Here is a 72,089-nt window from a genome sequence, read left to right on the forward strand (position 1 = left end):
ACTATTGAGGGTATAAATTACTTGAGGGTAGTTTTAAAGAACTTTTCTATCAATAGTAGAGTAGAAAACAACAAAAATAACAAGTGTCATAATAATAATAAACTAATGAAACATTTAGAAAACAAAAAGTAAACAAAAAAATTGTTAATTTATTGTGAAAACAAAAACAGTGAGGAAGGGAATGAAGGATTGATTAATACACAACACTGAGCGGGTGTAATTACACTATTGAGCTACTAAGGTCCAGAACGTGTAGCCGCTTAAGTCTTCTAACATCCTTACCGTTGTATAGGATGTTTACGGGCAAGTGGTTAACGCGGTCATTAAGCCCAAGTTCACATTTTAAACTGAAACGTTGTATTTCTTTCTTGACGTAGAGAACAAATTTATTTTAATGTTTTCTCTAAAACTCCTCTGGAGAAAATCGAAATTGGTTTTTTCTATGATATCCCCTCTAATCCCCTTAACGAATTTTAAAAAAAAAAGTTTATATTTTCAATACGTCCTATGTAGAAATATTTTAGCTAAATTTGAATAAAATTCGTTTGATTAATTCTGAAATATAAGGCCAAAAACATGAGGCACGTATACTTATGCACGTACGTAATACTTTCTTTTGGTTTAGATGAATTAGTTGGACCATATAAGAAAAAGATTTTCAAAAAAAATCCGGTACCCTACTTTTGATATGAACACCATACATTTCCCTTTAATATATTTATTTTAGATTTATTCTCCGGAATGTAAAAATTTAATAATAGAGCAAATATTCGAGGATCTGAAATTATTGTTTTTAAAAACCCATTGTCCCGGAATTACCATAATTAAACGATTCCATCACCGAATATATGTAATTTCATTTACGAGTTAAATATAAAAATTACTGGCGGCTATAAAATTTCTGGCAGTGCTTTTTCGTACAAATATTGATAAGAATTTTAGGAATGAAACGTTTGATATCCTTCACTGCATCACGAACGTACATAGGGAATTTTATCATTTTTTATAAGTGTTTCATAATTACACTTATAAGGATAAGTAATTGGGTGTATAACAAAATAAAGTTTTCTATGTTCATTTCAAAATAAATTTGTAACGTTTATATATATATATATATATATATATATATATATATATATTTTAGAAAGTAAAACTCGATCATTAATTTCTCGATCTTTCTTCTCATCTTTGTGTATGTTTCTTTAGTATATATTTAAGTATACTGTATAAAATATGTTTACATATAGAGTTCTTTGAGGGATTTCAATGGAAACCCCTGTCTGCCTGTCATTTCTTTTTTTTGTATTCAAATTTACTTATGATTCCGGTAAATTAGAAATAAATACTGCGGGAGAAAAAATAAAATAAACATACAAAAAATAATAAAAATTACAGTCTACATAATTTTTCAAAACGATAACTCCCAGCAAACACTATAAGTTTCAATATTAGTTTCACTTCCATAAAAATGTTTTCATTTTTTATTATTTACTTACTAATTATATTTTTTACCGAAAATAAAGAAACTAATGAAATTAAAAGAATAAGTTTTAAAATAATATTCTTAAATTTCCAAATGGAAACTCCATACTCTGTTGAAAAAATAAGTTTTTACTTATTATTTACTCATCGCGTACGTTTTTCTTCGAATAATTTTGAGGGAAAAAATTAATTGAATAATATTTTAATTAACTCTATTGGAACATTTTTTAAAAATTCTTGACGGAAATTTGTCTAGCTGCTGCAAAAATAAATTATTTTATACTTAAACGGAATTTAATTGAACAGTAGATTTTATTGCAAAAAATGAATTAAGTTCCAGAATTTGTAGAACATTTTCCGAATTTCCCTACTTAATAAGATAAAAAAAATAAACTTAGAAAAAAGTAAAGCTGAGAAATTTTGCTACAGTAATAATAAAAACATCTCAGTTTTTAAGTTAACGAAAAAATATTATTTCCAGTTAATTAAATGTTTTACAGAAGAAACCAATAAATATTTACTTATAATGTTTTTCTGATTTAATTTTGATGACTTCGCTGATGATCATATTTCTGTTGTTTATTATTTATTGATGAAACAGCAAATCTTTACAGATTACAGATTAACAGGAATAACAAAAGCCCAGAAAAGGAAAAAACAAACAATGTTTTTCCTAAATGCTGATGTAAGTTACGTATTTTATTTGTTCCAAAACCGTTCACCCGTTAAATATTAAAGTTTAATATTATATTCAATACAATAAAAACGATGTTTAATTACAATTTCATCTATCATATTTGAAACCTGTAATATATCTTTAAAGTTACTATTACATTATATTCATATACGAATAAACAGTTTAATAGTCAAATTACAAAATATATATAATACAGCAGTATATTAATAGTAATTTTATATGATATCAGGTATTAGCTCAGAATATATATTTTTATTTTGAGTAATTTTTTTTTTATTACAATCAGTTGCCAAAAGGATTGCGACCATAAGTAAAATTTTATGGCTAAGAGTAACCTGTCAGGAGACTATCCAAACATAGACAACCTCAAATACAATATTAATAATATGCATCACCACTCATAATACAAATGAAGCAATTAATTAACAAACACAAAGATAATATATAATAAAGGTAACAGATAACAAACAATAACAAAGTCAGATAAACGAGATAATAATAATATAATAATAATAATATAATAATAGATAATATAATAAGATAATATAAGATAATATAATAATAATAATAATAGTCAAATTTTTTTTGCCAAAAATTCCTGATCATCCAACAGGAATTTTTGGCAACCGTCAGTAGTTACGAAGAACATATCAAAATTTATACTGATGGTTCTAAAACCGAACATGGTGTTGGATGCTCAATATATGCAAATGGAGAAGCCTACTTTTGGAAACTGCCAGATGTGGCCAGTGTCTACACGGCAGAACTCACTGCAATTCAGCAAGCTCTTCGCTACACTGAACACTTTTGCGAAGAAAGACTGTTAATATGTTGCGATTCTTTAAGTGCACTTGTCGCAATTCGGAACAAGAACATTAAGGATGTCCTAAATGCAAACATCTTGTCCATTTTATACGTTCTAAAACAACGAGGACAGCGATGTGTATTTGTATGGACTCCGGGGCATGCTGGTATTACAGGTAATGAAATCGCAGACGAAGCTGCCAAAAAGGCAACAGTCTGCGATGATTTAGATATATTTCCTGTAAGAGTGGCAGATGTTAAAAACCGTCTAACAAACATAGTAAAAAGCAAGTGGAATGCTGAATGGAGGAGTTTAAATACAAAATTAAACTCGGTAAAAACTTCTACTTATAAATGGAAAAGCGACTTTAAGTTGACTCGCCGTGAACAAGTAGCGGTGACCAGACTTAGAATCGGTCACACGCGATTAACAAATTTATATATGTTAACCGGCGAAGTGAGACCAATGTGCGGTGTTTTTAATAAAACACTGACAATCAAGCATCTAATAGAAGAGTGTACCATATATGAGGACCTCAGAAAGAGGTTCCGTCTTACAAATAATATTAGTGCTGATCTGGATAATGGAAATGAAGAAAATATAGTTGCTTTGTTGCACGCCAGTGGACTTCTTAAAAGTCTATAAAATGAAAGTTTAAAGCTGTGATAAAAGAATCTCTAAGCGGTAGTCTTATATATATATATATATATATATATATATATATATATATATATATATATATAAAGAAAGAAATGGTATTGATAAGTTGAAATTTTAATTTCATGGTCTTTTGAGAACTTTATCTCAAATTTTAATATTGGGGCCGTTTACACCCCGTAAGTGTTTGTGATAGTCCTTGTCTTTTATGTCTTAATGTTTATTGTGAAGTTTGTGTTTTTAAATAAAATGTAAGGGCCCTTTACACCCTTACATATGACGATCCTGATTGCGATAATAATTTATTTTAAAGAATGTGACGAGGGCTAATGACCTTAGCAGTCGATGCCCATAAAAATTCAAAAAAAAATAAAAAATAAAAAAATAATAATAGTCACAAAACATTAAAATCATCCAAGTAAAGTCAAATAAAAACCGATAATTATAGTATGGATTCTAAAAGTATAAAATATATTTAACATAACCGTAGTATAATCACGGTACACGCACTTCAGTGAACATCTATATCCTCAAAGATCAGCGAGGTTTCAGTACATGTAGCCTTCTTAATCGTCTTATTTTCTCACCATTGTCAAGTAAATTCAGCGCCAGATGATTCACGTCCTAGTCCAGTTTTTATATGTAGTCCCTATTGGTTTTCGTATCTCCTCACGATCACATGACATCCCAAGATAACAGTGCACTTCATCGTTTCTAGCGAACCGGGGAGCAATTGATACCATTCTGAAAACCTTGTTTTGAAACCATTGGATAATTTCATCTTTACTATTACAAGTAGTTCCCCATACATCATACCATATCTTAAAAAGATATGGTTTATGCACCATATCTTCATACTGGCTTCAAGAAAACCTTATACAGCATCAATTTTATTTGTCAAGAACAAATGAGTCCGAAAAGGAGCCATTACATTTGTAAAAGTTTAGCATTCAGTTGTTACCTCTTCTCTCAGACCTTCCAGGTCAATTGAAGATCTAAATATAATCCTAGGTATATCCCAGGGATCAGAGTGTTTTCCAGTTGAACCTGGAGGGAAATTATTCCTTCTCATGGTAAATGTCACTTAATTTTTTTTTAACTCCGGAACCACCGTTAGGTATTGATTCAGAATATGAGATGAATGATTTGTAGCGGGTGTGAAAATGCCATGCCTGACCGGGATTCCAACCCGGGACAATCGGATGAAATGACGAGACGCTACCACTCGTGCCACGGAGGCCGGCGCGCGACTCATTTTGACAGGATTGACTTTCACCGTCCACCAACGTAGCCATTCATTGATAAGGTTGAACGCAGCTTGCAGTTTTCCCGAGGCAAGGTCAGAATCACCAATCACCATCTTCCGCAAAAATTGCTGTCGTCTATGAAATACCCAACTGTGAATTTTTTGTATTGGGAGGGTCTGCAGTATATACAATAATTATATATAACAACGTACATAAATATACATAATTATTTTTTTTTACAATTTTTATGCAAATTATCTTTATATTTTACAGAAACTAAAATAAAGTTATGGATATTAATTTATATATGGCAAAATACTTATCGCTGTGGTGGTGAATGAGATTCGCATATAGGTAAATAAACAGAGGCATTCGTAGAATAAAGATAATTATGTTAGAATTAAACAAGAGGAATAAAGCAAGTAAGAGAGGTGAAATAAGTTTTCTCAAATAAAAAAGATAATTTCCAGGCTAAATTAAGCATTCAAATTAGGTCCAAGAGATAATGGTGAAGTAAACTACTTTGGCGTTGTGATACGGGATGGAACTGGCAAAAAAATTAATAAAAATACATGTAGATTTTTGAAAATTAGTTTGTGGTAATTTACATCTAATGGTCGTAGATGAAACGAATACATTTAGTCCATCACCAGACAACGTAATCAATGAAACTGAAAAAAAAAAAAATGCTGTGAAAGTTTGATCATTTACGTAGAATGGTAATAGTTGAGTAACTCAATAATATTTAGAAGTGCAAAACTTCTAAAGACGAGGATATTCTGTAAAACAAAGGAGAAATGTGATATTACTAAGAAACTGGAGAGTCAGGTCTACAGATAGATGACAAGCAATGAAAAAAATTAAAGTGTAAAAACAGGGTGAAAAATTTACAACAAATTTGTAATAAAATAAAATTTTAACGACAAAAGTCATTTTGTTAAGCCTAGAACTGAAATATATGTTCATCAATAATGAAAATCAACCCACCGGGTTGGTCTAGCGGTAAACCTGTCGTCATAAATCAGCTGATTACGAACTCGAAAGTTTTCAGGTTCAAATCCTAATAAAGGTAGTTCCTTTTATTTGAAAGTGAATACTAGATCATGGATACAGGTGGGTTTTGGTGATTGGGTTTCAATTAACCCCAGGTCTCAATAATGGTCGGCCTGTGTTTGTTCAAAACTACACGTTTACCGGTACAGTTACATTATAGTGATAAGTCGCTAATAACTTTAATTATTGATGCGGCTATAAATAAAAACAAAAAAGTATTTAAAGTAATAATGAAAACCGGGGTGGCTATTTTAAAATTCATCTCATTAACACATATACATAAAATATTGATAATGCATCAAATTGTACTTCCCAAAACCATAATTATAGCTTTAGAATTTATACATTTGAATTGTTTGATAAATATTTTATTAGATTATATTTTATGTATTAGCGGTTTATGAGGAATAAAAAAAATACAAACACATGCGCGCACGCACACATACATATGCAGAATGTGAATAAAGGATATATGCAAGAAACTTTTAAGATAAAAAGAAATACATTTTTTTATTAATATAATGTAATTTCCATGTAAAAATTCATGAAAATATCTTTGTGCTAGAATTTCAAAAAAAACTATGTTATTATAGATTATAAAAAAACAAATTATTGCAATTTTATCCCACAAAATTTGTATTTTTTTTTTTTTTTTGTTTATATTTATTAACGTTTTGAAAATAAATTTAAAATACCACTATAAATGTAAATACTCTATATTGAGTTTGTTGCCTGAAATATTATATATTTCAAGTACCTTTAAACCTACCCTCAAATAAATTTATTTAAACTTTATACCTCTAATAGAGTTTTTGTATTCTACAATTTTTTTGAAAATAAATAAATAAATACAACGCACATGTAAAAAGTACTGTTTTCTAAAATTTAATATTATTTTGCGTAAAAAAAAAAATTGTATTTTTAAATAATTTTCATCTTATGTAATAATGAGAAAGATTAAAATTTTTATGATAGTTTTAATTTTTTGTTCTAATTTAATTAAAAATATTCAAAAGTGATTGTTTTTAAATAAATATTTTTCCCTTTGCCGATTCGAAACAATGTTTATAAAAACGTATTGTTGCTCAAGAGTAAGTGGTACAATAATCTATTGCTCCTAATTTCCATGGCGGAGCGTTTTGCCTTTCATACGAAGGTTCTGAGATCGATTCTCAGTCAGGCATGGCATTTTTTTTTACACGCTATGAATAAAAATTCATTATCATCCATCAGTAGCTGTTACGTAGTGCCAGTCAGAAAAAATGAAACACAGAAGCACTAATTACTTTTTTGAGGGGGGGCTTTCTCCCCCTCAAGTCAATTGTAAATATTCACATCTACTTATTGTTCCAATGATAAAGATTGTAGATATTAAATTATACTAAAAAAGTTATTAATTATTAACAATTATCAATTATTGATCTCAATATTCCTTATGCTTGTGACTCGTTCAAAATATCTGAGGTACAAAAAGTAGCACTAAAAGTTTCTTTCTGTGGGAGTAAAAATATTTTCTATTCAGCTAGTTCCTTTAATTAAAAGAACGAAAATATGACGCGTGTAACTAATATTATCTACATTTCGAACAGGTATGGCATGGTGGTATATGTAATACCAAATATGTTTGACAAGGTAATGATGGCAACGGGGACCTCTTAAATTCACCTTCTCTCTTAAATTTGTCTTATAAGCCTGGTATCTGATGTTTGTTATTCTTTCATACGGGCTATGGAATTTTCAGGAATGATTTATCATTTATTTTAAATTGTTTACTACCACTAGTTATTGTACTTAACAAATAGATTTTATAGATAAGATATATTTTTCACTACTTAAAAAAAAACAAAAAAAAAACATTTACATAAGGTTCATTCAAAGTGTTTTAGGTAATTTAATAATAAAAAAAAGCTACCTCTTGCAATGGGTACCGTGATTCGACTTCCGGAGAAATTCGACATATCTTCGCGTTTCACATCCCTCAGATCACAAAGCCACCGTCAGCTCAAAAGGTTATATATACATTTATACATACTGGTATATCTATATTTCTCTTTATTATGGACAAGATAACTGTCGTAATTTTGCGCCAATCTCTTTCAAATTTATACATAAAACACAACAATTCAAAATCTTGGTCGAGTTTGTTAACAGCTAAAATCGGACTATTGGTGTTGAAGAAGTGAGGGGGGATTTTTCGAAAACTAAACAACTTTCTTATTAAGTAAAATATCGAATTCGTTTAAATTTCCTACTATTCTTTGCATAAGGGCCCAAAACTTATCTCTAAGTAAAATTTTTTGGTATCACCAACCTTTGGCCCAGGGGGTGGAAAAAATAGGGTTTCGAAGACAAAAATCTTACCTCCCTTAATAGGCAAATATTGAAACGATTTAAATGGATCGTTACTAAACATGACCTAAAACCTTTGTCTGAAACAATTTTTGATATGACCAACCCTTACGGCAAGGGATGAGGAAAATGTTGCTGGAATTGTAATAAGATGGGGCTTGTATGCTAAACATGTGAAACTTTTTTCACTCGCATTATCGTATTGAGTAAATTTGAAGCTTTTCTTAATTTTAAGGTGGAAATCTTTTTATCCTCTACGTAGCACCGGTGAAATCTACCTCCCCAATTTCCGGCGTGCCGAAAGGGATTTTTTTGTATGATTTTACACTATTTATTTTAATACCGATATTGAATATTAAGGTATAGGTTTTATAAATGGCAAGAAATTGAGAGACATCTTTGCCAGTTTTTTTTTTAATAGTTAAACCTATTACAAGAAGCAATTTGGTTTTAACAACTGAATAAAATCGTAATTATGTTACATCTTCATTATTACGCAAACTATGTTGTTGTTTGATTAAATAATTATTATCTACGTAATTTCTTTAATGGATTAATAAAATGGTAATTAATGTAATATTAAATTACATGAAGAAAATGTAAATAGTGAATATCATTTTGAATTACTATAACACTAATGTATAAAGTTATCTGTTAAACGTATATTATGACGCACATAATTATTAATTCCATGCTAACTTCATATGTAAATAATACCAAATTAAGACCGACTAAAGTGCAGTGAAATTAAAATTTAGAAATGCGACTGTGAGATAGACAAAACATGAATACAATGTAGCGAAACTGTGACTTTGCCGACTAGTTGTTGGTTGTAGAAAGACGTCAGTAACTGTGTGACTATGGAGGAAGTCTCATTACAGCAGCCATACTACCCCTAATGAGGGGTTAATGGCAACTCTAGCATCCTCGCAACCCCTACTCTTATATAACTGTTGTATTTCTCATACCGCCCGTATAAAAGAGAATGAGAAATTAATTAAAAATCGGAAAGTTTATTATTATTATTTTTTCTTTTAATTATAAAATTTTCTTTCGTAAGAAACGAAAAATTTCTATTATAATGCTATTCCTAAAATATAATTTAATTGTAAAATAATTTAGGTATAATAAATGGTATAACGTGTAAAAATTAAATTATTATTTACTTTATTATATTTCACCGAAAAAGTAAATATATGTAAATACTAGTAAAAGGATCTAACGTTTCAAAAAAAAAAAAAATTAAATAAAACCTTACAGGTAAGATCATTTACATGTAACTGTATTCAGAACTTAAAAATAAAGAGATAATAAGATTTAAATATATTTATGTATAAATCCAAAACAAATAGAACAGAAAAAATCCACTGTTAAAAGATAACACTGAAGCTGATATTTTAAAACATAGCCCTATTGTAAAATGTTACTTTATATATGTATTTTAAACAACATTGCCATTTACTGTTATGCCAATAGCATAGTCAGTATAACTGACTAATATGTGTTACTGTTTGCTCTGTTAATAGAAGCAATTAAAAAAATATATATCAGTAGCACGAAAAGAATTGTACTTAAAATTCCTAACTTCGGAAATATACATACTACAGAAACCGGTTTGTTGGCTGTAACATTGTTCGTTGGGATTATACTTTCAAACATTTTTTTTTACATCAAACTTCTTTATTTTTAGGATACTAATGGCTGAGAAGTTTATAACGTTGAGGAAGTTTTAAGATTATGCTGTTTATCTTCTTAACCAGAACTTTTATTCAGTTCATAATTATCAGCTTCAAAAATACGAGTTTATTTTAACTCATATATTACTTAGTGCACAAAAAAGATATTACCTTATAATATTCTGTTATAAAATAGGTGTAAATTTGTTTACTTTTATGAAGATTTAATAAATTTCATAATGATTGACTTATATAAAAATATATATTCAAACTCATTTGTATTTTCCCGGCTTAAGTGGGTTTGAACAATAAAAAATTAATTGAATCATTCAAAAAAAAATTGGCAGAATGTACAATACAAGAATTAAGTTACTATATAAAGTAGGAAAAGCTTCTAAAATAACAAGAATAGAGAAAATAAATAAAGGAAATCGACAAATAGATTGAAAAACAAAAATCCCAAAGAAACAAGAAGGAAATTTTTTTTAGAATGAATTTATAGATAAGCGTAGAAGATATGGACAACAGAAATAATTGCCTTTGAACAAACAAAAGGGTGGGTCAGTTGCTGTTACTACTGGTCAGGCTCTAATCCTAGAGGTATAAATAATGCCTAGAATCAGCGATTATCAACTGAGTATCGTTGCGATAAATAGGAGTACGGTTTGTCATAAATACGAAGACAATGTGGAGGAACATTCGTAATGAGTGTGCGCCAACAAACAAGTGAAGAATGCGTCACGAATATTCGGTTTTGGGATTGTGTTTTACCTCCGGTTAAGTATTAAAAGCTGTTCCAAGAGTTCGTTGTGAACTGGTAACAAAGTGGCATTTTTCCACTGATGATGTACAGGCTAGTTTTCTTTAAAAACATGAAGCACATAATTCTTAAGTAAAGAGAATTATTGATTCTGTGATTTTTATCTTAATAGTTATTATATTAGGATCGCTTTAAATTTTTATTAGCGATTGTATGTTTATAACAAAACCAGAAATTTCTATTAATAATTGACTTATTTTGTACATTATCAGTTATTTAAGAGTGAATAAATTATATTTCTAAGAATTTTTAATTTTGCTATATCTCAAAATTCTTGTCAAACCGTGAACATGCGATAATACCAATATTATTCATTGGACAGATTATTTACAGGAGGGAAAAGAAATTTGAATAACTTATATTGTAAGAAAACTAATGCTGATATCAAATGATATTTAAAAACCAGAACAGTAGATTTTTAACTGCACTATTTTACACTATTTCAACAGTTTTTTCTTTCTTTTAGGCTTTTTCGAGTAACTCAGTTTTTATTTGATTGTAATGAGATTACAATAATTTTTAGTATTTATTAATAAAAAACCTACCTTTTCCAACATGACATTCTTTTTATTTTTTCTATAAATGAATTTACACTTTAAAAAATGTGATACAGAACTACGGGTATTTACCTGAAGTAAAAATATGAACTGTTATGAAATTTTTATTATAATTTAAAATTATATATTGCAATATGTTAAATCTTTCATTTGATTACGAACTACAGATTTGCAAAAAATCCTATAACCCGAGTTTACATTTATATATAGAGTGATTCCGAAATGCACTGTAATCTCACAGGAGATGGTTCTACAGCAAAAAATAAGAAAAACGTTCCTGTAAGTATAGGTCAGAAAACAGCTCGTTATTGAGTTTCAGCTCGAAAAACATTTAATTTTACTTTCTCCTCTCCCTGTGAAAATAAATCATACTAAAATTCTAGGAGTAAACATCGAGCGATAAATTTGGTGATTCCTTTTGTTTTTTTTTTATCTAAAAAATGAATACAAGTGATTCCAGACCTCTTCAGTTAGTTTTAAAAAAGAATAAATAAAACACGAAAACGTTTTGTCAGAAAATTCCCTTTGTTAGGTTTGGAATAAAAATAACTTTTTTTTCAATTTAAAAATAAAGAAAAAATTTCTAATTACCTTTGTAGAAAATTTAATTCTGAGAAAATTGATGTAAATATCGTCTATTCAACCACTTTATTCAATTTCTTAGATCAAAACCCATAAGGAAGCACCAAAATTTTCTCCTCAGTTTATAGCTCAAAAGTTTAGTACGTTTTAATTCCACAGAGGGAGCAGAAAGTAAGGCTAAATATTTTGCGAGCCGAAATTCGCTAACGAACGGTTTTCTGACCTATACTTATATGATTTTTTTTTTCTTATTTTTGGATATAGAATCATCTTCCGACCTAACTAAATATAAAAATATATAAATGAAAAAAAATTAAAAATAACCTTTTCCAAGTTGAAAACAAAAGGTTAATTAATATAAATTCTTATATAGATAGTCCAAACACTAAAACAACAACAAAAACTAAAAAATGTATTTAAATCTAGTAAAAGTTTTAAATTAATTTTAAAATTCTTTTGCTTTATTTATATTACTCTTCCTAGCTTTATATAAAGTTCTTAACATAAGGAATTTAACACATATAAATAATATAATACTTCCTGTTTATTTTAAAAGTTGGGATTTCCCATCTGTGTTTGTTTATAAATAAGATCAGAATTACTGACATACATTTTACTTCAGTAAATTGAATTAAAAATCAGAACAAAATAAATGGATGCAAGTTAAATAAAATACTGTTTTACATTATTGAATAAAACTAGAATAACATAATATATACGTTGGATAAATAGAAAGAGCGAAACTAGAAAAATTAAAGTAATAAAACCTTAAAAATTTATTATTTTAATTAATTTTTTTTTAATCAAAAAATATTTGTAGAATTTCTTAGTTACAGGCAATAAATTGTTTTATATGACAATTACTTAGATAAAAGAAAACTTTTAAATGCATGAAAATCAATTTAAAATACGTTTTTCTTAGTCGTTTTATAGCGAGACTTTGTTTTTTATTTTTATTTGTTTATGAATAATTAAAGTTACATATAGATATGTATGCAGTACAATCGCTTAAATTCCAATCTTGAATGCCAGTTGATTTTTAATCAGGTTGAACTATTTCTCATATTTAAAAATAAATCAACTTCCGTAGGCAAGCGACATTCATCTATTTTATTTTATCGTAGGTTTCTCTGATACCCACAATTTCTTACGAGTTCCCCCAACCACCAAGTTTATAAGAAGCACGCAATAGGAATCCAAACTCCAAACTGGTGGTAGAAATTTATGAATATGATCTTTAATGAAAGCAGTTATGACATTTTTAAGCAACTAAGGTATATTTTAAAATGAATATAATCAACTGCAGATTAAAAACTTAAGTAAGATTGGAACCCTGTACCATAGAAATTAGCTGAATCTATTACTGAGAACTGTGGAAGAGTAAGCGATTTTTAATAAATTTCAATTAATCAGTAATTGCTTTTTTCCAGGTAAATAAGATATAAACGTTCCAAAAGAGACCACATATAAAATGAAATTACAGGTTTGAAATTAATTTGCTATCGACACAAGTAGGAAATTATGTTTTTTCATAACTACATGAAATTTCAGGAATTTTAATAATTATAGTAACTTTCTTAAAGGTGAAATACTCTTTACTTGCGACTTTTTTTTTTTTTTGACAAAAGAAATTTCTATCAGGAAATACACAGAATACGTAATAAAAAAAAAAACTTCGTATTGTCGTTTTGTCTGTAAAATAGTTTGAAATTATCACAGTTTTGATTTTAATACTTAATTTCTACTTGATACTTAATTACTGATTTTTTAATATTGTTCTTATAGTAGTAACACGTTTTACAGACACCAGATGTATTCAGAAACAATATAACTTTTTTATTATAAGATAATATCTGTAAGATATTTTATAAACTGTAAATGAAATAAGAGTTGTAGAACGATTTCAAATAGTTTAAAATTCAATCATATATCTTTATAATTACATTAATAAGACTGTAAATCTGTCCCTCTATAAATTTAAACTGTAAATTTGAACTATAAATTTGTCTGTCAGTATGAAACATTTTTATCAATTTGACAAAAATATATCGCGGGAGTTACTTCATTTACAAACCATAAATGACTGTAAATGGACTGTAAGTGGAATTTATTTTTTCCCGTTCTTAGCGTTACCCCACAAACGCCACTAGGAAATAGCCGTAGTTAGTTGTTCTCTTTTTTTAATTTATTTTCTTATAAGTTTTTTAGTACAGTAACCGGAGGCAGTTGCAGCCTGACCCGTGATACATATTGGATGAGCCGCTGTACTGTACATCATCGCCCCCTTTAAAAATTGAAGTTCAACAAAATCCAAAAATAGTTTTTATTTATTTATCTGAAGAGTATTTGAAAGTCCAAATCGAGTGAATTTCTTGTTTAGTATAGTCTGAAATGGTAAAAAATGTTCAATCATTTTCATAATTATTTTCACTTTCTCGGTCGAAAAATCTAGAAATTGTTTTTTAGATAATCTCATGAAGATTACATATACCAAAACTCAAACTGATATGTTTATTCTTTATCGAAAAATTAAAAAAAAAAATATAATTCATTGTTACACTATTTTTAAACCTTTAAAGTTTGAATTTCAATAAACCTTTCTTAGTTTGCACTTACCCCGTAAGAAAAACGATTATACAGATTTTCATCTATTTATCTTATCTATTATAAATATATCAGAACATGTTGATTTATAGTATATGTATATTTATAAAATCAGATATCAGATAGATATTAATTTATGCCATAAAACAAGCATTTATATATGCCATAAATGATTTTGATATTCATAGATTATGTAAAAATTCATTACGTTAAACTTATATTTTATTAATGGAAATTGTAAGTTTTGTCTTTTGAATTGAAAAAAAAATGTTACCTATTCAACACAATATCCTTAAGTTGATATAACTTAGTAAATTAAATATATTACATTAATGTATGAGAAAAAATTTATCCTACGAAAAAGTGGATAAAACTCGTGAAAGGTTTATATTTTTACTGGTCTTAAAAGCTTGTTCTTCTATCAAATAAGGCATAAAATAAGATACAATAAGTGGGAGAAAGGAGAAAAACTGTGAGAAAGATAGAATGATTAGGAAAGAGTCCGTCTTTATTTGGGTCAAAATACCTATAAATTCCAGTAAATAAATTTACTATTGTAATGTGCAGTAGTCAGTAGTTTATATGATATCTCATATATATAAATATACTCGTATAAAGCAGGCTTACTTTTTTATTTTTTTGTCAGACTCATATAAAGTCACTCACACGATATATAGGGATTATAAAACTTGTCATAAACAAAAGCTTTTTTTATTTCATTTCTGTATTGTGAAAAAATTTAAAATCGTGCATTTAAAAACTATAATATTTAATATCAATAATCATTACTTTATAAATTAATTCCCTAAAAAATTAAGAACAGACTAAACCTATAACAACTAACAAATTAGTAAATCTTTTATATCATAAAATTGTATTAAACAACAATGAAATAATCATATCTTCTATATTATTTTATAATGAGGAAGAGGAGTTTGTTTGTTCGGGATAAATAAAAAAACAACCCGATCAATCCCAATCAAATTTTACCCATGTTTCGTGACATAAATTAGAGACATTTTTAGATATATTTCATTTCGAAAAATGTTGAAAAAAGTACATATATATTATATGTAGTAGTGGAGATTTTCCGGTAGTAGCACAAACTTTAATGAACTGAATTAGTAATGAATTGGGAACTGTGAATATCTATCACTGTGTGAACTGGATTTAGACTGAATGATTATGAATATATAAAAAACAATTTCTAGGGTGAATATTTCTTATGAATATCTAAAATTCTGAATTTCAAGGGTTAAAATGTATTTTTAAATTTTTTTCAAACCCTGTAATTTTTTTTTTATTTCTCGGTAACAAATGAAGAAATCAACCTGATTTTTGATGAGTGATTTATGTCAATAAACCAATTTCCAGATTTTTGAAATTCAATCTTAAAAGGGGATGAAGAAAGGTAAATTTTTTTTTAATAATGACTAAATAAATGTTCCAATCCCGACTGACTATAGTAAATGAGATATTCAGGATACGGCGCTGTGGTTCAAACAACACAACCACTGCCACCGTTACTGTATGTGTGACGCGACTGGCTACACCTGCCTCCGGGTACCTGACTAAAAAACATAAAATAAAAAGATTGACCGCAATGAGGAACGCAAGTAATTATATAGCGCGGGCGAAGCTGCGACGAGGAGCTAGTTAAAGATAAATAAATAATCTTTCGCAATTTTTATTCAGTTAAGTATTAAATAAATAAATTGTTCATTATACAGATCATGTCAGAAAAGGGTAAGCTTTCTACACCATTTCCCTGGACGGAAATTCCAGGAAAACTTATGTGGTAAAATTTTAATCACAGCAGTGCTACAAGAAAATAAAAAAATAGCTTAAGTCATTATCAATATAATTAATTATTTTATGTATTAATAGTGACGTTTTATTTTATAAATTCTAATACATAAAAACTTTTCTACAGAATAACGTCTTTATTGTACAAGAATTCTTTTTAATTTAAATAGATAAGCATTAAACTTTTTTTTTAAATGTATCGCTAATTTATTAAAAACGATATCAGTATCAAAGCGATAATTTTCGTTTGCCAAATTTTTTGTTGACTTTCTGATTACTTATTTACTTTATTGCTGTCTAATTTTCACTAAAAGAAAATGGTTGTTTTATCTGATTTGGCAGAGGTCGATTATTTTTATAGGAGTAAATGATTACCATTTTCATCATATTTATCATAGCTAATAAACCATTAATATTAGGTGTTTATTATAAATACAATAATTTATAAAACGTCAATGATAGGAAACAGTCCATTATTTATTGGTTAATTTTTCCTTGAGCACTTTAAATATGCAGAAAAATGTTTCATCAACATATTTATTCCGATAATTTATATAAATTAAATATATTATAGTTACGATAGATTTTTTTTTAATCAAACAGCCTTTTTTTATACTTAACAGAATTTTTCTTATGCACTACCTTCAAAAATTAACTGTATATAAACACGATTATATGTTTAGTTATTGTATTCCGCCGCGTCCAATATTGTTTTTCTTTTTAAAAAATGGCAATCCTGCGTTATGTACAGTTTAATTCCACGAGTCAATCGGGCAGATGACCTTCAGACAAAGTATCTGGTTCTTTATTGTTCATTTTGAGTTTATCGCTTTTGAACGATTAAGAGTATCTTCCAGTGTGCGCTCAGAAGGTGGGATAAGTTTAGAACATTTCTAATTCTAAAGCTTTTCTTCGTTCTTCAGTAAATATTTCTCGTTAAATACCTCTTTCGTGAACATGATGAGTTCACAAAGACCGTGAAAGTATAGTTTTCTGTTAGATCATTAATCGATTGTTCTAATCGATATAGTCAAGAGCACTAATCGAGAAATTTAGGGTGACGTAATCGGTAAAAACAATGAGCTAAGTGGTAGAGAATCAGTACTCGGTGAAAAAACTGGAAGGCATATCACTTGCTACGCAAAAGTAATCCCAACAAGTCTTTGCGAAGTTGGCCTGACAGATAAACATCGGTGTCGATGCTGCATACAAGGCAGTTCATAATAATTTCAGTCTCATCCAATGTAAAATGAAAGCGTTTCAAAAGTTATTTGACATAGACTGTGGAAAGCGAATTCAATACTGTGATGGTTTCAAAGGATTTTAGCGGTCAATTTTAACGATTTTTTTCTCCGCCTTCCGGGCCGGATCCGCAACTAAACGGCTCCCAGAGGTGCCATAGCCTCTAACTACCTCGTCTGAAATAAAGTTCCTGCCATGTAACTTGGACTCGGTCTTAGAGGCGCCATGCCTCTAATGAGGGGACCCCAAAAGATCCCCCCCACCGAGACTCGGCCTTTCTGCCTTGCCTCTAATGGGGAACCCCCGAACGGATCCGAAGGGAGTCCCACCTAACGACGGGGACTCCCCATCGTAAGGGGGAGACCGAGGCCTCCCATCCCCTTCCGGATGGGGCTGTCTCTCAGAGATACTATGATATTCCTACAAAGAAGCAGTTACAGATACCGATGGAGCCATTTTACATTCCCAACTCCCAAACGAATGACCCTGTGACTTCCAGGATAAGCATCTAGGGTCATAACGATATTTTGGAGCACGATTTCCACACTATCATGGATTCATTTATCAGGCTATGCGCACAGAACTCACGTATATGGTTTAACAACAACCCATATGCACATGAAATATCTTTTCATGACCAGAAGATTGGAAGAGGATTGTACTATCCACGAAAAGATCAGTAACCCAGTTCTTCGTAAATACTTTAAATTCAGCTTGTTCCTGTGAAATCAATCACCATTTCAGAGGAGAAATAAACGAGGACGACAATAATAATGACTGAATTCAACGAGACAGCGAGATTGCACATTCAGGCAGAAAGACCATAAAGTTATTGCAAGGGAATTTTTCGAAGATTGAATCACTGATGAGGGCTTGTTTTCCGGACGTTGTTTTTTTTTTACTTAGCCCTCCTATATTAACTTCAGGGGTTATACAAAAATAAATTTTTATTGAAAACTAAATACTATACAAATTACTATTTGTGATTTCCCCATGATCATTTGCATAAACAACCTGTGAGAGTCTTCGAAAACAAGAAGAAACAATTTCTTCTTGAGTTACGTATGATGTTCATGTATACCATTTCCAATTACTATTAAGGAATTGATTTTACGAATGTTGTAAATGACAAGTATGTATAACTACTTTTCAAACGCAGTGTCGAAATGAATGATTGGTTGAATCATGTGATATTTTGATATCTTCAGATACCCAATGCAGCTTAATTAGCTTGTAGGTGGCAATTTTCCTTGCTTACGCGATGAGTATATATCTACCTAGTTACACCCATGATGCCAGGCGAGGATGTGTTTATTGTTAATTAGAATCCAATAACAGAATGAATGCCGGAAACTTTTGTAATCAATAATTTAAGTTCATTTCTCCTCTGATATTTTCGTACAATATTCTCCTGAAGTCGGAGTTGATCATCATTTCGTTTGTTTTTTGTTACCAATCATTTATTCACTCTTTGGTTTGTTATAATTCTTCTGATCTTAATTTGTGTACACGTTCTCTAGTTTTCAAATTTTCTCTCTCTTTATATTCACCATCCTCTCTTAACCTTATTATACATTGTTTGGTCTTAACGTTTTCTTCGTTTTTACATTTATCATCTACTATTAATCTTTTTATTCGTTCTTTGGTTTTAAAATTTCTTCTTCTTTATACTTAGTATATTCTCTTAATATGTTTATTATTTCTTTGTTTGCAACATTTTCTTCCTGTTATTTTTTTTTTTTTTTGTTTGCAATAATTTCTTTCTTTTATATATTTATCATTTACTCTTAATATTTTTATTCTTTTCTTGATCTTAACATTTTCTTCCCCTTCTTATTCATCTTTTTGTCGTTTTTTTTTTTGAGATATATTTTTTCATGTTATATTTTTTTTCCTGTATGATTGTTTCTTTTTTTATTTTTGATTATTCACCAAATAATCCATAATAAAAACTGAATATATTACACCATAAGATCGAAATTAACATTTTTAACCAGTATAGAGAAGTAATAGAAGACTAAACGAAACAGTTTAATTATTATTAACTTTTATTCATACGACACATACGACAGAAATACAAAATTTTTGTTAATCAGCAACTCACGAAGTTACGAATAATACTGATTAGTAATACGAGTAATAAAGGGACTTTTACTCTAACCTAATATTTCAGGTAAGATTGTTGAATTAATAATTGTATAAATATTTGATGTTAATAAAATCTAATATTTTTAGTAATTGTTTTACTGTCCACTTTGTCAAAGAAATGGATGATCGTATCTCACTTTCAAACGAAATAAGTTTAAATGAAGTGCAGCAAAACAAATGTATATGTAATTTATTAGACGTACAAGGAAGTCATGTGTTGTCCACATAAGCTTTTTTTAGTCATATTTTATATAAGACCTTCTAAAAACAGATGATAATACGTGCGTGGGATTCAGCTCTGGATAACGAGTACCGATAGTAATATTAAAGTGATCCAAAGGTCACAGAATAATATATTGAGAAAAGTGACCAACTGCCTTGGTTCATCAGAAATTCTGAAATACATGAATACCTGAGGATCCCGTATGTTCGGGATGAGATTGACCGTATCAGTTCTAAATACATGGTTAGGCTACTCAGTCACGTAAATCCCCTTGTTTGAACCTGTTAGACAACGGTGATCACATTAGACAAGCAAAATGGGTTCACGTACTGGACCTTAGTGATTGTCGTTGAAGATGCTCTATTTTCATTTTTTTTTCAGTACTTTGTAAATTTTTTGCTTTTAGGTGATTCTGTTACCATTTTTTTCCGATTTTGGCTACCTATTTACAGTTTTTATGTTAATGCTATCACTGTTTCTTGTATTCTTCCTTTACATTTACTTACGGCCACTTATTTTGTCAGCCTTTTATTTATATCTGTGTTTAATCTTTCATATATCTACCTGTACTCATATATGTGCAAGAAAATCTTCCGTTTGGTAAAAAAAAACATTGCTTGCGAACTGAATATGTTGGATATATGTGGTCCATAGGTTGAGAGAGCTCTAGAACATAATGATGATAGTTCTTATTACATATTGAGTGATTACTGGAACTTAGTTGTTACTAAAAGTGTTTATTTATATGGACGTTTACTATTATTATAATCAACTAACTCTTTTCTTCGGAGGGGGGGGGGAATTATCATTGGATGGTATTCTACCATGTGATATCTTAACATAATATTTAGTTAGGTTTCGCCATGAGAAACCGTTTCTAAATTTTACTTCTACGCACAACAAAATATAATTCATATAAAGCCACTAAATGTACCCCTAATTTGGATCCCATGAATTTAATTTGGTTTAATTTTACCGAAGGCACAGAAATCACGGCGAAATTTTTCGCTATCCAACACTCGCTAATGAAACGTTTCCGAACCTTTTTCTTTAGATATGAACTTTCTTATTTATTTTCACCAGTAGAAGATGTTCTGAAATTTGTTACATTCTTTGAGGATACTCTATATAAAAGCTTAAGAACCGTTAAAAAATGTACTTGCGCATTTCGAATGTAATATAATTTTCATTAATAGTTATAAACAAATTAGTAAAAATAATAATGAATTTAAAAGAAATATAAAAAATAGTGATAAAACCATATAAATTAAAAACCATTAATTACGAAACACTAGGTTTTAATTTTTTAAATTACTGATTTCGTACTCATTAATTTCTTAAACTTTTCTTAATTTTAATTAATTTTCACAAGTTTCTGTGTACCTGTTTATAAATGATTAAATTTCAAATCGAGAAGCCATTCATTACTCTTACTACTATTATTTAACGAATCTTAAGTATCTCTTTTTGATTCTCTAGTTTAATAACAGTTTAGCGGAACTGTACTAGATAAAATAATGAAAATATTTATAAAATATAATTAAAATTAAAGAAAAATAGTCTTCAATCAATAAAATAATTTTCCAATCAATAATTTTGAAAAATAGTTCAAAATTGCAATAAAAATATACAATAAAATATAACTAATCATTTGTAATAAATTAAATAATTATGTTTGTAATTCTAAGTAAAAAATTTGAATTTATATTAATAAAACTATTTTGTCTTATGACCAGACAGCCTAAATCCCAATTTTAGGAAAAAAGAATATTATGTTTGAAAAACCTATTAACATATTTTAAAAGCCTGTATTCATTTCTACGCTACCAAATGTCATGTATGGTCTTCTTCTGTCTTAATATAATTAACTGATTTTGTTTTTGGTTAAGTATGTATACAGAACTTTTAAAAAATTGATTGGGAATTGTTTTTTCCATCATCCTACCTCTGTTTATAAAGCTGTCCTATTGTATATTTCTTTATAAAACTGTTTAAAAACACAAGTGTTTATCTTAATGTTTTTTCTTGTAAAAACAAAAAAAAGGAAAAGAATGAGCAAAATTATAATTTCATTGTTAGCGGTAAGGGTTTGGAAAATGCGTCACGGTTGACCGCAGTTAAAACTCAGCAGAAATATAAGTTAGTGGTGGGAGTTATTCAGAGGAGGGATTTATATACTCAGAATCGTTATAAAACCAGTGAGAAATCGTTCTGTCCATTTACGGTGGAGTCATAAATAACAGTCATTAGGAGGAAGGAACAAGATCGCGTGTTGGTAGTACAGAAATGAATGCTTCTTGATTACACGTCCAGCTGTAAGCAACTAGCAATTCTGTTTTTCTTATTCATTCACGGGCCCGATCTATCCATCTCTTTTATTCATTGACACTCCCTCTTTCTATTCCCTTTTATCCTGTAAAAACCCTTTATTTTTTAACTTTTTTATTTTTTCCGTTCCCATGACCTGACTCAATATGTTAATCAATGACTACGATATTTATTTTCTTCTTTGTTATACATTGTTTTTTAATCTTTTTCTTTTAATTTATTCAAGTACATAAATATTAAAGAAACACTACACACAATATATTACAAATAATTTACAACACTATTAAAATTTTATAACCATATAATCGATTACTACTGCACGGTTCAGTTTTATTATTTTTACCGACTTTTAGAAAAGTACGGTAATACTTTGGATCGTTTGGTAGGAATAGGGGTATGAAAATGAAATTTCTTTATGTTTTGTGGTATGCGGATTACAAAAATACAATTTACAAAATTCTGGTTTCCTTATATATTTACATGCTTGTATATTTATTTATTCGTAGGTCTACGTATATTTTTTTTTGCTCAGAAATCTATAAAAACTACTTGATGAAATTCATGGAAATTTAGATATGCTGTAGAAGTGTATCTGAAGTTCAGCGTGAAAAAATTTCATAATGATTGGTTTTGTCGTTTTTGAGTTACGCTCAATTTAAGATGAAAAAATTTGAGCGGAGCAAGTTAGAACCTTTTTGTGTATTTTTATTTATTTTTTAGGTTTATCGTGAAAATGTATATTATACAACATATTTATATATTTATAAACAAGAATTAATAAACATAATTTTTAAAAGAAACGGTTCTGTGATTTCAATGAACATTATACTTCTTTATGTATTATTAATAATTAAAACCAACTTTCACAGAATAATTGGAGAGAAAAGCCTTATTTTTTTTTAATTTACATTAGTGTATGTCAGAATGGTGTATATAATTAATCGCTGGCGTGGAAAGTTGATACTTTGACGTCTAATTATTATATAAACAATTATTATACATTACTGTTTAACGATTCTTTGATACTATCCCCAGTTGAATACCAATTAATAACCCATCTTGATATAGCGTTTCATTGGTGTAACAAGCCACAGGTATACTCATGAGATGAAAATAGGATGCAACTATGTTAGGTTTCAAAATAAGAACCTGAATTATATATTTGAAAATTTTCAAGACATCATACAAATTAACAGAATAAAAAACGGTTCACATTATTGGCTCTAGTTTTGGAAATACTGATGGGTAAGATATCACACTGTTACAATTTCAGGTTCTTAATACAATAATCCTTTATGGATCAAAAATATTATTAAAATTTATGTAAAAGAATTAACGGACATTTTGAAAATATTCACTATAATGGTTAAGACAAAACAATACCTGAAAAGTATATTATCTATGAAAATATATCTTAATAATTATTAAGATAATACACCATTATTTTCTATTAATATACCAAAATAATTATTAATATACCATTATTATTTATTATTTATTCTGAATTATTTCTCATATTATCATATGAGAAATAATTCTAGATATAAGAGAAAAAATGCTGATGTTATTTATCTAGTAAATGACATCAAATTTTTATCTCTAATTTTAAACAGTATTGAACATTTTTTGTTCAAGTTCTAGGTAAAGATATTTTGATCTTTAAAGTAACTGTGAATAGGATTCATTTTTGGAGAGGTCTTCACTTCTTTCCTTCAAGTTTTTTAATCTTAAATTTATCCTTATATGGTTAGCTTATTTATTATTCATTATTCATCGTTTTCCTTATTATTTATCTCTTTTCTTCTATAAAATACTAAATGTGATTGAATATAGGTAAAGGAACTGGCTAGGACATTGTATGAAAAAAAGATGTTTATTAGTGGATGAGATAAAAGGTTTGATGAATGGAGGATAAGGAAGAGATTTCAAATGACAGATGGGATTATAGAAAAGAGAAAATATGCTGAAACAAAGAGGTTAGCAAAGAATACAAGAAGGTGGAGAACAGCAGCCTGACAGGAGCTGCATTAATGAGAGAACATTACGAATGAATGAATTTCTTCTATGATGATTTGGTTATTTTGACAACCATGATAAGTATTTTTGTGTAATTTAGTAAAAGTAACTGTTTATAAATCTCTTTGGGGAATCCATCTTACATATACTGTCTTTATATTGTCTTGTTGCTTATGCATGCCAATTTTAATCTAGAAATAAAGTACTAATCAGCTAAATCTGTATTTTTAATATACATAAAACGGTACCGGAATATTTATTTGAAGACTACACGGTTCTGGGTGATTCAAGACCACATAAAACTATTAATTTTTTTTTTCATTTGTTTAACCTCCAGGACCACTGTTAGGTATTGCTTCAGAGGATGAGATGAATGATTAGTAGCGTGTGTGAAAATGCCGTGCCTGACCGGTATTCGAATTCGGGACCTCCGGATGAAAGCCGAGACACTAACACTTGCACCACGGAGGCCGGCTTTGTTAGTGGGTGGTGATGATTAATTCGCCATATATCATATAAGCTTGAAACATATACGTTGAATGTCTTATACGTTGAATGTATGTCTTATACGATAGAAATGTATCGAATGAAAATATGTTACACCTGACCAAGATTCGAATCCGAAATCTTCCGGATGAAAGGTTGAAACGCTGTAATATATATTTTTTATCTTATTATATAGTTAAAGAGAATTAAAATTTTTATAATTCTGACTTTATTTTCAAGTACTTCATGACTTTAAAATATAACATTTATTTTCATTACAATATATAAAATATTGAACTTAAAACCGTAGTCTAGCACTTAACACCAAAATATAGACTTCTTTTTTCAGTTGCATTTAATATAAAACTTTCACAGAATACAAGGGTATTATAATTATTAGGCAGCTTGTAAAGTTAATTTATCTGTTATGTTGTTGAAAATTGTATTGTTATAAACAGAAAGAAACTTATTTAATGTTAGATTCGGTTTTATATTTCATAGTGAATAGGTTTTGATTTATCCGTTTATAAAATTATGGACGTATTTCAAATTTATTATTAATCTCTAATTTTAAAAACTTAGGACATAAACATGCATTGGTTAAAATGTAATGCATACAATCCTGTAAAATTTTTAAATATTTTTTATAATTAAAAATTTTTTTAAAGAATGACCAGAAAATACTAAAAAAATCAATAATTTTTATTTTATATTTCCTTTTTAATACTTATTTTTAAAAAAGTGGAACCAACATCAAGACCATGAATGTGATGCACACACACCGAATTATAAGATTGAATTATAAGATTCCCACTGCCCCTACCGATGTTGAGTATTATTATATATTGTGTCTGAAATGTTTAAGACGAGATATTTCTATTTTATTAACGGTGCTACATAACTTGTGAAGAAATTCACTTTACCTAATGATAATATTTTATGGCCCTTACGGAATGCCATATAACATTATCTAACGTGACGCACACATATAAAATATCAGGATTTCCACTGTCCCTACCTACCCACCGGACGCCGAAAACATTTTTTGTAAACTTTAAGACCGATTTCTGTCTTTTTACCGCCGCAAAAAGCAGTTGCGCCGATTACAACACGATTTATTTTAATCGGATTAATAAAAAAAAATATTATGAGCGAAAAACGTTTAAAAAATATACGAGTCGAATACATAACCCTCCTTTTTTAAAGTCGGTTGAAAATTACATTTAAACCAAACATCTATCAACAGCTTAAGCTTGTAACTCATAATTTTGAATTGACTTTAAGAAATCGAAATTTCTAAAGTAATTACACCAAAATTAAAATTCACTAAAAATTACCGTTTTTTAATTATCCGTTTTATTTCTATTATTTTAAAATGGTGAACAATAAAAATACTATAGCAGTATAAAAAAGATTTTAGCATGAAACACAAAACGCGAAAAACCTGCTTCGATTTAAATATTAAAAGATAAAATAAAAATAATATTGTTATTTAACTTCTGTTAAAATGTAAGTATATATATTATTTCTTTATCTCAATTTTTGAAATTACTTTTCTTGAATTCACATGAAAATAATTTGCAGATTAAAATGCTCTATTTTTTTGTGTCATAACAATCCAATACTACGTTATAATGGTGATAAAAAAGAAAAATATCTTATTTTTCTAAAAATATCTTTTAATTATTAAAAAAATGCAATTTTAAATTTCAAAAAAAATCTTTCATTAAATTTTTCAGAAAAGAAAATTGCTATGAGATCACCAAAGACGTTTACTCTGAAAAATAAAAAGCATTTTTTTTCGCAATTTTTTTTAAGTGTAGTCCAATTTTCATTTATAATAAGATAAACCAAAATATGAATACCAGTTCAATTGCGTACCTACATAATTCCGTAAAAAAAATAGTTATAATTCTATTTAATTAGACAGCGGATAAGAGAAAATAAGCTGTTTATACTCTGGAATTTATAGTTACATTTAGAAAATAAATTACTGTTAATCTGTTTTTAAAAAAGCGGAATGTAAAATGGATTACAAAATGAAAGTTTTATTTTAATGAAATAAATGATTTAAAAATACGGTATACTGAATGACTATAACGTAAAAGGTAATGACCATACGGAAACCTTTTGTATAAAGGTGTTGAAAACAATGCGTAATTACAGACCATTATCGAGAAGGCAAGTTAAATAGAAGAGAAATATAATAAATTAAACGGAACCTGTAAAAGCTTCGTGGTCTCACTAATGGGTCTAATTTTGAAGACTAGGAGCTTGAATTTGGCCACGTACGCGGATTAAGGACGAACTCTCTCCCTCTCTACGACTCGATCTCTCTCACTCTCTCTCTCTCTCTCTCTTATCTGACGGTGAGTTTTGTACAGGCTAGTGGCCAGTCGGTTATTCACTTGGTGTATACCCCATCATTTCCTTCGACCCAGTTTTCGGCTTCCTCTTTTAACAATATTCTACTTCCTTCTTGTTCATCAAACAATTTCAACTCGAATTTAGCAATATCGATAAATAATATACATATATAATTTGTTGTAATGCAATGTAATAATTTATCGAGTAAAAGATATTTAAACATGCTTTTAAACAGAAGTTTAAGAAAGTTTATGTTATATCTACCGATTATTATGTTTTATTATTAGTTCTATCTACCGATTTTATGTTTTATATGCGTAACTTGAAAAGTAATGAATTGAACAAAAAACTAAATATGTATACCTTTGTTTTAGCTAGATTTTTTTTTCAACAAGTGCACAAATATATAGTTTATTTTTTATAGAATGTTCCTACAATTTAGTCTGAAAAACTTCAATAGTTCATTAAACAAAAGAAAAAAAATCAATTATATATATGATTTTTATTTTTACAAATATCTCTTATCAAAGAATGTTTGTTATTCTATTTTACATAAGAAAAAAAAGTGTTTATGGATCTTTTATGGATCTGAACAAAACAGAACCTTAAAAAGAAATAAAACTGCTATTTACGACGAATTTCCTAAAAAATTGGAATACTTAATAAAACATAAATAATATTGAGAACTAACGATAAGGCCGACGTCTAGTGTCTTTGATATTGAAGCCAATCCAGCCAGCCAAGTGACTTCCGAGATAAAGGGCTTCCTGGTTAAATGATATCGGCTTAGTGTGAGAACAGAGGATCGAGAAGGGAAAGGATATTCTACTATGAGGTCAGAAATCATCCTCAAAAGCGGAAGATCCACGAAGTTCGTTAACGATAATAGAATACACAATGAAAAGGGAAACGACTGCATTAAAAATCCAAATGAATATCCCCAGGAATTCACATGGCAAGAGATTCTGAAAATAAATGATCGAAAATGGTCATACAACAAGAAAAAATAAATAATTTTCTTTTGCTAATGTGTACGTTGCAATCTGTTCTATTAGTAAACGATAGGCAACCTTACCGAGGTCAATGAGATGACGATGATATGTATGATGAGGTGTAGTATTGAACTGAGGCCGACCATTCCCGATAGATGTGGTTAATTAAACCCCAACAACCAAACTACACCGGTATCCACCGTCTACTATTCAAATCTGTATAAAACTAATACACGTTTACTAGGATTTGAATCTCAGAACCTTCGTTTTAAAAATCAGCTGTTAAACAACTGATTTACAACGACGAGTTAACCCCTAGATCAGCCACGTAGGCTAAATAAATATTATGGTTCAATAATTATTACTCGTGGTTAATTAATTTAATTTGTTGTTGGTTTTTTAATTAGATTAAGAGAAATAAGTTCTGTAAAAGTAAAAAATTGTTTTTTTAGTTGTCGTTTTAGATTCAATTCTTATTAAATAAAAAAAAAAAGAATAATCAATCAATCGTAAAATGGTATTAAATATGAATAATTATGCTGGAATATGTTCAAAAGACCGCTCGAATAGTTTCTTTAATTTACATTTTGATATTCTACCTACATTAATTGTTTTGTTTTTATGTTTTTTTAAGCTTCCGGGACCACCGTTAAGAATTACTTCAGAGGATTTTTGCTTCCGCCCTTTCGATTTTATGAAAGGGACGAAATGTCATACGCGTAAGTTTTAAATCTAATTAAGTATTTTTATTTAGAGTAATAGATATGTATATATAATGGTTCCTTGTTAATCAATCGAATTACGTTTCGGTTAGGTATGAAAAATTTATTATTTATAAAATTAAATGCTATTTATATATTTATATAATAAATAATATTTATATTATATAAATATAATATATTAAATATATATTTTAAGTCCTATTTATAAAATTTTATAAGACTGTATTCTAATGCATACAAACTTTGTGGTAAAATAAAGAAACTGTTATATCACAATGTTGTATTAATAATTTTTTTTCACTAAAATTTTTCAGCTAATTAGATTTTATTTTCATTTGAGGTATTACCTAAGGCTGTTTTTCGTTATTATAAAAGTTTATTTATGTTCAATTACTCACCTACACTTTTTAAATTAATTCAAATTTTTTTTAAATTTGTTACAACCATAGGAGGGCTTGTTTGTTGTTTCTGTGTTGATCATAAATACTTCTTTTTTTTTTCTTAAAGGATGTTTGTAATTTAGTTTTCCCAGTAATTTTTGTAATATTTTAATTTCATCCTTAACATTGTAGGAATCTGGTTCATGATTTAAAACAAAAAAACAATTAATTTAGGTTTTACTGTTTTTTTATCTTCAATTAATTTTGATTGTGTTATTTTTCTCCGTTCCCGAACGAATCTTATGAAAATACTCAAAAAATAATACTCATTTTTTTATTTTTAAAATTTTATTTTTTTATTTTTAAAATTTTATTTTTTTATTTTAATTATTTTTTTGAATTATTATTTTTTTTAAAAATCGAATAGATATATTAGTTTTGTCGAATGCAACAATTAAAATTTATTTACCGGTCTGATAAGAACGATAATAAAAAATTGTTAGAAAAATGTTTGATAGTTACGTAGTAACGACAGGATTACATTAAAATCAATAAAAAGAGTAAAACTTGATAATATAGCAGGAAATAAAAACAAAAATCAACAATGAAACAACACAAATAACATTTATATTTGCAGTATTAGCTTTTTACTTTTAATGTGATTTTGTAATAAATTACAAAATAACAGGTACGCTTTGATTTCGGTTTAAATAAATAAAAAAAGAAGAAATTGGTTTACAACAACATGGCATTAATCTGTATGTGTCGTAATATAAACTGTAAATAAAATAGCTTATCGTTCAAATAGGTTTACAATCAATGATGATAATAATGATTAATTACATATACGTTCAACGTACGCAAACATTTACGTGTTTACACACATTCGAGTACGCACACCCCCACGAAACAGGGTATTGATAACAACAATAAATATAAAATGATTATACTTCTCCCTCAACTGAACTGTTAAATTTTTAAATATACCTAATAAATTGGCTATTTTGTTCCGTAGGAAATGAACAAATACGTTCAAAACAATGGTATAAAGTTTGCGAATAAAACAAATGGCACAACAGTTTATCATCGCAATTAATGAATAAACTAAACAATTTGATTTAATTTGACCTTTTGTTAATTAAACCAAATAATACAAAAATAACGGAAATAATAATAATAATAACAAAAACCAATAAAAGATAGATAAAAATCATTATGAAAATAAATTATTATTATATGTCGACTCAAAATGAAGTTTGAATAACGTAAAATATAATGTCCTCTACTAAATGTAAATATAAACTCATGTATTGTTAAATAATGCAATTACTTGTTATATAAATTATTTCTAAATAATGTAGATGGTAATTACATGAAAGATTTACATATTGTTTTTGATACAGTTATTGGAATTGACTACATAAGAAGAGTTTTACCATTCAAAACCAAGGTTCACACATAAACGTTGACAAAATTACTCTTATTAACTTGAACTTGACTCAAATTTTAAATGAGAAAAACGTTCTACAACTACTGAAAACGAAATAAAAAACCCTGTAATTATATGAGGTTTGGTTTGTAAAACGACCACTAAATATAGATAAAATTGAATCAGTTAAAATAAATAAACTATTAAAAACAATATAAAAAATAGAAAAAATGTAAACAAATCACTAAAAAAAGAAATTAACCGATAAATGTATAACAATACTTAAATAAAACATTAAAAAATGTATACTTCTACATCCTTTTGTGTAATAATAATAATAATAATTCCCACCACATCCACTCGTCAAAAGATTCACTCTCCCGAGAAAAGAAGGTGGAAGAGGAGTACTTGATATTAAAAATACGGCCAGAACAAAAACTTAAGAGATTACTTCCATGGCAAGCAACACCCTTCTATCAAGCCATCGTAGCGGCAGACCAAAAATATACGCCATTAAACTTAGCCAACACGATTAACAACGTAGAACAAAGAAAGAGAGCAATGCAGATAAAATTCTAGATTGGGGAAGAAAAGAGCTTCATGGGAGATATAGGTACCGTCTACACCAGGAAGGAGTCGACAAAGCAGGTTCAAATAATTAACTTGTGCGAGGAAAGTTACATTCCGAGACGGAGGAGTTTATATGTAGCACACAGGATCTAATAGTCCAACAAGAAATTTTAAGAAATTTATTCTTAAAGAAAATATCAACAAGAAATGCAGGCTGCGTATGAAACACAATAAAACAATAGACCATATAATCACTGACTGTCCGATTCTAGCTCCGATGGATTACACCAGGAAACACAACGATGTGGGAAAATTGTACACGTAGAACTCTTCATTAGATACAAGTAAGAGTTTCAAAATAAGCCCTAATATACTTATGAGCCAGACTCCTTTTTGGCGAACAACATCGCAAAAAATTTCTGGAACCAAGGAATTGTAACAGCAAAACCCATCAACTCTAATAAGCCAGATGACAAAATGAAGAAAGTAACTTATCTAATAGACGTAGCTATCCCATCAAGTGACAACATCACTCATTAAACAAATGAGAAGCTGCAGAAATATACAGATCTTGCTTTTGAAATTAAAGAAATGTGGAATCAAAAAAAAGTTTATACAATCCCAATAATTATATCTGCGGAGGGGATAATACCAACTACTTTGCACAACAGTCTTGAAAAACTGAAGATCCAATGAAAGACCCATACGCTACTGCAAAGGAGCGTGATAATTGACACCTGCCATGTTGCCCGGAAGGCATTCAAAAATAGCAAGCCTAATCTCGTTGGTATAAATTACTCCTAGTTTAGGAAATGTAACCGGCAAAAGGCTGTGAAAGTGTGGGATAATTATAATAACAATAATAATTAAATTGTAAAGCTAATAAATTATGCAATACATAAATTACTTTAAAACCTTCAAGTTGAAAGTAAAAATATAGTTTAATTACGGTCTTAATCATTTAAACTTGCACTTGATTGACCACCCTGTTTCACGCTACTTATATAAACTAATTTAAGATAGAAGTTTATCTAAATTAGCATAAATAGAAAGAAGTTCCCCCCCCCCTGGAACGGCATAGCCGGGTCCCGCGGGGTCTCGGTAGGTTAGAGAAAAAGGCAACTTCTGAAGGTGTGCAATGAATTAACTGCTCCACCCTCCTAGGTATGGAAGAGAAAAAAAAATAGAAAGAAGTTCATAAATAATCATCTACAAAATCACCATCAAAAAAAGATTTATATAAATTATTTTTTTATTGATGAATTAATTCACAACAGAAGATTACAACAAAGATGCATGTACCTAAGAATATGAAAATTTTCCGCGTATGAAAATTTACATGCCTGACTGGGATTCGAACCCGGGAGCGCCAGATGAAAGCCCGAAATGCTACCATACCGCCACGGAGATAAGCAATTATTTATGTATAATAAATTTAAAATTCTATAAGTTATTGATCCTAAAGCATTACAACTAATCCAACAAAAATGGCTTTTGTTTATCAGTGGTAAACGGTTTGTTACAAAACTATATAATTACTCGTTTATTAAAGACGTTTTTTAAAATTTTAAATCTTTTGATTCAATTGTTAATGTAACGTTTGTTGATATTACAGTTATAAATCATAATTCTTGACTATCCAAAAAATCTTACATTTTTTGAACTATTATTGACTAGTCAAAACTAGTAATAACCAATCAGAATATAGAATAACCAACTGACTTAAAATCTTGAAGTAGATAAGCAGACATCACAATATTGCGGAGAAGTTTGAAATTGCCATAATTATAGTTTTTACAAGTCAAAGGTCAAAATGTGAAGTAAGTGTAGTGTATGTTTATTTGAACCGGTTCGAGTTGTTACTGTACTTTAATTTTTAAAGTAATGTTTCAGACTGGCGTGATAATATTTTCAACAAAAACTTTTTGTTTTTTAAAATGATTTGTAACCGTACTTGCAAAGATAATATTATTTAAAATTAAAAAAAAATATTTGGAAGCATTATTAATTATATTAATTGAAGATCGTATAATAAAACAATTTTCTCTCTTAAAGTAGGTGAACATGTCGAGGATAATTTTTTTTAAAGAGAGAACTTCCGTCAATCTTCTTTGTAGGATAAAAATAAATACATAAGCAATATTATACAGCGAACAGTATTATGTTTCTATCGTAAGACGGTCGAGTTAGCAGATCTAGCAAGGAAGTGAAGCTGTAAGTTGGAATGAGTTTGTGAAACGACGTAAGAAGGGTTTGGGGAACACATAGCCTATTTTTATAGCACGAATGAGAAGTGCCGTCAGAACTTGTTTTGTACGGCTAGAGTTGAGCTTTAAGACGAGGCGCCGACGCAATAAACCAACGTCGCGACGCAATGCCTATACCGTTTTCCCCCGACTACCCCGATCGTGCCCATCCTTTTACAACGACTATGCCTTCTACAACACTTTCACCTCATTATGTCGCCCTTATTGCTCGTACGTTACGTGTTCCGTAGTTTATTACCTTTCTTTTTAGTTACCTAATACAATATATATGTATATATCTTTTTTGTAAATTTTGAGCTTTATTAACAACTAATTCTGTTGTATAATAAACGCTAAAATAAAATTTTACTTTTCTTTAATACAGTTTTTATGACATTTCCTAACATTTATTTATGTTAATCTTTCTTCATGTACGATGAGACCTATTTTTCAATTACATTCAATTAAAGTTATTACTATTTTTGTTTTTTTTTTTTTTTTTATTTTTACCTAACCACAGAGTAATGAGATGTTAAATTTTTACTGTTACAGAATTAATACTTATATTTTTATTTACTAAAATCCTTAATCAAATGAAAATGTTATGGACTTTAAAAACCACTGTATATTCCCATCCCGAATAGCCTCATTTGGGTAAACGAATGGTATGATTTCCAAGTTAATAATTTTAACTAATAAAACGCTCTAAACATTTTAAGTAAAAAATTTGTGTTACGGAATTAATCTAAAAAATAATTCTTTCACAATATAATTTTGTTATAACCAAATAAAATAATAACTAGAAACTTTTCATTAAATCAAATTCTATTTGAGGTACAGCAACTGAACCAATATTTCCTGAACCGTAATTTTGTATAGCTAAAAGTTTAAAAGTCTAGTACATCAACTAATAATACCCACCACTGCGTCATATTTCATAATTTTTTAACTACCCTTTACTGAGATATAATAAATTGTAGTTTTTACAGCTATCAATTTAGTGAAGTCGATTTACATTAAAAACTTTCCAGTAAAAAGAAGTACCGATATATTTATTTCTTGCTTTTCCATTATCTGTCAAATAACCTTATTGTTGAAACATAAGTAAACCCTCTCTGGTACAAACACAGAACTAGTCTATGTTGTTTTCTCCGAAAGTTTGCTGGTTATTGTAAAGCCACAACTTGTAGTAATTGGATTTATTGTATCATTTGTAGAGCTGAATATTATCTACATTTTAGTGAATTTGGCTCGGATAAAGTGAATAGTTTATTCGGTTAAATGAAGAATGTTGCAATCTACTACTTACTTTTCAAGTTATGTACTAATGCAGTTCAAAAATATACAATGAAAATTTACGAATTTTATAAAAAAAAAAACAATTTTATTAAAAGTCAGGTGAATAATCAATTTATAAACATATCATTAGAAAATTGGAATGTTCGATATATTGATTATAATTATTTTTAACTTATTTATAAACTAATATGTAATTTTGTAACAGAATATTTTAAAAGGATATACTTTGTAACTGTAAATAATTAGGTCTGATTCTAAATAAAATTTAAAAAAACCCTTTCCAATTAAAACCAATGAAATTCCTCCAGCTTATCTATATTTTTCTTATGTAATTTCTTTTTTTTTAATTTTATTAAATAGGAGATTAACAATATATAAATTCATAAATTATTAGAAATTTATAGGTACAAAAAATTAATAAACTATAGTTTCTGAATAAAACGAAAAAATTTCTGTTTAGATAACGAATTTATAAGCCGATTCTTTATACTAAGATTTCATATCAAAAAACTACTGATGACCTGAGAAATATGAGGTCTCTAAATAAAGTAATGAAACTAGTGTTTTTGGCGTGTTTTTGACTGTAAAGTTACTAGTAAATACATGATTATATGAATAGCTGATTTATATCAGATATTAATATTTTTAGTTTACTGTTGTCACGTGAGACGTAAACTAACTTTTCGTGAAACAATTTTTTGTTGTGCGTTAAAAAAATGAGTGATTCTAATTATGAGCAACGTTGTGCAATCAGGTTTTGTGTTAAATTCGGTGAGAATGGTACAGAAACTTTTTAAAAATTGAGAAGGGCAAATGGAGATGACGCTCTGTCACGACCACAAGGTTTTTTTAATGGTTTAAAGCATTTTCAAATGACCGGGAATCAGTTGTGACAAACTACACTCTGGAAGACCGTTAACATCAAAAAGTGACAATAGTGTTGAACGAATCGGAGACTTGATACGGTACGACCGGTGATTAACTGTCATAATGACTGCAGAACAATCGAATTTGTACCATACCACAGTCTGATTGCAGAAAAGAGTTGCCCGCGCGAGACCAGCCATCAAAGACAACTGAATGCTGCATTATGACAATGCACCTTGTCATTGACACTGCACTCTCAGTTAATGGGTTTTTAGCAAAGAAAAACATTCCTAAATTTCCTCAACCACCTCATATATCTGACTTGAGTCCCTGCGACTTTTTCCTGATCCCGACTTTAGAAAAACACATGAAGGACACCATTTTGGAACAGTAGAAAATATAAAAAAATATGTAACTTACCATCTGGAAGATATTTCAGTTTCTGAGTTCCAACATTGCTATGAAAAGTGGGAAAACCGTTTGAAGCGTTGCGTGGCTTCCCAAGGAAACTATTTCGAAGGTGATAGAGTCCAACTGGATTATAAATTAAAAGGTTTTCTGAATCAGTCTCGTTACTTTACTTACAGACCTCGTATATTGGTCTGAGAGTTGAGATTCTAAGGAACAAAATTTATTTATTATATATTTAAATTATGATTTTTAAATTTTTATTTTTATTTTGTTTTCGTTTTTTTTTTAATTTCAGTTTAACTTTTATTTTCCTTTTTTGACATTTTTATTATTTTTTATGTGCAATTTTAATTTTACCTATTTATTTTTATTTTTATTTTAATTATTATTTCAATTGAAATTACAATTTCTACTTTTACATTTAACTTCCACTGCCCACTACACCAAACATTACACAGCAATCCAATATAGCACCATTCTGGAAGATCAGATTGCAGTTATTTCCAGCCACTCAATGCCGCATGTACTTAATTATTAGTATGAAAACTTTTAATTAACAGTATAATTATGGAAAACAGTATAATTATGTCTATCAAAGCATGGTAGCTATTAGCCAATCGGAACGTTTCAACCAATCGTATTTCCTCATTTGTAGTCACATCAAGGAAATGAACTAACCAACCGGAATGCAATAAATCTTGATTTATCACAATAGAATATTCTATAGTTCTTTGAGAACAATTTCTCAAAGAAATTACTTATTCTTGGTTCTTTGAGAATATTTTCTAAAGTATTCTATAAAGTAAATATAATTATTATAATATTATTATTAGAACTATTGGTGATATTAATAAATAATAATCATAACCGAAACAACAAATATCACTCGACCAATTTCTTTACCTAATATAATCGCAGGATATTTGTTAATAACATTATTAGGAAACACATGCGCAACTAAAATTCTAGTTTTCATTTATGCTTCTTTATTTGTAAAAATTAATGGATTTTAATCTCATTTTATAGACGTGATGTCCGACTTTTTTAATCTTTCTACTCTGGTGCCCCAGAGCTGATAAGATCGAGTCTCGGCAGGCGCAACCTGTGGGTCATGGTTGTTAGAGGCAGGCGTTTGAAAGACCGAGTCCCGGCGAGGGTAGCCTTCTGGTTGCCTCTGTTTGAGGCAGGGGAGCGGGGACCGAGTCACGGCTCCCAGAGTGGGGTCGCTGGGCACGACTTTGTCGGATCTGGGGCTTTGCACTGGCGGGTTAGAGGCAGGGCAAGGAAATTAAGATCGGGCCTGCCTGTCACGCCGGACAGCCGGTAGGCGGGTAGGCTCGTTAGAGTATTGGACACTCCACCAGGCTGTGTTTATGCTTTACGTGTATCCGCCCCGGGGAGGAGGTGAAAAATCTTTCTACTCATACGTCGCGTGTATCTGCGATACGCGGACTGTATTGTTCTATTTTATCGTTTAGGAAATTAAGTTTTGTGTTAATTTCAACTTGTTTATATTATAAATGAATATATCAATACTTGAAGCGACTGGATGTTAAAAATGGAATATGAAAATATTGCTTCTTCCACTTATACAAATATTTTATTGTATACATAACGTATTAGAATAATACTAAAAAAAAAAAAAAATAGATAAAAATGAAACAGCTGCACTAGTTACTTTTAAACGTAATCTTACTGTTATATTAAAGATGTGTTTTGTTAATTTTTTAGGTTTTAACAATAGTGAATAGTGAATTTATTTTGTATAGAATTTTTTTTCTTAGTTACAATTTAATATAAACTTCTGTATGGATTTCTTCTTAGAAAATAAATTTACTTTTGTCCGTGCAACTTTGACGTTTATGGAGTAGTTTATATTCATAAGTTAAAAAAGTTGAAAAAAAAGTTATATGATGTGTTGGACCGTTCATTTTTCAACAAGATTTATCCGTTTGTGAGATTTCATAAAACAGAATTCATTATGTTACTACTGTATTATGAATGTAATAATATTTTTATAAAAATATTAATTACTATAATAATAAAACATAGTTTACAGGTATAATATAGTCACAAAAAAAAAAATTTCATCAGGTTCTGATGACATAAATATAAACTGTAATTCATTTTCAATGGATATTCACGAAATTCTAAAATCATGCCCTTAAAAATGTAATATTAAATCGACAAAAGATCAATAGAGGAAGGCATAATAATTTAAAATCAATAATGATCCATTCTAAAAAATTTTCTTTGCAGGATCAATTAATTTAAGTTATAAAAAATAAGTATACAAAGAACTATAATAATATTTTCTCAGCTGTCTTAGGATTTAAGGTGGGGAGGTTTTCTATTAATTTTTATATTTTTCAACTTTGAGATACCCTAACTCCAAAATTCTTGTTTATAAATTATTCTTGTTTACATTTGTACGTGTGTGGAGAAGAAAAGAGGGGAGAGACGATTTATTATTTCAATTTTTTCTTTTTTTTGAAAAATCGGATTGGTGGTTTGAAAATTTTGAAAAATTGCTATCATAAAGACTTCAAAACAAATTAAAAAAAAAAAAAATCAGATAGCTTTCATTTTTCTTCACATGATGATAGAATCATTGGATTTTTTTTTTATTAGAATAAATTATTTTTTACGAATAAATAAGAAAAAAAAACTTTCAGTTATCGTTCTATTATTTCTGAAAAATAGATTTAAATAAAACATATAATCTTTTTGAATAAAGCTTTTCTTAAATTTACAATAGACATAGAAGTTTATTTGAAATATTATATTACAAACTATAATTTATTAGATAAGAAAGATGATTTACATTTTCTATTATTAGAACTATCCCTATTTAATTCCAATATTATTAGTTAACTATAAAAGAAAATTATTATTAGGAACATTATCCAGTATATTTATGTTTATTTACTGTCAAGATGTTAAGGAGTACATCTTTTAAATTATTAAAGTTTTTCAATAACTTGAAATAACTTTTTCAATATCGTCGGACGATTGTACTTATTGATTCCATTACTAAAAAACTTTTATGTCGATAACAGGAGCGTGCTTTGAACTAGGTCGTTTTTATTTTTGTCAATTCTTTACCTCAACAATCGTAAAAAGATTTAAGAAGAATTAACTGGTGTACGTAAAATGAACTACAAACCTCGTCGTCGTTGATCTTGTTACTTATTTTTTCCATTAGTATTTATAATGAGTTCAGCAGTTTAATTTTGAAACATAATAAATAAATATTGTTTATTTTTCAATGCATTAAGTTATTATTCTTTATCATTTAGAATCTATTATGTTCAATATTTAGATTTCTAACCGTAGTTTAATTATTATCTTTAGTTTTTTATTTTGTATAGAAAAAATAAAAAAATATATCAATATGTTTAAAATGCACCAACCCCAAGTAATCAATTATTAATTTTATTTACGTTAAAAAGATCACATAAATTTACATTTACATCATGTTATGCAATAAAATAATGCATAACAAAAAAATAATTAATATTCATTTAATAAAATTTTCATATTTTTAATAAATAATCGTTAATTTTTAACTATTTTTCACTGTTAATTAATTAATTTTAATCTTTCATAAATTGCGACTCTCTCATACCAGGAAATAGTTTTAAGATAGTTTCCTACTAACAAAATATACGAATTTATACCACACCCACGTTATTACACCTACTTTATTTCTAGAAACAGATCGCAGTTTCAAAATGAGATATCATAAAAAGTAACATTAAGTGGGAGGAGAATAAGATGGCAAATGATAGATGGCTCATTTAAACAAAAGGGAACAATTAGTCAATTGCTAATGGTTTCCTGACATCTTATCAATTCCAAACGATTTAATCAATAAAGCAATTAATTATTACATCACAAGCTTACCTAAAGAAATAAATTCGTTTAAAAACATGATTACAGGATAGAAAAATAGATTACAATATTTTAAAACAATTATTTTCTACACATTACGTAAGCCATCGTATAATTTTCGCTTACTGTAAACAAACTGGTCTAATTTTTAGAAATTTTCTATTCCTCTTTCTTTATTCATAAAACGTTCTTTGAAGTTAATTATACATGAACAATTTCTACTAATAATAATAGTAATATAAAAAAATGTTCTGCTCTTAGCATATACAGCCCAGATTTCTCCGATTCGGCCGCGATACCGCCTGTTACGACAAAGTTTTTGATCTTCTGTATAATATAAATTATAATATAATTTTGGGGAACCAATAATCGCTGTCTTATATAATAATAATTATTATTATACTAAAAACTGAAATAGAGTAATTATTCTGAAAAGGAATAGTATTTAAATATAAATACGGTGACAGTCCTTAAAAACAAATAGTAAACAGATTTGTCTTTATCAAAGATTTTCTTTTTTAATTTTTTAATGTAAGCCAGAAAAGAGAAGATAAACATCTCTATAAAAAAGTATGTTAAATAATTTTTAATAAATGGATAATAAGAATAAAGCGTTTATAAATTTGTAGAGAAATATGTTTAAATAATATTGAATCGTAGAGTGTTTGAACGGTATAATATAGTTTGCAGTGAGCATGTTCGATATTAAAAAAGTAGAACTTAAATGTTTTTAAATTTTACGACTTAATATAAAAAAAAAAATTATGCATATTTTTAACCGAATTTTAGGTGCCGGGAATAAAAATTCTGAAATATTCAAAATTACACCCACACACGCGCGAACAAACACACAAAACATAATTTGATTAATATATATTTTAACTGAGAATTTTTTGAATAAAATAAACAAGTTAAATTTTTAAATTATGTCAAGGACGTAACTTCCTTTTTCCTGTTCAGCCTCCGAGATTCACCGTCAGGTATTGCTTCAGAGGATGAATGAGGATAATATGTATTAGTGTAAGTAAAGTGTAGTCTTGCACAGTCTCAGGTCGACTATTTCTAAGATGTGTAATTAATTGAAACTCAACCACCAAAGAACACCGGTATCTAAGATCTAGTATTCAAATCAGTATTAGGATTTCAAGGGCATAACTTAACCCCACTCTTAAAAGTACACTTTTTAAACATTTTTTTTTTTTATTTAAGTTTTTTCAGTATATGCTGAAAAGTTTTAGTTAAAATAAATATAGATATAAAAATACATTTGAAAATTATATTTTATTAAGATAAGGTGGCAAAGCCGATTTAAACCGGTAACATTTATTCCTTTATTAAAAGGAAATGAAATGTTTAAGTAAAATTAGAAATACAATACAACTATATTAAAAGATGGACGATGAGTAATAGTGAAGTTTTTTATCCAAAATCAGTATCTATAGTAACTGATGTGGTGTGACTCTCATGAATATACAGTTACGAAAACCTAAGTGCAGAGCGTGCCACCAGAGCATTTTGTTGCATTTATTAAGCTTATTATCGTGTAGTTAAGCATTTTATTAAGTTAGTTAATAACACAATATTAATGAATTATTGTAATTGTCTACCAAGTTTTACCATAACAACTAATATGGTTTTAAAATACTATAAACTACCGACCTTGGTTCCTGGCTTCATTTTTTGTGTTTTATTATAACTGCCAATAGTTTTTTTTTTGTTTTCAGACTGGTTTGATGCAGCTCTCCAAGGTTCCCTATCTACTGCTAGTCGTTTCATTTTAGTATACCCCCACATAGTACACCCCTAACAATTTGTTTTACATATTCCAAACGTTGCCTGCCTACACAATTTTTTCCTTCTACCTATCCCTTCAATATTAAAGCAAATATTTCAGGATGTCTTAATACGTGGGTTATAAGTCTGTCTCTTCTTTTAACTATACTTTTCCAAATGCTTCTTTTTTCATCTGTTTGCTGCAACACCATCTTCATTTGTCACTTTATCCAGCCACCTGATTTTTAGCATTCTCCTGTAGCACCACATTTCAAAAGCTTCTAGTCTTTTCTTCTCAGGTACTTCGATCGTCCAAGTTTCACCTCCACATAAAGCTACGCTCCAAACATATTCTTTCAAAAATCTTTTCCTGACGTTTAAATTAATTTTTGATGTAAAAAAATTATATTTCTGACTGAAGGCTCATTTCGCCTTTGCTACTCTGCTTTTATATCGCTCCTGCTTCGTCCATCTTTAGTAATTCTACTTCCCAAATAACAGAATTTTTCTACCTCCATAATCTTTTCTCTTCCTATTTTTACATTCAGTAGTCAATCTTCGTTATTTCTACTAAATTTAGTATTATAATTTAGCCAATAGTATTATAATTTTAGTATTATCCGGGCTTAAAAAAAAAATATTAAAAGAGAAAAAATCTTTCAAACCAAAGACTTTTAGAAACAACGCGAATAATATTACAAAAATTTTTTAAATGTTTAAAAACTTGCGTTATATTTAGTCATAGTTTTATAAAATTATTATCATACATTACATGAGTTTAATTAGTAGGTTAATTTGGATTTCAAAAGTTTACATCATATATTGAAATTTTTAATATATTTATAAAATATTAAACAAATTTTTAATCAAACATTTACTATACAAAGTAAAGAAATGGTGAAGGTTTTTATTATTAAAATACAATTGTAAATTAACAAAACTTATCCCTGTCGCTTATATATTTTACAAATTTACCCCGTACGGGATATACATCACCCCGTACGGGGGGGTACGGGGTGATGTTTGCAAAAATAATGGTGGAATATTTTATTGTCAACCGACCTTAGTAATTCTGAAAAATTTCATCAATGGGCAATGTCAGGAAGTATGTTAAATTAAGGATGCAAAATTTGAGGAAAAACACGAAAAAAAACATTGTGTTAAAGAAAAGCAAGTAAAAAGAAGATTGATTTTCTTTGGGCACTTACATAGAAAGCTGGACTAACAACAAGCTGGAACCAAGAAATAGAAAAGATTTAGAAAGAAACCAACATAAAATAGGATGAAATAACAGAAAACAAGATGTGTTTCGACGGAATATGCGAAAAAGAAAAGAATTTCAAGGTAGGAAGGATAAGTGAACTAGAAAAAAGTGGTAAGAAGAAAGAAAAAACACGCATAGTGAAAAGATGAATGAGTACTGGAAGACAAGGAAACAGCAAAAGAAAAGGAAATGAAATTGTTACATATTCCTTAGGAAGCCATAATGAATGAAAAATGAAGATGAGAGATGAAAAACCAGTGATATCTCAGAAAATTATTATTTTTTTAAATCGAGAAATGAAAAAAGTGGTTTTCTATAACAGTGATTTATATTTATTTCTAATTTTACGTCATAATGGATTTGTCTGTCTAAAAATGTCAATTAATGAATTGTTAGTAATTGATGATTGCAAATATGTATATTGGTTTGCTTTAAAGTAGAATTTTAAAGAGTAGATAAAAATAAGCAAACAGCAAAGAAGCAAATGAAATTGTTACGTATTCCTTACCCAGCCTTAACGAAAACAAAATGATCACAGATAAAAAACCCCAGATTTCTCAAAAATTAAATTTTTTAAAAATCGAAATGTTTAAAAAATTGTTTTCTATAACAGAAATTTAAATTTACTATAAGCTTGTTTCTTAATGTATTTGTCTGTCCAAAGATTTTAATTACTGAATTATTATTAGTAATTGATGATGGCAAGTATGTATATTAGTTTGCTTTAAAGTAGCAATGTTATTACGATGTCGATTTAAGATATGAATGGTTTTCTCAATGCTCATAATTATGTATAAATTACGATTACTTTTACCAATGATTACAATCGACATTACACTAATTCAAAACTTTAAAATAAAGTATGCTGGAATGTTTCGGAATGCAAATACATTAAAAAGAAAAATATTTTATTTCTGCGATCTCTAGTAATAAAGAAATATTATTAAAGTTAATATAAAGTAAGGAAGTAAATTATTTTACAAGGAGACACAAAGTATTTTGAAAGTTTCTTAATAATCTACTGATATAACCACGAAAAATGGATATAATAAATTGGTGACTATTTCAGTAAGACTAAAGCTTTGAATTGTAGCTCAAGAAAATGAGATACAACTTATTCGGGGTAATTAAGAAAAAGAAAGTAAACTCTTATATGAGAAAACTTGGCTGGGTATACTCAACAATAAATTGTCTAAACAATTCTTTTTAAATATGCAAAGTTTTTTCTTTATTATTACATCAAAATTAATGCAAACGCTACAATTTTAGATAAGAAAAATATATGTTCATATGAAAGTAACAAAAATAATACAATTTAAGAAAATTATTTTTATGAAGTTGTGTAATGTTGAAACCTGTGAACTAATTCAAGAATTCATCAACAGTACAATATGCCGATGCATTAAAAAAGCATACTTCCTTCTATGAAACGTAAAATAGTTAAAATAAAAATTAACATCTTCAAAACATAGGTAGTTAAATCAAACCGCATGTTCTTTTCTTATTTATACTCAAGTTTCAATTTTCGTCAAATGAATTGATTTCGATTAATTTTTTACTTTCCTGTCATCATAGCTGTAGATTATCTTTTTCTTGGCTGGTCTACTGGTTAACTCGTCGTTGCAAATCAGTTGTTAAGCAGCTGATTTCCGAATCGTAGTAAAAACTAGTTGCTTTTATACGTATTTGAATACTAAATATTGGATACTGGTGTATTATTATGGTTCGGGTTCAATTAACTACAGGTTACAGGAATAGTCGGCCTGAGTCTGTACAAGACTCATCCATATCATTTTCATCTCATTGGACCTTGAGGGGGAGGGGGGTTGCTTATTGTTCACTAGTTGAACAGATTATACCGTATACATTAGGAAAAAAAATAAATTAAAAATTTAGGTTTATAAGAATATTATTATTATTTTTATTTTAAATTGAAAAGAAGAATTATCGATTAAAGAAAGTTCTTACTCTCCGTACGAAATTACTTATAAAAGTAAGCTTTTACAGCTTTATAAATACATAGACACATACAGAAAGAAGTGGGTGAAAGAACGTAACATATAAAAAGCTTTCTGGAAAGCTTAATGTGAGTTCTCAGACGTTGTTAAACTTTATTACAACTAAACTATAACTATACAGTACGTGACACAGAATAGTTGATAATTTTTTTCGTGTCTAGTGAAATCAAACGTTATTGATTTTGGCAACGTAAACTATTTTAGGTTACTTTTGTAATTTTATGGAATCAATATAAAAATATATATTATACTACATTTTATGATAGTTTCAATAGATGAATATGACTGATAAATCTCTTCACAACGCTTTATAAAATAACATTTGAAATTTAATACTTTTAAAAGTTAAAATTCTATCACTTGGAGTATGTTAATTTCTAGAACTTAATATACTGCACTCTAACACACATAAAGTTAAAAAAAAAATAATAGATTTCTTATCGAATTCTGAATCAAGTATATAATATAAAATTTAAAAGAAATAAAATTCAAATATCTTATTCTCATCAAAGAAAACTTGAATCTCTGTAATCTTATTAAAATATTGGTAGCTAGTCAAAGAAACTGCTATGAAAAAAATCTATACATATATACAAATTTTAAGTCTTGAAAAAACAATTAATTATAATACTAAAAGAGTTGTGATCAGCATCCATGATAACTATTTAAAATATAACAACATGAAATAATGTTACTGTAACTATATGAAGGAAATAAAAAAAAATATATATAACTACAACATAATTCACAATTCAGAAGGGGTTAATGAAAATTATTTGAGCACCTATTTGTCTGTATGTTAAACGGGACGTATAAAATTCAGGGCTTTTTTTTTATTAATATTTCTGAAAGTTTCATCAACAGAATAATTTGTATTTGTAAAAGAAAATTTTTTAATTATATTTTAAAAAAGTTAATGGAAAGATTTTTTGAAATAGTTTCGTAATTTATTTATGCGAAGAAAGCATAATTAAATCCTTTCCATAAGCCGAATTATTGTGTTGAATCACATGAAAACAGTTTTGTTTTACCTGGTTTGGTATAAATGAATACGGTTATTTTTTTAAGAATAAGTAACTTTTCATTTATAGAAAATATTACATATTTATGTATATAAATACAGAGATAAGGTAAAGTTTTTAATTTTCTAAATATAGATTTAAATGATTTATATTTATGGATGCTAAGCAATTATTTGACAGCCCATTTTCGTATTTTATAGTTTTGACTTTTTAAGGGAAATCTAAGAAATGATATATTTTAGACAAGAGCACAGAACGGAAGTTTATAAAAAAAAAGACCGAAACTTTCCGAAATAGTAGCAACTGGTCATTTACGGAAAGAATGGGAGTTGAAATCTTGATAAAATTCAAAAAAGAATTTGTGATATTTGACTATAATGCATGTACTCAGTAATCACTAATAATGTAGGTATAAAATATCCAAAAACTAGTTTTTTTTGCGATTTATAGTAAAGCTTTGTATAGTAAAAAAAAATGCAAAACTATATTTTAAAAGAGAAATAACAAATCCCCTACCCACAAAATCTCCAACGTTAGTTTATAGAATTAACGTTGGAAAAAATTATTTTTTTTTTTCCAAAAACATTAATTTATTTCAATAGATGTAATTTCAGTCATTAAAAAAGTAAAAAAACTCAGTTAAAAATAAAACAAGGTTGGATTAATCATAGTAAGAACTGCATATTTTGCTCCATACAGTAACAAAATAAATATTTTTTTTTTAAATTCACAACTTTAACGTTACGTCTACGTCTGGGAAAATGGCTTTTATTTTTGGAAACGTGAAGATAAAACTAAATCCATCGAAAGAGTGTACATTTATTATTTGATAATTCTAATTTAGGTTAAACAGAGCAAACTAAAAACAAGGCTGAAGGTTGAAACATGGTAGAATGAAGAAATATCTGACTCATAAATATAGAAAATGAAGCTGTCATAAAATTAGTTTATAGTAAGTAATATTTTTTTTTTTTTTTTTGTCTTCAGTCATTTGACTGGTTTGATGCAGCTCTCCAACATTCCCTATCTAGTGCTAGTCGTTTCATTTCAGTATACCCTCTACATCCTACATCCCTAACAATTTGTTTTACATATTCCAAACGTGGCCTGCCTGACAATTTTTCCCTTCTACGTAATATAATAATAATAATATAATAAGTAATATAAAAAAAATAATTCAAAAAATTTATTTTTCCTTTTTTTGTGTTCAAAAAGGAACTGAATGCTTAGAAATTTATTTTATGAATACACAAAAAGAAACTACGTACATGACCAACAGGGAACGAAACATCTAATAGCCTGTTTAAATTTTTAATTTATTGAAAATCCTTAGGCGTTTTCAATAATAAGAATATTAAATTTTTATCCATTTAGATTTAAAATATTTAAAATGTCTATTCATGCGGGGATATGTCTTTGTCTCATCTTTCTTAAAATAAGTTTAATCTAATCAACTTATAAAAAATATGTGAATTACGAGACGGTGGGAAATTTATATGGAAGACTTACATTTTTTAGATATTTTTTATTAAAATTGACACTTTATATTAGGATTGTCTAATACGGTAACAGTTATTTGTTCTTATATTTAACTTTTATTTTTTAGTCTAATTTTCAAATCTGGACTAAAAATGAGAGAGTTTCTCTAGTACAATGTAGTTGTAAATTTTTTTTTCTATGGCTCTTACGCTTGAATTACGCGGCTAGAACATGTTTCATAGTAAGGGTCATTATAAAATAGATTTTCATCGTGATATATGTTTTAGCAAATCAAAAGCCTACTTTTTTCAACCACTGACCGATCAGAAGCGGGTATTTTTTAATGTATCAGCTGTGTTTTTTACTATGTCTTTAATCCGATTTAGTGGTTACCAAGCAGAGGTTTATTTGAAAGTAGACTAATAGGTAACTAAATTTCTTATTACACAGTTTATTCTTTTTTTAATTATGTCGCATTCTGAGGAAGAAATGCCTTTTAACACCAATTGATATTAAAAAAAAATGTTAGAAATAATGAAAAATATCCTATTGCTACAAAATCTTCTGTTTAATGTATTTTTTTCAAAAATTAAAAACGATAATCTGTAAACAATATCACTCATTTATTCAAATCAATAACCCCTGTAAAAAATACTGTATGCAACTCTCATTAATGTTTGTCTTTGAAAGTACACGAGACTCGCAAATCCTCGTGTCGTAATTTAGTGCATTAATGCTAACTAACATTATACGCTCGTTGCATAATGGACTATACTGTAATTCCTTTGTTTTTATACTTTATTTTTTCTGTAGCATCTACTACTACTGATAATTGTTTTAAAATTTTAAATGGCCACTTAAATTTAGATTTTAAGTAAAATAATTTTTAAACATAATCTTATCTTAAATTTTATTTAAATTACCGTTTAGCATAGTTATTTATTTGTAAGAAGGGGAAGTTAGCTGAATTAATTAAATAACCTATGGTTGCAATTCACACAGTATTCTATACACTGTAGTTTTAAGAGATTATGATAATGAATTTTTACGAGGGCCGTTCGGAAAGTAACCGCCGTTTAACTATAAATAAAAAAACCTGCATAGATAAAAATATTTTATTATATACAACTTAAAACTACAGCTTTTAACTATTTTGAAAGATATTCGCCATTTAAATTCAAGTATTTATGATAGCGTTTCTCAAATTTACAAATACCTACTTCATCAATTTAAGCCGTCTGGATTCCTACCCAACCTTTCGTGGCATTTTAAATTTCGTCTTTGTCATCAAAATGCTCCGACGCAAGCCATTTCTTCACGTTAGTAAAGAGATGAATATCACTCGGGGCCAAGTCCGAGCTGAAAGGAGGATGATAAAGAATTTCCCGTTGGAATCGATTCAGAAGTTTCTGAGTTCTTCGAGCCCTGTAAGAACGGATCACAGCATACCGCGTCGTTTGTTCTGGATGGCTTGGCTAAGTTCCCTTAACGTTTTGCAGTAAATTTTCGTCAAATGGCTTGCATCGCAGCACTTAGATCACGAAGAAGAAGGACTTTGAAATGCTGTGAAAGGTTGGATAGGTACCCAGGCGGCTGAATTGTATGAAGATATTATGTGTAAATTATTGAAACGCTATGGCAAATAAATACATTTATATAGCGACTATGTTTAAAAATAGTTAAAAGCTGTAGTTTAAAGTTGAATATAATAAAATATTTTTATTTATTCCGTGTTTTAATGGTAGCCAAACGGAGGTTACTTTCCGAACCGCCATCGTAATTAAGGTAAATCAGAGAAATAAAAAAGGATATTTATAAAATGCATAAATATTACGTAATAGAATAAAATAAAAAAGGGCTCATTATTACAATGTATCATTCAAAATATACAAAAATTACAATCTGAACTCGTAATCATTATGATTTAAGTTATATTTTGTAAATCTTTCTTTTAGGAAATCTTTCTAAAGAATTAAAAATTACTAAATTTCAAAAACTATTCTATGATTGAGTTTATATTAATATCGTAAAATAGACTTACTGTATCTATCATAGAAGATTTTCTTATATTTATTCAACGAAAATTAATTTACTTGTGTTTTTTTTTTTTATTTTAAAAATGAATAATTATTTTAAAATAACTGAAAAACGCTCACTTGACTAGTTTGTTAAAAAAAGTCATGTTTGTTTTTACGATAGCTAAATGTGCAATTTTTTCTTACAGATTTGTAAAAGAGAAGATACAATATTAAAGTTATTTATATTTTAATTACTTTTTAAAAAAATATTTATTATACACATAGCAGAGAACTACATAGATTCTTATTTCAAACATATTTTAAAGTAAAAATACTGACATTTTTATTTTTAATTTTTACAATAAATGCTTATTAATGCTTAATAATGACCAATTTTTTAATAAAAATTTAAAACCTAAAAGACTGATAAAAGAAGAGCGTTTTCATTTATCGAATAAATAAATATTATTTCATAATATAATATTACTAAATATATTCCGTGCATATTTTATGATTATGTAGTTGAGGAGGATGAAATGGGAGAAACAATACTGAGATCTGAATTTAAGAGAGCATTAAAAGATTTAAATGGCAGAAAGGCTCCTGGAATAGACGGAATACCTGTAGAATTACTGCGCAGTGCAGGGGAGGAGGCGATTGATAGATTATACAAACTGGTGTGTAATATTTATGAAAAAGGGGAATTTCCGTCAGACTTCAAAAAAAGTGTTATAGTAATGATACCAAAGAAATCAGGGGCAGATAAATGTGAAGAATACAGAACAATTAGTTTAACTAGTCATGCATCAAAAATCTTAACTAGAATTCTATACAGAAGAATTGAGAGGAGAGTGGAGGAAGTGTTAGGAGAAGACCAAATTGGTTTCAGGAAAAGTATAGGGACAAGGGAAGCAATTTTAGGCCTCAGATTAATAGTAGAAGGAAGATTAAAGAAAAACAAACCAACATACTTGGCGTTTATAGACCTAGAAAAGGCATTCGATAACGTAGACTGGAATAAAATGTTCAGCATTTTAAAAAAATTAGGGTTCAAATACAGAGATAGAAGAACAATTGCTAACATGTACAGGAACCAAACAGCAACAGTAGCAATTGAAGAACATAAGAAAGAAGCCATAATAAGAAAGGGAGTCCGACAAGGATGTTCTCTATCTCCGTTACTTTTTAATCTTTACATGGAACTAGCAGTTAATGATGTTAAAGAACAATTTAGATTCGGAGTAACAGTACAAGGTGAAAAGATAAAGATGCTACGATTTGCTGATGATATAGTAATTCTAGCCGAGAATAAAAAGGATTTAGAAGAAACAATGAACGGCATAGATGAAGTCCTACGCAAGAACTATCGCATGAAAATAAACAAGAACAAAACAAAAGTAATGAAATGTAGTAGAAATAACAAAGATGGACCGCTGAATGTGAAAATAGGAGGAGAAAAGATTATGGAGGTAGAAGAATTTTGTTATTTGGGAAGTAGAATTACTAAAGATGGACGAAGCAGGAGCGATATAAAATGCCGAATAGCACAAGCTAAACGAGCCTTCAGTAAGAAATATAAGTTGTTTACATCAAAAATTAATTTAAATGTCAGGAAAAGATTTTTGAAAGTGTATGTTTGGAGTGTCGCTTTATATGGAAGTGAAACTTGGACGATCGGAGTATCTGAGAAGAAAAGGTTAGAAGCTTTTGAAATTTGGTGCTATAGGAGAATGTTAAAAATCAGATGGGTGGATAAAGTGACAAATGAGGAGGTATTGCGGCAAATAGATGAAGAAAGAAGCATTTGGAAAAATATAGTTAAAAGAACAGACAGACTTATAGGCCACATACTAAGGCATCCTGGAATAGTCGCTTTAATTTTGGAAGGACAGGTAGAAGGGAAAAATTGTGTAGGCAGGCCACGTTTGGAATATGTAAAACAAATTGTTAGGGATGTAGGATGTAGAGGGTATACTGAAATGAAACGACTAGCACTAGATAGGGAATCTTGGAGAGCTGCATCAAACCAGTCAAATGACTGAAGACAAAAAAAAAAAAAAAAAGTAAATATATTATTATATTTCTCCAACCAATTTTCCAGCTACTATCGGGTCTGGGTGTGCGTATAAAGACAAATGCAATTACTATATCGGCTTGCCAGGCCCGACATAGCTGCAAATGTAGTGCAATGTTAGTGTAAATGTATCGGTAAACATGTAGTCTAAAAAATACTTAGGTCAACCATTCCTGAGACTTATCGTTAATTGAAACTCAACCGTCAAAGTAAACTGGTCCCAGCCAAGCCTTCAAAATCCTTCCGTATAAAATCTGTATAAAAGACTCGAACCTTAGAAATCTCAGACTTCGAAAATAAGCTGATTTTGCGATGATATTTAACTACTATACTAACATATATATATATATATATATATTTAATAATGTTTTTCAACTCAATTATCTTTTACCCCAAAAGAAAACTGCTAAAAATACAGTTCTGGTATCTTTTTTTTCAGTTTTTCAGGTCAGATTTCAAACAAAACCCGCTAACTTTACCTATTAATTGTGTCCTAAGAATTATTTTCTGGCCTAAATTTATCAAATGCGTAGTAAATCAGGACCAAGTTTTTCACTAGTCAACACTGGCTAACGAAGAGTTTCCGAATGTATGTTTATAAAAACTTTCTTCTTTATTTTACCAGTAGGACATGAGCTGAAAGATTCTTACAATCTTAGTGAGTCACCTGTATGTCTGACTGCGTGAGTGTGGTGTTGTATGTGTTTTACAAACACACACACACACACACACACTAATTCTTTAACAAAATTTACTGATATTTAAAAAAACTATTATTACAAAAAAAAAATAGTTCTTACTAATTTTCCTTCATCGCAATAAGAACAGTCTCACATAAACTGAGATTTTCTATTGAGAACAATCAGACACACGTAGACCTGTAAGTAGATTAACAAATCTTAAGAAGTTGGTAAAAAAAAAAACAATTGCTTACAATTTATCCATTGTTTTCTTGTTGTCCTCTGAATGTATTGTTAAAGCTACGTTAGTGCTTTTCAAAAGAGAGTATTTAAATATTCCTCACACTCATTTCACCTCTTAAACATTATTCCAAACCCCATTTATGAAAAAGACTATAAAAATAAATATTAAATATATATAGTTCAATTAAAGTGTTTTTTTTTTGTTTTTTTTAAATAACAAACAATACTAGAATTATCATACTCTAAGGTTAAAAAAATATGGCGTGAAATCAATAAAGGAAACCAGTTTGTTTATGAACTGATAATATTTTTAATTTTTGTGATTAAAACATCCATTTTATAAAAAATAATTATTTATTATTCATTTGAACTGGATAATAATTATTCATTATACAGATCATATCAGGGTTAAGTACTTGAAACTGATAACAAAAAGAATTTTCCTCAAATTTGTAATTAAAGTAAACACCCGAGAAACATTAAAAAAAAAAAAAAAAAAAAAATACATAAAATTTAATTATTTAAACTAAAAAATTGTTGTTACTATCCATATTGATATTAATAATACTCATATGGTTATTTGCTTTAAGGCAGGTCCTTGGTATCATCTCCGTTTCCATTCTCCTCTATTACCAGTTATGGTAACGTTAATATCTTAAGGTCTTAATATATTCATTTCCTTTTAGATCGTCCATAACCTTCATTATTTATTGGTCTCTGCTGCTCTTCTACTGATCTTTCTCTCCCCACGATATGTTATTTATAATTCCTGTTTCGAATATTTCTCATTATGACCCTACTCTCGTTAACTCACCTCATTAATTCTTCATTTTTCGCTTTGTATTTTTTTACTCAAGTTTCAAATGCCTATAGTTTTTCTTTGTCTCTTTTTCTTAGTGACCATATTTCATATCGATACTAAAGTACACTCACTAGGAAGATTAATACTTCACAAAACGCTCCTTCAACTGTAACTACATTTTACTACGTAGTAGCTGTTAAATGCTTCCTTAGCCATTATTATTTTTATTATTTTTTTCTCTTTTCTAGTATTATATTACTATTGAAGATAAATAAATAAATAAATATATATATATACTGTTTTACCTATTCAATTCTGTTTTATTGAGCAATTAATGAATCTCACGACATTCATCTAAACACTGCCTCCGATGGAATTGTTTAAATTTCATTATTATTATTTCAACATTCATTTCCATTCCATACTCTCTTATAGTTCTGTGATTTTGAAATTATATATAAAAATATATATATATAATTTACTTATTTAAGTACGTAATATTAATACATAAAATAACTGTGTGAAGTAAAATTAAATATGAATATAATAAATATAGAAAATAAGTAAATAAAGATTTTCAAAATGTGAAATAGAAATTTATTAAAAAAATATATTATTTGTCTCTGCTGAATAAGGATAAAATTCTGTAATCAGCACTATAAAATTCAGTACAGTTATTTAACGTTTAGAAAGATCATTTTAATTTAATTTAAAATAAAATCGGTCAAGTGATTTTAGAGTTACGATAAGGTTTTTTTTTAATGTAAACAAAAGCACGTTGTGTAAAATATAATCCAAAAAATAGTACGTTTATTATTTAATTAATGGACGCATATATTTTTTTACTAATTTTGATTTCTATTATTTTTATCCAACAGCTCAAAAAGGAAGGTAATGTATTTAGAGTGTATGTATTTATGTTTTTCCACCAAAGCATCTCAACGACTGAACCGATTTAGATATATGACTTCGCATTGGAATCTTTACGTTACCAGGAGTGTTATAGACTATATAAATATGTATGTTTACCTCTAACTAAAAGGACACAAAAAATCAAATATACACGATACCAAATGGTTTGGATCGGCACCCGAATTATTTGGTGGTCAATTTATTAGATAACACGATCAGTGACTTTCAAGATTACTGAGGAACAATATTCTTGGTTGTCTTATCGTTTCAATTAGGTAACTTTATGATTTGGTCGTACGGAGTGTTCTATTTCATTATTAAGTCACAAGCCGCTGGGTCTATGGTCTATACTTAATGTTAGTTCAAATAGATCTTATTTACTTATTTTTCAATTATCTTGCTGAACAGATTGTAAAGTAGCTGTGTCATTATAATAAAAAAAAATCGATCCCAAATCGATAATCGATAATCGATAGTATTTTCAGAATCGATTTATATGTATCAAAAGTAGTTATGTTTTAAGATCTGCTACGATACTGAATGAATCAATTACGATAGTAAATTTTATCAGTTTATTTTATAATTATTTAGTTGGATTTATTATCGCAATTGTAGTTCTATTTTTTATTTTATTTTTATTTTTGTTGGTAGTAGTGTTTTTTAATTTTTATATATGTTTTTATCTCTTTAAAAAAAGGTATAGGTCTTTTATTAAAGAACATTCGTTATTGTAAATGTATAAAAATATTAATTTTTATTATGATTGGTCAAATATGTGTAACAATTTTTTTTAAGAATAATATTCTTACAAAAGGATAAAAAATAAATGGTTGAAAATCAATTTGTAAATCTGAGAAAATGAAATATAAAGAAGACTGGTGGTCCGCTAGTTATTTATTGATGAGGATGGTTGACGATTAAAGACTTTTATTCTTTGGAATGCATTAGATAATTATCTCAAAATAATGTGTACTGTATTTTCATTTGAGCTACTAAATATTAAGATTATATCTTAAGATTTGTAGTTACGGGATTCTAGAATAAAAAATGTCATCTAAACGAAAGTTTTACATCGGATTATAATTCGATTTTAATTAATATAAATTGTAATAACCTAGTGTAGTATTGTGTAAGAAGGTATTAATCAAATATACTCAAATGCGCAAATACGGGTGCGCGCGCGCACACACACACACACACACACACACACAGACAGTTCTATAAAAGATATATTGAATTAATTACTTGTTTAATAGTGTACCGTAATAACAATCGGCAGTAGCAATTCTAAACTAAAAGGCATTAAATTTAATCGACAAAATCCGTAATTATATTTCTTGAAAAATGGCGGAATTAATGAATTACAACTACCGAACGTAGTATTGGAAAAATTTTAACTGTTAATGCAGCAAAAACATACATCAAACTCGTAATTAAAATTTTCTTTAATGTAACCTCATCCCGTCATCATAATTTTCTAAATTCACCTCCGTTCTCTTGAACCTTCGTTCTCTTAATTTGTGGCCCCTCATTAGAATGACAATTATTCGTCGACTCTATCAAACGAGTTTCATAAGAAATTACCCTTTAATCCAATTTCACTATTGATTCCCATAATTTCTCCAACGGTTCCCGGAAATTTTAATGAATTCACCCCTTCACCTCCTATTCGACTACATTCAACTTGAAGCAACCCTCTTACATCTTTAATTTCTCAACTGCACCCCGTTTACCTCTTGCCCACCATCACTCTAAAATCTATTCCTTATTCCTTCCTTCTTCCGTATTCTATCCCATAACATAAATTACGTTTTCCCTTTCTTTAGGTAAATAAATTATTTTACCTGTATATTATTTATATATATATAAGGATAGTATATAAATTTAATAATGCGTTTGAAATTATGTACAATTATTTGTAACATTTAAATTAACAGAAGTTTTACGCGATGCTAACCTACCGATTTTAATAAGCATAGCATTCAAATGTTCAATATTTTAAAACCTTATCGGTCAGTGGAACATTAAATGCTGAAGTAAGTATCTTATTTACACTTTTCACATCATTTAATTTTTTTTTTTTTTAAGTTTTCAAATAAAATATTCAAATTGTTTTGTAAACAGTGCATAGTATTAAATTGAATGGTCCTAGTAAAAAATTTTTTTTTTTTTGTTTTTTCTTTTAATAAAAAAGGAAAAAAATTCATACGATATCAACAAAACTAACCTTACGCATGCTAACCTCTTCTAAACATTAAATATACAAATTATATACAATTGATTAATCATAAAAGTGATAATCAAACTAAATACAAATATTATTGAATTAAATGAAATAATACTATTCAGCGTTTAACATTTTTACCGGTGTTTAGTAAAATTACCGAACATTTAGTATTTTACTGAGCTTTATTCGAGTTTACCGCGCATTTATTATTTACTGAACAATTAAATAAAATATTGTGATTTGTACTCTGTGTTTAATTAATATACTGGGGATTTAATTTATAGGGTTTTATTTATGATCATAAACAAAATTAAAAAATTAAATACATTTTTCTGAAGAGTTATGTATTCTACTGCATTTTTATAAAACACTGTATTGGTTTTTTAAAAAGTATTTTCTTTTTTTACACTTTAAAATTTCTTAATTTATTCAATTTATTTTTAATTAAAAAAAAAGAATACAATTGATAACTTAAGTACAAAGAAAAAACTAAATTGACTAAATTATTATTTTTTTTTTATGTATTGTTCATATTAATTTTTATTTAAACTATGTGTTATGAAAGAAATAACAAAAAAAGTTTTCAGTTATCTTGACATTATTATCGGATATGTACCTTAGTATTTCAAAAAACTGCAATACAAAAAAGAATGCTATGTTAAATAGTTTTTAAATTGAATTAAAAAAAATTCTTCAACACTAACTACAAAAATCTAAATCATCATGAATTTGATAATTTAACAATCGTCTTCAGTAAAATAATTAGTGTTTTTTTTTTGTTTTTTTTTTTTGTCTTCAGTCATTTGACTGGTTTGATGCAGCTCTCCAAGATTCCCTATCTAGTGCTAGGCGTTTTATTTCAGTATACCCTCTACATCCTACATCCCCAACAATTTGTTTTACATACTCCAAACGTGGCCTGCCTACACAATTTTTCCCTTCTACCTGTCCTTCCAATATTAAAGCGACTATTCCAGGATGCCTTAGTATGTGGCCTATAAGTCTGTCTCTTCTTTTAACTATATTTTTCCAAATGCTACTTTCTTCATCTATTTGCCGCAATACCTCTTCATTTGTCACTTTATCCACCCGTCTGATTTTTAACATTCTCCTATAGCACCGCATTTCAAAAGCTTCTAATCTTTTCTTCTCAGATACTCCGATCGTCCAAGTTTCACTTCCATATAAAGCGACACTCCAAACATACACTTTCAAAAATCTTTTCCTGACATTTAAATTCATTTTTGATGTAAACAAATTATATTTCTTACTGAAGGCTCGTTTAGCTTGTGCTATTCGGCATTTTATATCGCTCCTGCTTCGTCCATCTTTAGTAATTTTACTTCCCAAATAACAAAATTCTTCTACCTCCATAATCTTTTCTCCTCCTATTTTCACATTCAGTGGTCCATCTTTGTTATTTCTACTACATTTCATTACTTTTGTTTTGTTCTTGTTTATTTTCATGCGATAGTTTTTGCGTAGGACTTCATCTATGCCGTTCATTGTTTCTTCTAAATCCTTTTTACTCTCGGCTAGAATTACTACATCATCAGCAAATCGTAGCATCTTTATCTTTTCACCTTGTACTGTTACTCCGAAACTAAATTGTTCTTTACAATCATAATTAGTGTAGCTTACAAAAAAAAAAAAAAATACCGTACTTAAATTAGGTAAAATGATATACTACAAAAATGTTGACAATAAATATAACGATAGTTAGTATTTACGAAAAAAACAATTCTAGCTTGTTTACAAAATTAACTAAATAATTATTTAATATTGTTTTAGACAGTCGAAGTGGAATGTGGAAAGTTAGACAAAAGTCTTCAAAATTCATTTTATGTTTATGTAATCCAAACTGTTTTTATGTTAACAAGTCACTTTTAACTTGGAATACCTAAAATTATATTGTACGATTTTTCTGTTGATTTATTAACACTTAAAGAAATAATAATTTTGTATCGGTTTGCAAATATAGTAATTTCATTTAATTCACTCTCCTTAAAAAAGGTACACAGGTTTGTTTGTTTGATGTATGTGCTCACCTTTTTATTTAAGTTTCTATTGGCGCAGAACAGACCAATGGTGGTGCGCCTGGCGGCTTCGCGAGTGCCTATGAATGATTCATTCAATTCGAACGATTTATACTTCCCGAACGATTCACTCGTTCAAACGATTTATACTTCTTCATACAAACGATTAATCTAAACTTATATTTGTGTTTTGGGGATAAAAAAGAAAAACACTGAGGTTAGAACAATGTTAAAAATCAAAACTCAAGAAACAGAAAAGTTTTTGTTGTTAGTACGCTAAATTCATGAATTTAGTTACAATTTGCAAAAACATTTAACAAAATCTTGTGTAATGAAACAGACACTATGTAACATTTTTGCCTAGTAACAATTTCTAGTATTTATTATCTTATATTTCTTGATTGTCAAATATTTGTGTCCATTTATTTCAACTCTTTTTTATATTTATAGTTGCATTTATTTTTTCTCCTTTGTATCTACTAATTATTACTTTTTTTTTCTTTAACCTCCGGGACCACATTTTAGATATTACTTCAGAGGATGAGATGAATGAAAATTTTTTTAGTGTGCAAAAATTCCATGCCTGTTCGGGATTTGAACCCGAGTAATAATTGAAATACGCACGTAGCTTTTTGAATTTTTATTATTTTGTAAATGGATTTTAAGTGTGTTTTTTGTACTATTAAAGAAAATTAATTATTATTTTTTTAAATTCCTTTGATTCTTAGAATGGATTTTTCTAATTTATTCTAGTAATTTTTAGATTACGCTTTTAAGAAAGTTTGGCATCGCTTTTCAGATAGTTAACCAAACGCAGATAAAACCTTTTGATGATATAACTTTATTTTTAAATTTTTTCTACAATTCCATAAATAACAGGAATCGAACTGGGAACAACTGAGCAATAGCTCAATTGTATCTCAATCGGCTGATCAATTACTTTGTTACAAAATAGACTATCTCGATAACTTTCAAAAATGATCCTTCTAGACTGATAGATTATTTTTTCTTTCAAGATTATTAAAGACAGATATTTTCTTTATGGAGGAAAAATAACAAAATTTTCAGAATAGGAGAAATAAGATTTACAGTTGTAACATAGATTTTTTAAAAAAAAAAAAAAAAAGAAACGTATCCACATTTGTTACTGGAATAATAAATTAGCAGACAAAAACGGCTCGGAAGGTTTTATCAACACATCTTAATTTGCAAACTAATCCGGTTAATTTTCTCACCGAGTTGGTTGTACGCTAATGTGTAAGCATTTTGCTTTCAGTACTCCCTTAACAAGCAGGTTACTAAAATTGACTTACCCATTTTCCATGAATTTGTTTAATCTTTATCACCTCTAATTTCAATTTTAAATAGTTTTATTTTCTTATTTTTTATTTTAGAATAATTGTAGCGATTAATCACAAATAGTTTTAAAGCATCATTAAAACGTTTTTATATAATTAATAAATTAACATCCAAATTTCGATTTATCAAAAATAATAAATATAAAAATCACGTAACTTGTATTACATCATAATTTTTAAACATCATCATACACTTAATACCAAAAAAATATTTTAGTTTGATATTAAAAAAAAAACATATGAGGTATTTCCTCTAACTTAACTTCAGTGTTGTGAAAGAGCATCACTCATTTTACAGCTATTTTATTTCACTAATATTCATGCTTATTGTAGTTATTCCCACAAATCTGTAATCTGTAAATTTCAGGATTACTTTAGTTGCTTATTTTTATGCATTTATTTCACAGTATATAAAGGTAATAAAAATTGTAATTGAGAGTAATTTACAGAATCAAGGAAATTTCTACAAGACATTTAAAAAGAAAATACATTGGCTTTATCTAATAAATATTATAATACGTGACAATAAATATTAATTTATTTTAAGATGTTAAAACAAAAAAATATCTAATTTTAGAACCCCAATTATGTTATAAAGTAATAGGAAAGCATGTTTCCTACCCAAACGGAAGTAAAAGTACACGAAAAAGAAAATATTTTTTCATTCAGCAGGTAACATACCTTTCCGACAGAGCACGTTTGTATATACATATATATATATATATATATATATATAATGTAACGGTGTTAGTGTATCTAAACATGAATGTGTGTGTTTGTGTATTTTACATTAAAGGGATAGTATCAGCAGCGTGCCCAAGAAGGGAACGAGGGCACGTTCGCGGAAAATGCAGGGGTTTAGTCCCAAGAGAGTTTTTAGTCACGCAGGCAATACACCGTCCGCCCGAATACATTCCAGTGAAACCCACGAGGATTATGTTTTTATTAAAATCGGTTTTTTTTCCGGTTAAAAACACCGCTAACCAACACATATTAATAAAATATATCATTGTAAATTTCGTTATTTTATGACATCCAATATAATAAATATTTATATGTTACCTAGAAATAATTATATTACCTGGAAAATATAGAACTATTATAAACATAACTGATTAGTAAATATTTTGTACAGAACCAAAATTTATACTTAAAACTAAATAAAATGTAATTATATATATGTATAAACTGAATACAAAAAAAATGTGTAAATATTAATAAAAACTGTAAAAATTTGATCATTATACGTTTCATGAAAAATAAAAAAAATTCAGAAATCGAATAATTCCAACACAATTTATTCTATAAACTGATTATTAAACTAGGCAATGAATTTTATAAATTAATTATAACAAATTACGTAATCTATAACAATTACATAACATCTAACTCAATACATTTAAAATAATATTTAACTGTAATTAACATTTTAAACAACGAATGTAACTGATAACAATTTTATCAAAATCATTCTAAATTACTTTCATTAGAGATACTAATTAATCTATGTTAATAAACATTGGTTTGTTTTACAAAGCAGTAATAACAAATCAAAATATCATTGAACTAATAATGCAGAATGATTGAAACTTTAATTATAAAAAGGTATAAAAGAAAAAAAATATATATAAATTTATTTAATAAAACATTCTCCTGTGTTTTTTCATTGCTGCAGTTTACTTAAATACGTATATATATTTTTTTAAATAGAAGATAAATGAAGCTTATTTATTTCATCGTCAAGAGTTATTAAAAGTTTAAAAATATTTTACACAAATTATATGAAATAGTCTACGTACTGCTTTTATGTTTGTGTAATATTTTTAAAGTTTTATTTTATTTTTAATATCTTTTTAATTTATTTGTGTAATATTTTAAAAGTTTTAATAGCTCTTATGATAAAAATAAAGGTTGAAAGTCTCAGTGTTATGTAAGTTCTGAAAACTGTTTTATAGGTATGTTTATATTAAAGAATGAATTGTCACAGAGCAAATTGTGCATTTAAATTCCTATTTTTCTATTAGTCTTTATCACAAACATTACTATAGTGATTGTGTCTAATTTAAGTCGTCAGTAAGAGACTTAACTGTTTTAATTTTCTACAAAAAAAATTTATTCAACCAACAGATTTTATATTAATTACCACAGTAACATTATTTATTAATCGTATTTAATTTAAGATTAATTTTTGTTTTAAATTATATATAATCCTAATATTTAAAGTATTACAATTTTTTTCCTTTATCTGAACTTTCAAATTGGAATTCCATCTTACAAATTAATTTTTATTAAATAAAAAATTAGAACCAAATAGAACTAAGTCGGAACAAATTTGTAAAAGTACAACACGTATATTACATGTGTCACGTAACTGAAAAAAACTGTTAAATTTAAACGCCATTTTTCTTCTAGAATTAGATTCTACAGGTTTTATTATTATAGAATTAAATTATTGAATTAAATCTTTTTCATATTTTAACGTAAAAGTAAAACAAGATTTTTTTTATTTCAAATGAAACTTATTAAACCAAATACGTATTTTAATCGACCACCTTTTTCTATTTTTTAGGTAAAATTGCAATCCCATCATTGTACTACTGTGTTTACTCCGGGGGGAAAACTGCGATAAATGATTTTCACAGACCTCTTCTGAAGTCAACTTTACACCGTTGAAATAGTTCTGTAAAGATTGAAAAAAATGGTAATCTGACAGAACAAATTCATGATTAATACGGTGGATGCATTCAGCGTCTATTACCGTAATATTTCAAGTTGTTGATAATAGAAATTACAAACAATCGTTCAATCGAGTAGCAATAGCTCATTGTGAACGATTCCTTTCCGATTCTACCAAACGCACAGTATCGTTTTTCTTGAGGTCTCTCCTGGCACTGCCACTGTTTGATTACCTTTATTTTACTTTCACCACGATATTTTCCATATATTATCGTCTCATAGATTCATTTTCCGTTCCCCATAACGACGATAAAAAAATGGTACGATTTCTTTCTGGTATAGAAAAAAGATTTGAATTGCAAATGGAAATTCAATATTTCATTGTTAAATTATGTAGCATTCAAAGATAAGTTTTTTTTTATCAAGGTTTAAATTTGTTTTCTTTTTGTGATGTTTAGTTCGTTACTGAAATCACAACTACTAATATGCCAATCTTACTCGATTTTTTCCATAATATCATCGAATTTTTCAATCATTGGCAGATCAGAGAGAGGTCAATCGTTGACGTAAAAATTTCCATATTGAAAACTCTCAAACCAGCTTTGTAACACAACTGTTGATACTGCATCATATTCATACACAAATTTTTTAGCAGCCTGATTATTTTTCTTCTCTTTTTGTGATAAAATTCAATTTATTTCTTCTTTATTTTCATTCATTTCAAGACGCTATATCTTATAACTTTTCTAAAAGTACATACATATATGTCGCCTTTCATAAGCATGCAAGTATTGCCAGATTTTTATTAATATAACCAGCGTTATGAGATCCTAGAACCACGTACCAAGTGAATTCGAAGAAAATTTCCTCATGGCAAACTGATTAATAATTTATAGCATTAATTTTAACAGATTAATATTTATTTTTTTACGATAATTTTATGAAGTAAAACAGTTAAAAATTAAACAACTTTTTTCTATTATTATATTAAAAAAATATAGAATCAGCATATTCGGCTATTTAAGTGTATATTTTATTTACAAGGTAAAATATTTTAGAAAAAAGATGTCATTTCTTCAAACACTACGAACTTATAACGAATGGGTTAATTAATACACCTGAAATTTTACATATTTGTTTTTTAAATATTCAGTTCAATAAATATAATTTTCTCACTGATTACCACATTTTAGTTTAATTACATACTCATGTAAAATTGTTTCCTCGCATAAATCACGCAATTACAATTAGGTAAAAAAAAATCTGATGTGGATACCGCGTGATTTCCTTGTACGCCTATTAAATTACATATCTACATTTTTGCTGCACTTCATTTTAACTTATTCCATTTGAAAGTGCGATAAGATTCTCCAATTCTTTAATAAAAGTCACAATAACACAATTGTAAAACATTAATTTTTATCAACATCAAATATTTATACAATTATTAATTCAACAATCTTACCTGAAATATTAGGTTAGAGTAAAAGTCGCTTTATTACTCTATAAATAAATTTAAGTCTTATATATATCTAATACTATGTTTTTTAAATTATTATGATGTAACCATTAACAAACTGAAAACAAAAAAGAAGAAGAAAAGATAATTAAATTTTATAGCGATATTTACCATCAAGTAGACTGAAACAAATGCAAAAAAAAAATAATCAGGTATTTCGTCAAATGTGATGTGCACACCATATGACATCCTTGTACGCCTATTAAATTACATATACTCATTTTTAAAAGTAGATAAAATTTTATTGCACTAATAACTTCTGATTTTTTTCATATACATTTTTTTATTGTTATTATTGAATTATTATTTATTTATTTTTTTTTTTACAATCAGATGTTAATAATTCAAAATAAATTAGTATATTTAAATTAAAAAAAGAAAGAAAATGAAGTCGCATTCGAATCGATATGCCTTTCCCTTGTAAGATCCATAATTTCGTTAATTACAATTTTATTTGGCAATAAATCTGGAATCAATGAAAAGAAGTACAACTTATGATATATCGTTGAAAAGCTCTCAATTAGGACCGATTTTTTTTTGGATTTTAGGCTTTTTTGGATAATTTTGGTCCAGTCGATTGGAATCAAAGGGAAAGGTGCACAACTAGTTGTTGCACCAGTCTTGAGTCAAAAATTTCAACATTCTACGGCTAATTGTTTTTGAGTTATGCGGAATACATTCATACGTACGTACAGACATCACGGCAAAACTAGTCAAAATGGATTCAGGGATCGTCAAAATGGATATTTTCGTTGAAATCTGAAAAACCGAACTATTTCGCGATCACAATACTTGCTTATTTATGTATATAAATTTATGTTTTAGGTTTATATTATCAAAGAATTTACACTACTCGTGAAATAAATGTAATTAAAAAAATTCATCATAAAAAGAAAATTAATTGAATATAATTAACCACTAATATAAAATCAAATAACGTTAAATTAGACAAGAAGGAAAGGTTGATGATACAAAAAGGAATTTGGGAGTTAGGATGGTATTCAATTGAAACTGTCAGGATTCTAGTGGAAGGATGTGTTGGTACGTACGTTGTAACAAAGGTATGAGGTAAATGAAATTGCACAAAAACTCACCCTGGAAATACCAGTTCTCCCATTCTTTATGATATTAACCCACAATATGGATTCTACAATATTAAATTTTTGTTTTCAGTAATTCCTTATTCACGATAAAAAAAAACCACAAATCAACTAATGATGTTGAAATTTAAATACTTTAATTTTAATATCTAATTAGAAGTAATTTATGACTCTATTTAATTAATGAAATTTAATTAAAAAATTTTAGTTTTATTGGAGGGTTTAAATTTAATAATTTTCTTCAATTTAACAACTAGAGTAGGAGCATCACATTTAAAACATGAATATAGGGGCACAATTTTCCTGTCAATCAGACCAGGTGAGAAAGGTCCTGAAATATTCCTCAATTAACATACTAAACGTCGAGATCATTATGAAAAATAAATTTACCAAAATAATTATTTGGACAATTATTTTGGATCTAGTAAAATGGCTCACTCTAATCGACGTGAACGTGTCGTTGTCCCGTTTTTTTGGTTCTAACTAGTAAAATATTGACGTTATCGATAAATTTTTCAAGAAAAACTTGTAGAACGTAGTAACAATTTGAAAAGATCATAAATAAACGTGAGAATGATCTATTACTTACATCAAAAACAAAAAAAAAACGATTTTATCTCATAATGATTAGATTTTTTGAGAATTTCTTGAAAATAATTAAGATTGTTAACTTTAAATAATTGTTAAAGTTAACAATCAATAAAGTACGAATTTCTGGATACCTTTACCAAGTGTAATATAAAAATTTGTTGCTTTTTTTTAACTTTTAGAAACATTTATTTATATTGCTACATTCACTGTTTGGTGCACACCAATACATTTTACAAATATTACGCTTACAAAAGTCAGTCAAAAATTAAAATTTATGTAAAAATGATACTGCCATCTAAAAGTAACTATTTTTCCCTAACAATTACGGTTGTTAAATATTTAATCTCATACAACTTTAGTAAGTTACGATTGGTTTTTTGTACTTACCGAAAGTCCCAAAATATTCTGTTTGAAATATAATAATTTTAAAATTACTAATAACAATATAATTTACTATGAATGTTATTACATTCATAAATAATCATCTTAAGAATATATATATATATATATATCGCATGTTTTTTGCCGATTTTTAGGTAGATTTCATAAGAAAGTTACCTATTGTAATCGATACCATGATTCAACTTCCGGAAAATTTCGACATATCTTCGAGTTTCATATCACCGAAATCCCAACACCACCGTTAATTCAAAAGTATAAATATACATTTATATACATATTTCACTTTCTTGTAGAGACGATAACTACCGTAATTTTCCGCTAATCATTTTCAAATTTATACATAAAATATAACGATCCAAAATCTCGATCGAGTTCGTTACTGGAAAAAATAGGACCATGGGGGTGAAAAAGTAAAAAAAACAAAATATCGTTATAACTTTCTTATTACGTCAAATATAGAATTCGTTTAAAGTTCATACTATTCTTTAGATAATGACCTAAAACGTCTCTTAGTAATATATTTTGATATCAACAACCATTCGCCAGGAGTTGTTCCTTAGTCCTCTAAACATTACCTAAAACTTTTGTTCGAAACAATTTTTGACATAATCAACACTTACGGCAAGCGATGGCCACAATGTTCTTTGAATTGTAAGAAGCTGGGGCTTGTCATATGCTAAACATGTGAAACTTATTTCACATGCAATCATTGTCGTATTGAATAAAATTGAAGTTTTTCTTAACTTTCAGGTGGAAATATTTTTTATCACCACTGAAATCTACCCCCGTCTTCCGACATGCTGAAAGGGATTTTTGAATTTCGTTTTTATTTGCAGGTCTTTGATAAACAAATTTGCAAATTCTTTGACCTGACAACATTATACTATATAATATGTTATACATTCCTAAACGTAGAAAATTAAATTTAACTAATGTACTTTAGGTATCATTTATCGAATATTTGCTGGTTGGGTTTCAATTAATTACACATCTCAGGAATGGTCGACCTGAGACTGTACCAACTACGCTTCATTTACATTTATACATATCATCCACATTCATCCTCTGAAGTAATACCTTAAGGTTATTCCGAAGGCTAAACCACCTAAAAGAAAGATATATATCATTTAACGAATTCATTTTGATTTTTTTCATTATCTATCATAGTTCCTACGAATAATAACGCAAAGTTTTATGGTTTATTAATGTTTTTTCTTAAGTTATAGGTATTTGTTTACCGCGTGCGCGTGTTGAAATAGTGCTGCCCGCTACCTCATTACTACGTATAAGCAGCACATACAGCACTACTGTTTATGGCGCTAGCTTGTATATTTTTGATCCGATCGGAATGTTTCCGTAAACGGTTTTATGTAAATTTTTCGCTCTACAATTTTGACAACCATAATTTTTTCTTTAAAATCAATATTTAACGACCTACAGCCATAATAATGAACAAAAAACATAGTTCTTAAATTTTATTTTGTTTAGAAAAAAATGTCGGAGTGGTAGTGAGGCTGTCGACTTTAGTATGTTGATTGAGACATGCTTAAGGACGGACCTTTTCCACTTGGTCTGATCGACAGGAAAATGTTACCCCTACATTCATGTTTTGAATCTAATGCTCCTACTCTAAAAAAAAATTGAATTTTTTTAATTCCTTACTCAATAAGTTTCAACTTCCCAATTTCAGTTCATTATCCAAATTTGTTCATCAAAAATTGTAGAAAATAATGAAAAATATTTTTTTTACCAATTTTGACCATTTATTTTTTTTTTTGGTTTTTAAACAAATAATCTCTTATCCTATTTAGAAAACTAATTTATTCCCCATTTTAATCAAATTAACAACTTACATTTATTTTATTATCAATAAAATCTATCACGTCATTGATACTAAAAAAAAGTTTAAAAATCAGAAAAATATTGGCATAGGAAATAGAACAAACATACGCGACGCAGATATTCAAAAGAATATTTCTTCTTGAAAATGTTTACTAGAAAAAAGTGATAGAAGAAAGGCAATATTTTTCAGAAGACAGAGAACTTGGATGAGTTGAAGGTTTGTCTTACTGAAAATTTGTTTCTTAAGAATTCAATATTTACCTGAGGCTTGCAACTTACTTGACTTGAAGGGGAGATGATATTGAAAAAGAGAAAAAGCTTTTTATGAGGCCGTGCTGAGAGAGTTAAAAGTTCGACTCACGTCTACCCCGTGTGTCTAAATCTTGGTATAGGTTACCCGCTCTTACGATAGGATGAAACACACAAGTGTTGAACGTTTTCTCTCTTACGTAAACCCTTTATACTTCTATTTCATAAGGTGTCAATAGTTTTAAATTGCAAGAGGGTTTTAATATGTCTATGATCTATATGAATATTTACATTACACAGAAACTAAATTATAATCAAATATGCATATTATTTCCTACATTAGTTGTTTATTTATGATATTTATTTTTTACTATTTAAGCAGTAATAAAAAAACAATAATAATATAAAATCTACATAGCGTATACGTACAGTGAAGAAAATAATTTAATGTTTATATTTAAATATGGCATTTGAAAATTAAAAATCTCACCACTAAGTGTTACACAATTACTATATTTTTTATTTAAAAAAATGTTTGTTCTACTTTTTTGCAGTTGTTTTTGTTCAAAATATTAGAATGAAATAATAAACCTCACTGTAAAATTTCAGTATAATTTTCCCGACCCGCCAATGCTGATAATAATATATGTTTAATTTTATCACTCGAAATATATTTATACAAAATGTTCAATTCACCAGAACACGGTTACTTCCTATAAAAATAACAAAGAATTTTATTTAAAGGTTTTATATACTCTAGATAGTTCTACCACTACAAATGGACGAATAAAATGTTCTAGATACAAAGAAATTTATAACAAAAATACTTACTACACCCTACAGAAATTTTCTATTAAAGTTTTCCGGAATATAATTTTTAATTTCAATAAAAGCCATATAATTTATGATTAACAAAACAAGTCATTAATTAATATTTAAACAATTTTTTTTTTCAGCTCTCCATTTAAGTCTTAATTTACGATAACTTGTGATTATTAATAATATTCTACAGTTTCTATGAAATTCTGCTGTATGTAATAAAATGTACATTAAAAGTGCAAATTTGACGGACTAATAAAAAAAGATAGACTAAAAATTAAAAAAAAAAATTATACATATATACATGTATGTATAAAATAAAAATATATAACTATTACTCCTTGTATGTTGTAATAATTATAATAAATAAAAAATTCCCTATTTATATACCGTATATATCGTTTTATTACAGTATTTATATATCTTTCTATTTACAGGTATATATAGTTTTTTGTTGTTCTTTAACGTTAGAAGCATTTTGTAAATAATCTTATAGTATTCTTACATGTTTATTTATTTTAATGTAATAATAAATAATTAATCAGAGATTTATTTATGGTTATTTTTTGAGAATTTACAATCAGATGATGTCAGCTTTATAAAATAGACAATTTCTTAAGACTTTTTTATGAAAAACTTGTAGAAGGAATAGAAGATTATATCAAGACCGCATTTTACTTTAATGATCATCCTCTTTAATTATTAAGTAAATAATGTTATTAGCTATAAATAACCGAAAATTATTTAAAAAAATAATAATAAAGAATAAAAACCGTAAAATAAATGAATAAATCTCAGTTTTTAAATACGTATAATCACAATTTAGAAAATTTTGGTGTATTATTTATTTCATAAAAAATATTCGCCGAGCTAAAATCGTAATAACTTATTCAAAAACAATAATAAAAAAACAAAAAATTGAATTTACAAGCAAACTTACTAATCAAGGTGAAGTGTCTTAAGTGAATGTTAATAAACAAATATTAAATGAAAACAAAGACAAATTAAAATGATAATATCAAAACCCTTTCATAAATATTAAGAAATGTACATATTTATCATTAAAAAAAAATAAAAAAAAAACGAGAATATTTAAACACAAATACGATACTTATTTCAATCATTAGAAAATCGTAATGGACATTTTGAAAGCATTTACAAAAAAAAACGTTTACAATTTTGAAAGCATTTATAAAAAAAGTTTACAATTTTGAAATGTATTAAAATGCCATGGCTGACCGGGATTCGAACCCGGGACCTTCGAATGATGAAAAGCCAACACAAAAAAAATATTAATAATAAAAATAAAGTATTGAAAGAGGCAATGAATGAATAAGCACGCAAACTGGAGCTCGCATACCAATCCAGCCGAAACATAAACAATAAAAAATGCACTTCCTCAGTGCCAAGATTAGACAAAATGTTATCAGATTGGAAAACGGTCATCAAACCTAACTGCCTGTATTCATCAGAATGCCTAGGATCTCTAACAAACGCAAAATCCAAGTACTTAAACGTAATGAAAGGAAAACCCTAGGCCCAAGTAAAACCGATAAAAACAACAAACTCTAAACCGACAAGGAAGTTTATCAGTATGTTTTACATTGGAAGTTTTTTTAAGTGTTATACACACTGGAAAAAACTTTCCGGTATAATCCTAAGACGCAAGATCTATTTCTCATTTCTCCTATGAATGATATCGTAAGACTCGCAAAACGTATTCCCACATTTATCAAAAAATAAATTGATTATATTCGTAAAGATATGCAAGAAATAAATATGCCCAATAAAATATTCCAGACCGAAACACATTTTGTGATAAAATCAATAATTTCAGCGGTTATCAAGAACTAATGAAATTAATAAACAGTTTGGCGTGGTCTGATGAGAGAAAAGAGTTCGATTTACAAAAGATGAAAAATTATTACGTTAAAAAAAATGTAAAACCATACGTAAAGTTTTTCAAGTAAGTAAACTGAGAAAAAACCAATAAGTACATTAAACTAAACTCTTAATTTCATATCTAAATAAACAACAGTTTATCGTAAGGCGTACCACGGGCTATCTGTAAAAGTTAGGAAAATTTTCCTTTTTTATATTAATTCATTATTTTCTGCTAAATATTTTATAAGATTTTTAGCTAAACTTCTATATTTTTCAACAATTGTAGTTTATTTCATAAAAAAAAAAAGAAAGTAATAATTTGTTTGAGAAATCATTTTACGATATTTCATAGCAATACTCAATATTGAAATGTTGAGTTTTTTGTTTTATTTAAAATTATCTGTAAAATATAAAGTTTACATTTTAAGTTTTGTTTGAGTAAATTCAATACCACATATGTTTGAAACCAAGAAAGGAAAAAAATCTTTAACTTATTTTTATATTACGTTTTTTTCATTATTTGTATCAGAGAAATAAGCCTCTAAAGTTTAGCTGGGACATAATAGAAGACAAGATACAATTCTTTTCTATTTTAATAATCAAAAAAAATTTTTCCCCTCTATGTTTAATTTACGTTTGGTTCTAATGTACTGTAACCATAAGTAAATTTGGAATATCAAAAAAAAAATTCCCTCTCTGCATCCAGATAGGGATTTGCATTGAAATTCCTCAAATAATTTATACGTATATATATTTTATACAGTACACGTAAATATATAATAAACAGAAAGAAGAACATACAACGATAAGTTAGAAGAACTTTGATTGATCAACTCCAGAACATAAAAAGCAAAGTAAACGCCAAAATAAATTATCAAGCAAAGAAACTGTGAAATAAATACAAACCAACAAAAGTAAGAGGCGAAACGAAATGAAGCATGTTGACGATGCATAACATCCTTAGATAGCAGATTCTCAGATCTAGAACTTACAGACATAATATGTAATCGCCTTAATCACCTACCATCCTTGCTATTACCTAAGAAGTTAAAATTGTAATAATTAAAAGTTTTTTTTACTAAATTATGATATTTAGTTACTGTTTTTTATACTTATAATTATAATTAAACTATTCCGTTTAGTGAA

The sequence above is a fragment of the Lycorma delicatula genome, chromosome 9, assembly GCF_047948215.1.
Source record: "Lycorma delicatula isolate Av1 chromosome 9, ASM4794821v1, whole genome shotgun sequence".
In the NCBI taxonomy this organism is placed as follows: Eukaryota; Metazoa; Arthropoda; class Insecta; order Hemiptera; family Fulgoridae; genus Lycorma; species Lycorma delicatula.